Genomic DNA, 62,082 nt, shown 5'->3' with positions numbered 1-62,082 from the left:
CATGACATTTGATACAGATGTCCCTTGGGTCATTCTAAAACATCCTAGAAGGGGTGCCCAAAAAAACTTTAAACAGGAAGTGAATTTTGGCCAAAATCCAAAATGGCCACCTAAACTGTTGACCGTTGACTCAAAAGACACCAAAATAATCTCCAAAAAGCATAAAATGTGGCACACCTGTCCCTTGGGTCATCCCAAGACATCCTAGAAGGCGTGCCCAAAATAATCTGAAACAGGAAGTGAGTTATTGACCAAATTGAAAATGGCCGCCTACAGTGTTGGCGATTGACTCAAAAGACAACTAAAGAATCTCCAAAAAGCATAAAATTTGGGGTGCCCAAAAAGGTTTTAAACAGGAAGTGACCGCCTAAAGCAGTTGACACAAAATAAAACATAAAAGGACATCATAAAAGTGTATAATTTGGTACGTACATTGAGTGCTTCTTAATATATGCTAGAAGGGGTTATGTATTTGTTTGCTTGTTTATTAAACTTTTTAGGAAGTGACCATGTTGAAGAAATTCTAAATGGCTGTTGAAACAGTTGACCACGGCAGTCTGCATATTATGCAGACTCAATACGACAGGTTATGCAGTGCATAACCTGCCGTATTTTGAAGTCTACCTTCTGTTTTCATTTCTACATCATCTTATTTATTTTACTTTCTGCATTCTTTTTTTATTTTACTCTTTTAATCTTCTTTATTTATCTAATTCTCTGCATATTCTTATTTATTTTACTCTGCATCTTATCTTACTCTGCATATTCTTATTTTACTCTGCATCTTATTTATTTTGCATTCTACATCTTCTTGCTTGTTTTACACTCTATCTTCTCATGTATTTTCTTCTTGATCATTACTGTTTTTTTGTGATTAGTGTTATGTGTGCCATTTTGCGATTACCAGCACATTGGCATAATGCTCTGCAAGGTAACCCAGCATCGCGGCATCTACACTATCTCGAACAGAAGGGCTCAGCTTTGCTAGCCTGGTAAACCCTCCCTCCGGAAATCTCATTTCCATTTGATTCCAGGAGTGAGTCTGGCATGAAGGCTTGTATGGGCGTTTCTAGTGCATTACCAAATAACCGAGCCAATCAGCGTCCTCGCTCATTGTTTTGTGATTGACAGCGGGGGTAGGCCAATCAGGTGGAACCAGAGTGGTTCACACGTCATTAATCAATACACCTTTCATACAAGCTGCTCATTAACATCAAAGACAAACCAATTACTCCTGGTGATAATCACTGCAGCCTAAAGTGGCTTAATTGGACATCAAAGGGCCACTTGGACATCAAAGCTACATTACTCCCGCCCAGCTCCAGCCCACAGCCAAATTGCCCATATAGGTCTGCAGGCCAGACTCACTCCTGAAATAAAATACAAATGAGATTTCTGGAGGGAGGGTTTACCAGGCTACAGCTTTGCAGCCACACTTGAGTTCTCTACAAACTTTGGCAGCCTCTGGCAAGAGTGTCCATAAAGGTGTCCACGAATCAGCGACTTTAATCCATCCATATTTGTCAGGAGAGGGTAGAGATTGCATAGCTTTCAGGCTTCTGGACCAAATGCCAGATTGGCAAACTGCTCGATTTCAATGTAGTGCAGCCCGTGTGGGAGGAGTGTTTTCCATTGAGAGACTATTAAAACTTGTTTTGGCACCCTTTAGGATGCATTCAGATCACCCAAGGGACATTTGTACCAAATTTCATGTTTTATGAGATTATTTTTTATGAGTGTCTTTTGCATCATCTGTCAACACTGTACACGGCCATTTTCAATTTAGTCAATAACTCACTTCCTGTTTCAGATCATTTCAGGCACCCCTTCTAGGATGTCTTATGATGACCCAAGGGACATGTATGCCAAATTGTATGCTTTTATGAGATTCTTTAGTTGTCTTTTGAGTCAATCGACAACACTGTAGGCGGTCATTTTCAATTTTGTCAATAACTCACTTCCTGTTTAAGATTTTTTTGGGCACCCCTTCTGGGAGGTCTTGGGATGACCCAAGGGACATGTATGCCAAATTGTATGCTTTTATAAGATTCTTTAGTTGTCTTTTGAGTCAATCGACAACACTAGGCGGCCATTTTCAATTTTGTCAATAACTCACTTCCTGTTTCAGATTCCATTGGGCACCCCTTCTAGGATGTCTGACTTAGGATGACCCAAGGGACATATGTGCAAAATGTTATGCTTTTTGGAGATTCTTTTGGTGTCTTTTGAGTCAACGGTCAACAGTTTAGGTGGCCATTTTGAATTTTGTCCATAACTCACTTCCTGTTTAAGATTTTTTTGGGCACCCCTTCTAGGATGTTTTAGGATGACCCAAGGGACATCTGTATAAAATGTCATGCTTTTATCCGCCGTAACGATTTGGCAATTTTTTGACGTTAATGCCCCCTATGTGTTTTTGCAGGTATACACCACCACACTAGTCTGCTGGTTATTTATTGTTTTGTTATGTAAACCCAGGGTCTTTAATAATAGCCGTTAATAATAATAATGATTATCATTATTATGAATAGGTCAGAATTTCACCAGCCCTTTCATTTTTTTAAACCGCAGGCAGTTCCCTAAGAGGCAGATGACGTAGATTAGATGTGAGCTATTCTGAATGCCATTGAAGTCCATTAAACCAGATATAGTGACGTGCAACCCCCCGGGCAGGCACTGCACTGAGCACACCTCGCTCTATCTCTGTCTCTCCAATCCCTTATTGCGCTGCGCACACGTACACACACGCGCGCGCTCTCCCTGCTCTGCTGTGTGTCACGTTGGCTGAACAGAACTACTACAGCGGCCAGCCGCCTACACTGCGTCTACGAGCTGCGCAGCTGCGCAGTGGATTCACAATCACAGACCGGCTGATTTCTACCTTTTGTTTTGCATTACCTGCAGTGGCCAGAAGCTCGCTCGCTCTCTCTCTCTCTCTCTCTCTCTCTCTCTCTCTCTCTCTCTCTCTCTCTCTCTCTCTCTCACACTCTCTCTCTCTCTCTCTCTCTCTCTCTCTTCTCCTCTCTCTCTCTCTCTCTCTCTCTCCCCCTCTAGCACGCACATGCGCGCGCACGCGCGCACACACACTCACACATATACACCACCAGCACCAAGGGAGCGATCAATACACTAAAAGCCCAGGGAGAATTTAAAGGGAGAACCAGAGGAGAGAATCACGTCAAGGGGGAGGAGGAGACGGGAGGAGGAATTATGACGGTACGTTTATGTGTTTATTTCTATTAATGAATTAGATTTTTTTGACGGTGTGTGTGTTGACGTCGTTTGACCGACAGACCTACAATCCGCCTTTATGGGTGAAGGTACACAAATAAAAACCCCATCGTCAGCAGGTTTTGAATGTGAGAATGAAGCAGCTTCATGCCTAGATGGTCGGTTTACTACTGGACGCTGTGATGATTAGTAGCTCTCATCCGCCTTTTGTCCGCCGTATTATGGTTATTTTTGTTGCAATAGTTGTTGCTGTTTAATGTTATTAAACCAGCATTTGCCTCTGAACTGATGAAAAGAACAGAAATACGTTGTGCGTTTCCTCCAACGTATTTCTGTTGTTTTCATCAGCCTTGCGCCACCACACTGTTCTGTTGTTGATGTGATGAGATGAGCAGAGCAGGGCAGTAGGCTATAGCCTCTAAACACCTCTTAGATTAAATTAATAAAAGCGGCTCTAAAACCCAGGAGATACACACACACACACACACACACACACACACACACACACACACACACACACACACACACACACACACACACACACACACACACACACACACACACCCTGTAACCGTGTGGGAAGCTGGTTGGGGTTGGGGTCACATCTGACGTGGTTCAGGTTCGGTTATTATTAGGCTAAATGTGTCTGAATGGGAGCTGCACGAATCATTATTGATAAATGGAGAAAGGACTTAAAGAGACCAGGTATCGTGTTGGGGTGGGGAGGTATAGCCTAGTGTTACTGTTGTACTGCATGGGACCAACAGTAACAGGTCCATTTGGCTCCCTGAACCAGATTTCGACAACCAGCACAGATGCAGGTGTCTCCCTGCTCCCTATCTCTCTCTTTCTGTTTGTGGCTAGGCGTGACTGTGTGTGTGTGTGTGTGTGTGTGTGTGTGTGTGTGTGTGTGTGTGTGTGTGTGTGTGTGTGTGTGTGTGTGTGTGTGTGTGTGTGTGTGTGTGTGTGTGTGTGTGTGTGTGAGTGAGTGATTGCTGGTTAATATTTAACATGCTAGAAGTTGTTGAGTCCAACTTTCACACACAGATCTTTACTTAATGACTCTCCACTCCAACACCTCAATGCAACACAGGGAAAATAGTGTAACATCAGAGAAAAGAGAGAGAAAAGTAGCCTATACACATTGATTGATTGATTGATTGATGTAGTTTATTTAGAAAGACATGAGAATAGTACATGACAGTATATAACAGTACATGGAAGTACAAATTCACAATACAAGGTCTACTAAACTGGAAACCCTCATTAAGCACTAAGCTTGTTTAAGATGAGAACCCCATGCACACAAATCATGATGACATAGAACAGTAACACAAGAATGACATAGAACAGTACACATATTACTCATGTAATGAAATAGAATTGAATAGACCGAAGTCAAATGAAATAGAATAGACTAAATAATAGTATTAGTTTCATGGTTGGATACCGTCTTGTTCTGCGAGCCTATATATTTCTGTAGCTAATTAAGCTAATCATTATACGGTATGATGGTAATGTTAATTAAAGGCAGGTTAAAGAAAACTAATGATAGCAATAACTAATGGATTAATAACTAATTGATAACATGCTGATATATGCTATATACATATACATATATATATATATATATATATATATATATATATATATATATATATATATATATATATATATATATATATATATATATATATATATATATATATATATATATATAATTTATTTATTTATCTATTTGTTCACTACTGGATCCAGTAGATAATATCCCTGGTTTCTATGGGAACACCAGTAACCAATAATAATACACCTGAAACATCTGTCTGCCTCCATCACTGTGTGTGTGTGTGTGTGTGTGTGTGTGTGTGTGTGCGTGTGCGTGTGCGTGTGCGTGTGCGTGTGCGTGTGCGTGTGCGTGTGCGTGCGGTGCGTGTATGTGTGCATTTGTATATGTGTGCATTTAGACTGACAGCTTTGGATCAGACAGCAATACTATATAGGGGTCACCTCAGGACAGCACAGTGAACTGCTCTTGGATTTGTATCAAAGTGTTCTTGAGCAAGACATACTGAACTGATGAGCGGGCTGTCACCATCACTAAATTCTACCTGACGATTAATTGTCATACAAAAATAAATAAAAAAAACAAAACGAAAACAGAATAAATCATGTGCTATGGCTAAAACAGGCTATAATATGTAATAAATGTACACTTTAAACAGCTGTAATAGCTGATCTACAAGCTGTGAGAGGTTGTAGATCAGCTATTTTTGAAAATGTATGAACATTGTTCGACAGATGAAACGATCTGATGATTATGCAAAATAATTGTGATTATCTCAAATAATGGCGATCAAGTAATTACGTAATCATTGTGACAGGGTGGTGCCTTGCATGGTTGCCTCCACTGTTGGTGTGAATATGGGTGTGTGTGTGTGTGTGTGTGAATGGGTGAATGTGGGTGGTTTGTTTGTTTTGTTAGTGTGTTTGGAGAGGAGAGAAGATGCTGTTAGCCTCCAGGGACAAATTAGACAGCGGTGAAGACGCTGTCAAGTGATGCTAAACTAACAGTTGAAAACAGCATGTTCAACAGCATCTTTATGGTAACACACTACACCACTGTTAGCGCTACTGTGTTAGCAGCATCATTGGTAACAGTCCAAGGCCTGGAAATGTCACTCTGCATATATGTGACCCTGTAGACACAGACACAGTAAAAACTAGGTCGCATACACATACAGCCATGCATTCATTGTGTGTGTGTGTGTGTGTGTGTGTGTGTGTGTGTGTGTGTGTGTGTGTGTGTGTGTGTGTGTGTGTGTGTGTGTGTGTGTGTGTGTGTGTGTGTGTGTGTGTGTGTGTGTGTGTGTGTGTGTGTGTGTGTGTGTGTGTGTGTGTGTGTGTGTGTGTGTGTAGCATGTAATGCCACTATACCAGAGAGGGAGAGAAAGACAAACAGGCCAAAAAGAAAGAGAGAGACACGCACGCACGTTCGCACGCACGCATGCACGCAAGTGCCCTATTCTGGGCATGTCATTATTGGTGAAAATGTTCAAACTTTTTCCAAAACTTGTAGATTGTCTATATGCTACTTTTGCGTAACATTACTGTACAATAAAGTATACAATATGGCATTAATTTATGAAAAAACATAAAAGTTGAAATACATACAAGGTTTCCTCCTGACAATGATGATATATAGTATTACCTAATGTCAAACCAGGGATTTAGCCTCTATAACACACAACACAGCTCACCAAAACAGGTCATACTTTGTATATTATGTTAATTTGTATAAGTTGCATAACTCCAGGTGGCCATGTGCTGTTTGCAATAATAATAATCATAATAATGTAATAATTGTATTTGTATTGCACTTTTCATTCACAGGGAATCTCAGAGTGCTACATAGTTAAAAAAAAAACATATTATCAATCACAGAAGGTTAAAAACAGGGTTAAAAATGTCAAGCACAAAATAATAATGCTGACAGTAACACAACAACACGAAAAGGCCAATGGAGATCCTCAAACCAATCCATTGAATCTGGACTCAACAGAGAGGGTCTGGACCCCACAAAATGTCATCACATTATTTAGGGGGGTTGCAAGACCCCCTAATTTAACGGGTTGCAATAGAAAATAGAATTTGAAGGTTAACATTTACAGCAGTAGTAATATTTGTGGTAATCTTGTGAAATATAAATCATTTTAATTCATGGTATTCATAGCATATCGATTTGTGTGTATGACATATGTATCAAATGTCCAAACAAGGATAGAAAAGTATACTGAGGACATTGTGCTAGTTCTATTATTAACAACATTAAATATATTTTAATTCAAATATTAACATTAACATTATTCTTGTGTTGGACAAAAGACTCAGAAATGATTGGAATTTAGAAGTGTAAATATGACAATGAACGCTGGCAAATAACTCACAATGACATCAAAATGAACTGCACTTTGACCACTCTTATCACAGGGAGGGAGAGCCCCTTGATCCTTTGTGTTGATGATCAACTACAATATGAATGATTTAGTATTATTTATGTTCATTCTGTCATGGTGATAAATATAACCGAAACTAAATTGAGTCAGAGATAGAGAGTAAAGTAGAGAGAGAGAGAGAGAGAGAGAGAGAGAGAGAGAGAGAGAGAGAGAGAGAGAGAGAGAGAGAGAGAGAGAGAGAGAGAGAGAGAGAGAGAGAGAGAGAGAGAGAGAGAGAGAGAGAGAGAACGGTAGAGAGAGCAGGCATTATGACGCCATCATGGCCTGCCAGCATACATTTTTGTCGACTAGATTTAGTGTAGATTTAGTTGACTAAAATCTTATAATATTTAGTCAACTAAAACTAGACTAAAAGTAAAACCTTTCAGATGACGAAAATATGACTAAAACTAAATGGCATTTTATTCAAAAGATTTTGCTGTCAAGATTAACACTGGGAGATAGGGAAAATGCAGAAAGACAAATGCAAAGATATAGAATGAGGAAGTGTGTCAGGAAGAGAGAGAGAGAGAGAGAGAGAAAGAGAGAGAGAGAGAGAGAGAGAGAGAGAGAGAGAGCTGTGAGCAGACATGTGAAGTCAGACAATAACGCATATTCATTTATAAACTCCACTTCATTCATTCAACTTCATCAGTTATTTTAAGTTCATACTGACTACACTACAGTAATTAACAGAGAAACACTATACTACATACACTACTTCACCACTTTTTTACTTCTGTAAACCTGTGATGTGACAATAAAGCTGATTCTGATTCTACATACACCAGCTCAGTGGCCTTGTGTTTAGAGTGTCTGCCCTGATACTGGGAAGTTGGTGTTCAATCCCTGGCTGAGTCATACTGTCACAAAGACTATAACAAGACTGAGATGAAATCTTATTTGGAAAATTTGCTGTATTGGCTCATTTGAAATACATTTGCAAATTTGAGATTTCTTTATGTTTTCCCCCCAAAATCGATTCGTTTATGTAAATCATTTTTAAAATATAGATTACATCGATTAGTTTGATAAACTGTTTTTATTTTATTCTTTATAAACGAGCACACCTATCCGAGCTGTGACCCTTAAAGGAGTAGTTCACCTAAAAAATTACTTATTTTCTATCAATTACACACTCCATGAAGCCTTGAATTCATGGATTTGTTTTTTGTCGCATTCCTGAGCCAATAATTTGATGGTAGGGTCATCGGTCAATAGACTCAGTAGGAGACTCTATGAATCTCTGGTCATCAAATTATTGGCTTAGGAATGCGACAAAAACTAAAACATCTCCATGAATTCAATGCTTCATGGGGTGTGTAATTGATAGAAAATAAGTCTTATTTTGGGTGAACTACTCCTTTAACAACACCGCTCCCCCAGACCGTCTGGGAAAGGAAAACAAGCGCACACTTGGGAGTCATACGAGATCCTCGGGGGGAGAAGGCTTCTCAGCCTTCTCTAAAAATGGTACCCAATGCCTCCTTGCTCAGCATCGTGTTGGATTGGGGGTAAGTCCCTGTGACATACAGTACTAGCGTCATGTCCAGGGGGTGTACATCAAGCTGCCTCACGCTACGGATACAGGAGATAGGCTCCTGACCTATGGCCCGACTCCGCAGGCTACTTAATTACTTCCTACATGCTGACAATACAGTGCACGCATTCGGACAAATTATATAACCTTTTCCGGTATCAATACGTCAACTACACACTGCTTTAGGCATAACGAGTACATACACTGTAGTAGACTTGCTTTATTTTTTGATTTCCCATTTACGTTATCTCCATATTAATCAAAAACGCTACTGAACTAAACTATTGAGTCCATGTTGTGTTGTTAATCATTTTAATTTAATTCATAAATCAATCGTTTCTCCAGTGACTATTTCATAACAAATAATAAAATTGCAATCCACACTTTAATTAATGTAACTTTGACCAAAAAAAATAACTGCAATGAAAATGTATGTGTTGGATTATCTTTCACTTGCAAGCAAGTTCTAAGACTCTGCAAATTGACTTTTATATTATATATATTCATATGTATATCATATTCATACTGTATATACAGACAGGTGACAAATTAAAGGGAAAACCTGAATGGAGAAACATAATGAATACATAATAAAGGTGGATGGTAGTACAATTAAGCAGTTAACAGCCTTTAATTCTCTGTGGAATTAATATAAATGCTGCGCAGACCCAATTGACCTAGATTTTGGATCAAGCAGGCAAGAGAAAAAGATCTAAGTGACAATGAAAGATGGTTCATTATTGGGTCACGGATGGCAGGAGATTCAGTTACAAAGACTGCTCAACAGGCTACTGGCTAGTGTTTCAATAGTAACAGTGAGTAACAAGTGAGATCTGATAGGGTTGGAAATTGCGGTTGAAAGAACACATTCAATGACCATGATGCTTGTGTATTGCGATATGTAGGGAAAAACTGAAAAGCACCTCTTCTTTAGATTGACTGAGAATGTCATGACATGATCAGACTGTGTCAGCAAGAATAGTCCATCATCAACAACATAGAGGGGGATATTATAGTAGGGCTGCAGTGCATATTAGAAAAATAATACACATTTTAAAAACCATAGATAATGGTGTAACCACATAAAAATGAGAAATATTGAATATTTTATCCACTTAAAGTGGATGAAAGGGTTCTCATAAGGAAATGTTACTTTATTTTTAAATATCAAATACAAATAGATTGTATTTGCATTTTCTCTATTGTTTTTGCCAGTTTTTGTTACACTGAGCGTGACATAATGCTGAGAAAATCTCTGTTTTCTTAATAGTCTTTAACAAATTATGTAAAAATGGTTAAACAAAACATGTTATTACACTGAAATAGAGGATTATGTTTCATTCCACGTTTCATTATTCCACAGTTTTCCTATCATATTCTTAATAAAAAATACTGGTTACACCACTTGACATTGTTGCTTCTACAAGCCTTCTAAATCCTGACCCAAGTTTTGAAAAAACTTCAAATATGTATTCAAAAATTAAAAACAAATGATGTTGCTATATGCTGTACATAGCAACAAGAACCCCAAAAGGGGTTCCCGGATTGAAAGGTATAGTTACGTAATGGGGTTCCAGGTCTAAATGGGACCAAATGCTAGAGTACTTAAAAGGTTTGCTGCCTACAAAAGAACAACTCAAAAGCACTAAAAGAGAAATCTGGGGTGATCCTGAAGAATCAATCAATCAATCAATCAACTTTATTATCACAACACAGATATAGTTGAAGCCAAAGTGAGGTGAAACTCTTATTTATGCGGGCCTTCACATTTGCTGTAGAGTAAGACATAATTAGAAGAAAAGGAATATAAGATACGTATAAATAAAAAGCCTGAAAGAGCAGCATGTTCAAATCTGTATGATGTGAATTAAAAGAGGTCCTAAAATACATGCATTCTCTGTAGTGCAGGTCATCATGTAGCTTAGAAGGTCCAACATGAAATCCTAAATCACATTATATGTGATTGATTGATTGATTGATTGGTTATATTGAAGAGCTTCCTTTTTTCTTTTTTTATGGTCTTCCACCCAGCACCTGCTTTGGATAATGCACGCACAGCTCATTCAGTATAATTAATTATGAAAAGAAACATACAAAATCTGTCATCAGTCATAAAGATCAACATCAGCTGCCTGACAACCCACTTTTACAGTGTGGCCAAAAATAGCAAAAGTAGCAGATCTACAAGCTCAAAACGCGTCGATTCACGCTGCATTTTGAGCTTGCAGATCTGCTACTTTTGATACATTTGTGTGACACTGTAGTATGATCAAGTAGGGCATTAATTTACGAAAAAAAACACAAAAAGGTTAGAGATAAGTGGTTTCTGCCCAACAGCAACAAAATCGTATGGGCTGGGGTGGCTCCTGTCAGTGGGGGGTGTTGAACGGGAGGAGTACGACGGAGGCGTTACGTATTTCTGGTGGGAGCTCCTCGCTAGCAAGTGAGCCAGTACGGTCCAGTAGCATTGGTGAAAACATAGAAATGTGTGCGGTGGATTAATTGAAATGCTTAATAAATTGGAAGAAAAAAGGGGGAAATGATACAAAAAGCTAAGCTTGTATGTAACAGTCTTAGGCTGTGTGTGTGTGTGTGTGTGTGTGTGTGTGTGTGTGTGTGTGTGTGTGTGTGTGTGTGTGTGTGTGTGTGTGTGTGTGTGTGTGTGTGTGTGTGTGTGTGTGTGTGTGTGTGTGTGTGTGTGACTCCCCATTGAGTGTTACCATCTGCTGTACACTACCAGTAGAATGACTACACACACACACACACTCATGCACACGCACGCACACAATTACACACATACACACACACGTACTCAAGTTCTAATATTTCTGTTTGTTTTAGCTATCTCTTACATTATTTCTTTCTGTTTCTCTCTCTCTTCATCTCCATCTTTCTGTTTATCAGTGGATATGGGATAGCTGACTCATCTCTTAATATCCTTTAGTTCTAAAATCCTCCTATCCTCTCTCACTTCTTTTGTCTTCTCTAAACAAGTGGTTCTTAAAGTGGGGTCAGAGGGAACCCGGGGTCCTTGGGGGTGTTCCACCTCACCTGTTACCCACCTCACCTGTGTCTGATCTTTGATTGCCATTGCCCTGATTGAGTTTGCTGGTGTATAGAAACCCTGTTTGTTCCTCAATTCTATGCCCAGTCTTTGTGTGTGAACACAGCTCTCTTCTGCCATTCTTTAAAGGGATACTTCACTTTCGGCGGGGGGAAACATTTAAAAAATATATTACAAATAAATGAAAAAAGTAATGGAAAATTCATGGCCCCCTCACGCATTAGAGTGTCCTACTAATGTGTGAGGGGGCCTTTATTTTGCCATAACTTCTTTCATTTTTTTAAAATATATATTTTTAATGTTTATTTTATGTGAAAGTGAAGTATCCCTTTAAGTGTTTTAGGACTTTGCCTTTAGTGATTTTTGTTCTTCTTGAGGGTTTTTGTGTTGAGGTTTTTGAGTTGGACTTTTTGTTTGCTATAGAACTTCTGTGTGTTTGGAATTACGCTTTGGACTTCTAGAGACCTTTTGTGATTAAAGACTTTATTTGTTTCTGGAAATTGAACTCTCTTTTTTGACCCACGCTGTATCTGCACATGAGTTATCTATCACCCTATTGGGAAATCCCTCCGCCTGACAGCGCTGAGGCTGGGGTTTTTCCCAGGCCCTGACAATAGCATCAAAATCAGTTTAACCACTTTAACCCATATACGATCTGCAAGCTCACAATGCATCACGATGCGATGGTTTATGAACTTGTAGATTGACAATTTTTTTTTTACACTTTAACAACATTTGGTGCCATTGGGAGGGTCCAATGGCACCAAATATTTTCAGATGGGGGTCTGCGGCCAAATACATATCGATTTGGGAGTCCTTGAGATGAAAATGTTTGAGAACCACTGCTCTAAACTAGTTGTCTTGTGTTCTTTAGAACAGCCATCATGTCTAAGGCCACGGTCAAGAAGCTGCACTGGCGCGCCAAGGTACTGTCTCTCTGTCATATAGTATAAACACAAATATGATCTATTATGATTCTATTACATTTCACATACAGTAATAGAATGGGATGCATATTCAGGATACATTATTTTCCTTTATCTATATATTCTTTAAACTTTTTGTGTTTGTTGAATTTCTATCTTGGACCAAGCATCTGTGTTTATTTCCTTCATTTACATTCCTTTCTTCATTCTTTCCGTTCCTGCCTTCTGTCCTTTCCTTCCTTCCTTCTTTTCCTTTACTTTCCCTCCCTCTCTCAGGTGCAAGAGAGCTTTGTTCCATTGGGCGGAGCCTCAGGGGAGCTGGGCTTGGCTGTAGGCGGCGGGGCAGATTATGGAGAGTTCCCATTCGTCACGGCTGCCCCGGGGGGTGGAGCTACAGTTGGCGATGTCATCCTAGAGATAGGCGGGACGCCTGTACTGGGCATGACACTCGGCGATGTCAGAGGGGTCCTTAACTCCTGTCCTCATCCAATTAGAATAAAGACTGTCTCACCAGGTGAGTCTACAAGAAAAAGGTGTAGTTATATTGTATAGTTAACAGTTTTATAGTTACAGTATAGGACTGTTTACGGTACCAAACCACAAGCTACTGAAATTGTCACTAGACTCTAGAACTACAGAACTCCCGCCCAGTCTCCGGCAACATTGGACTGATCGGCATGAAACTATGCATGCATACTCCTTGGAGGCCAAGTAAAAACCTCTGCCCCAAATTTCTCACATCTGCATATTATAGCGCCACCAGGAGAACGATTTATGCTAAACCAATTTTTTTATGATACTCCTACAGATTTTGTCCAAACATCTTGCAAGTCGGTACACTTTACCTCTATAGTGCCGATTTTTCATATTCCATTCCGTGTGTGTGCGTGCGTGCGCGCGTGTGTACCCCGGATTAATCTGTGGTTGGTTCTGTATGCAACTGTTTAATACCTTCTCTCTCTCCCTGTCTCTCTCCTTGTCTCTTTGTCCCTCTCTGTATGTTTGTCTCTCTGTAGGTATTTCTCTGTGTAAAGACCTCAGGTTATTTCTCAGTAAATGTTTCACTCCATCCTCCATGGACAGTCAACTCCAACAGCTCATCAGAGAGAACCTGTACCTGAGGGCTGTGCCTTGTACGTATGCACACACTCACACACACACACACACACACACACACACACACACACACACACACACACACACACACACACACACACACACACACACACACACACACACACACACACACACACACACACACACACACACACACACAATACATGTGTATTATGATGCATTATGATGTATTATCTTGTGTCCTTGCTTACTGTAAGTCGCTCTGGATTAAGAGCGTCTGCTAAATGCCTAAACTGTAACACACACACACACACACACACACACACACACACACACACACACACACACACACACACACACACACACACACACACACACACACACACACACACACACACCCACCCACCCACCCACACACACACACACACACACACACACACACACACACACACACACACACACACACACACACACACACACACACACACACACACACACACACACACACACACACACACACACACACACACACACACACACACACACACACACACACGCACACAGGCTTGTGATTGTCCATAATGTCCGATGATGATTTACTTGTTCATCTTCTGGTGGGTGTAGAATCTGATCCTGGATGCAAAGCTGCGGGAATGTAAAAGCAGGGTTGTGGGCTGAGTTTTATGGGCATGCCTCTTTTCATACTTTGCTATGCAGTATTAAGTGCACTGGTTCTCCATATACGCCACACCCTGTAAGGAGGGAGGGCACCAGAGGGCACTTCCCTTCAGTGTGGTCTTTAGTTGGTCCTTGAACTTCTTTTTCTGTCCACCAGCAGTGTGTTGGCCAACATGTAGATGGCTGTATAGCATCTCGTGGTTAAACATGTGTATACAGTAACGTGCGTAAGCCAGAGTTGATACTGGTTCAGGGTAGACTCCAAACTGCAGCAGCCTGGCCGTTCCAGTACCTCAGCCTTCCAAGTGATGCAGAGGACCTGCTGGAGGTATCTTACATGGAAGGTTCTGAGATGGTGGCTGTGCATGGTCCATGACTCACATCCATACGTCCATACGAGTGAAGATACAGACTGCCTGGTAAATCAACAATTTGGAATTTAAGATTGTTGTTCGGGAAGACATTTCTTAACTTAGACAACCAAATGAGGATGTAGCTTGTTTGAAATGGTTTTCAATGTCATTGTGCAGGCAGCAGATAATATACTGGCCATTGAAAGCAGGTACGGTGGACAAATTGTTGGGTGTAGTCAAGTGGGAGACCTGCATTCATCATTTGACAGATAAACTCAGTTTTGTGGGTGTTGATGGTCAGTCCCATTCTCCGCTATGCAGTTAAAGATATTGAACAGGACTGGGGCCAGTACACAGCTGTGTCTGATTGACTCTGACTCCAGTCTGTATAACAAAAAAAAGAGGTTCTCACTACAACTCAAGCTTAAGGATAAACTTGGGTGGGCATCCAAATGTCCTCATGACCTGCCACAATAGCTCCCTGTTCATGCTGTCATATGAGAGAGGTCTACGAAATCTATGAGCAGCACCGTTTACTGTTCACTGTATTTTTCCTGAAGCTGGTGTGCAACAAGATCAGACGTCTCTCTGTCCTTTCTAAAACCACACTGCGACTATGGAATGATGGTGGAGTGTCCTTCCCTTCTTGAGGATTTCAGCTGCGATGTTATCAGATCCATCAGGTTATTGCTTTCAGGGTTTTGACGGCATGCAGGATTTCATTGAAGTTTGGCTGGAGGTCTAGATCTTGCAGGGTAGGCTCCAACAGTACAGTTGAATCCATAGAGGTGGGTTGGTTGGCAGGGTGTTAAAGTACTCAGCCTAGTGCTCCACTGTCAGAGCCAGGTCCCTGGTGACAATTGTTCTGACGGATCTAACGGGTGGCAGAGAGCAGTTCCTGGGGTCTTATGCATCGTAGAAACCATGCATGCGTTTCTATCTGCATGAGACTGGATTCTATTGGCCTTCGGAATCCTCCATCTTTTCTAGGGCCTCAGAGCAGAGGTCTTCAGGTGTTGGAAGAATGGATGGTTGCTAAGGGTGGGGTGTTTCAGGGGTGTCCACAGAAAGTGTCTTATGAGTAGAGGAGTGCTTTGTATATCATGTCCGTAGTGCTCGCATGCAGCATCTACCGGTATTTAAAAAATATTTCTTAGCCATAAAAATGACTATTTTCAATCAGGATAGAGATGCTCTTAGTAGGCCTATGTTAGTTGTCCAATCGGGGAGGGAATCCTGAAGGAGTTGAGTTCAGAAGGCAGGTGGAGCATGCACTTATTTATCAATAGACTTATGCCTCAACAATATCTTCAAAAAGGAAATATAAATTCCAGGACATGTGAATTGTGAGTATCAACATTATAAACAATGCAGCTTTAATGATGATGTCACCGTGTGTCCTGTAGGTACAACTAGACAGCCGCGAGAGGGGGAGATCTCAGGAGTCGACTACAACTTTGTCTCCATTGAGGAGTTCTTCTCTTTGGAGGAGTCAGGAGCCCTGCTGGAGAGTGGCAAGTTCAAAGGTAAGAATCAAACGCACCCAAACTATCACCATGCATCATCCTTTATCACTCTCCCACTTAGAGTACACTTGTGAAAGCACCAATATGACTGATTCAATTGACTCAATTGGGAATATCAAAACAGTATCCACCGACAGTACAAACGGAACCTGGCCCAGTCTACACCCACTACGACCATCAGCTGGCAGTTGACGTCTGAAGGATTGCTTTGACTCCACAGACTAGTGGGAATGCCATGGAATGTTGGACAAAACAGGATAGATGTACATTATGGATCAATATACTAGCTCTGTAACATCCTACATCTCCTTCTCTGCGGACGTGCACTTTATTTAAAAGACCGTTGTGAGGTATCATGACAAACCATGGTTCACCAGGGAACTGAGCGTGCTCATAGCTGTTCAGGACTATGCCTGTAAATCTAGGAATGGAGAGGATTACCACACTGCAAAACAGCAGTTCAACAACGCTCCATCAGCAGTTCAGGCAACACAGAGCGAATGACTGGAGCAAGACATCTCGCAGCACGTCAGACGAGCTTTCTGGGGCTCCTTGCAACAACTCAGCAACTACAAGCTGAAGAGCTTGACCCCAGGTCAATCAGCACAGATGCCCACTAGGGCTGTGTTCTCTCACCCCTACCAGATTACCAGAACCAATTCCTGTATGCCCCACATTGTGGCACTCAAGTGATTCTAAGTTCTGGGTTCTATCTTGGTAGGATACTCAACTCAACTCACTGAGTTGAGTTGAGTTGGTAGGATAGAAAACCAGCAGTACTAGTAGGGTGGTCTTTGTAGTACAGGTCATTGCTTACTGTATAAAAATCATTGTGACTGATTTTGACTGACTCTGTTTCTGTCCAATCTCAGGGAACTACTATGGTACGCCCCGGCCAATCCACATCGGACCAGAGAGTCCACCAATCACCTACCAGGAACACAGAAACCTGCTGAGGAACTTCAGAACACGCAGCAAGTCACTTAGCAACCTGGAGAAAGCTGTAGAGGAAGGAGAGAACAGTGAGGAAGACAGTGGACTGTCTGGTACGCACGCACGCACGCACGCACGCACGCACGCACGCACGCACGCACACACACACAGTCACACACACACACACACACACACACACACACACACACACACACACACACACACACACACACACACACACACACACACACACACACCACTAGCTACTGTAGATTTTACTACTAATAATAATCACTTTGTTGATTGACAGCAGGGTCTGTTGGTGTCAGCAGTGCCCCGTCCACCGGCCTGCCACTCAGCCAATCATGGGAGTCATCAAGAGTGGGCATCGGGGGGGCAGAGAACGGAGCAGGGAGCATCTCAACAAGCAGAGGAGGAGAGAGAGAGAGGGGGGGACCCTTGCCTGAGAACTGGGAGCTGGCGTACAGCGACTCAGGAGAGCCTTACTACATAGAGTGAGTTCAACTATTCAATGTAGACAAGTTGTACTTACAGTAGTTCAAACATATGATGTAGTCCAGTGGTTCTCAACCTGTGGGTCTGGACGCCCAGGGGGGTCCCCACATGATTTTGGGGGGTCCCCACATGACAGTGAAGTGGCAATTTAGGACTTTTAAGACCTTTTTAATTCCTAAAAAAAATATTTACTGCATCAAAAGTAATCAACAAACTGTACTATAACAACTGGTCAAACATTGGCCAAATTGTCAAATATTATAAGAAAGAGGCAAAAAATATGAAAATAGCCAATCTACAAGCTCACAACGCCTCATAAAGCGAGGCGTTGTGAGCTTGTAGATTGGCTATTTTCACAATATTTATATGTGGAACAGAGTCAAACTAAATGTAATGCCTCAACTACTACATTCCAAGTGCTTGTCAGGATGGGGGGGTCCCCAGTTCAAATATGAATATTTTGGGGGGTCACGGCCTGAAAAGGTTGAGAACCATATGATGTAGTCGAGTTTCAACCATACAACGTAGTCAAGTCGAACTTGGTTAACAATGTAGTTGAGTTGTTATTGGTTCAACAAGACAATACAGTTTAGTTTTATACTATATATGAAATCTTAACAGAATTTTGGTTTACAGTAGAGTAGATTGTGGCCGATGAAGATGATAATAATGTTTGTCTTTCAGTCATATCTCAAAGACGACCAGCTGGTCGGACCCCCGAACACAGAGCAGAGAGACAGTATCTACTAATGAATGTAAGTCTGTCTGTCTGTCTGCCACACTTCTGTCTGCCCAGTCAGTAAAAGGCATCTTCCATTCACAATCTACTGTCCTGCTCTAATGTCATGTGCCCTGCTCTCCTGTACTTCCATCTATGTATAGTAATAGATTCTTCTCTCCCTCTCTTCTTCCTGCTAGTACCAGCATTCACAGACCAGCCCAGTCAGTTAATGGGATATTCCGTCCACAGTCGTCTGTCTAAAGGTCCCAGAGGTTTTGGTTTTAACATCGTAGGAGGAAGTCGACCCAGAGAGTTCCTTCAAGTGTATAGTGTCACACCTGGAGGTCCACCTGTTCTAATTACAGGTAACTATTACTAAACGCTGTACTACTAATAACAATAATAACAAGGCAACCTAGAGGTGTGCATAGTTGAGCTGCAGTACTCTCTGGTGGACAAATATATTCACATAATATACAATAATACTGTATACCAGGTCAAGTAAGTTTGACCTTGGGCAAATGCCATTACCCGGGCCAGAACACTATCAATGGCTAATTTAGGAACTGTAAACATGCGACAAACCAATTCATATACAACTAGAAAAAGTGCTCCTCGGAGCACAGGTCTCCGCCAGGTCAGGTACGTTATTCTGGCCTCCTGGTGGCGCTACAATAGGCCAATGTGAAAAGGGTGCCAACCGTGCCATTTATTCTTGCATTGACACTGCATTCATGATTTGAGGCATTTTGTTTCAAAAATGTGTGTTGCTAAATTAGACCTGCTGGTGGCGCTATAACAGGCCAATGTGAGAAGGGTGGCATTTCTTCCTCGGCCTAGTGGGAATGTGCGTGTGAAATTTCACGGAAATCGCAAGCTGTGTGTATGCTTTGAGGCTTTTTGTTCAAAACTGACTAATCCTGCAAACTTTGGAAGCCAACCTTAGGCAATGAGAATGGAATATGGGAAATCGGACAGATCCGGGTTGATCACATGACTATAGAGATACTGTGTACTGATTTGCATGACGTTTGGACAACATTTTTAGGAGTAATATAAAAAAATGGGTTTTGCACAAATCGGCCTCCTGGTGGCGCTATAACAGGCCCATGTGAAAGATTTGGGGCAGAGGTTCTGAATTGGCATCCAGGGAGTGTGTGTGCAGAGTTTCGGAGCGACCGGGCCAACGGTGCTGGAGATTAGCTGGTGACAGACGGACACACACACGGACACACGGACGGACGGACAGGGGGTAAAACATACTCTCTCGCCATGCCTTCGGCCTGGCGGAGACAATAATATTAAGTTAATGAATAAAGGTGTGTGTATAACTACTGATAGAAATATGTGTGTAGTCAAAATGTTGTCAAACAGGTGCAGATAGAAATGTGTGTGATTTACAGGTCCCATCCTTGAATGTGGTACTTAGGATATTTATTTGATCAAAAAGACAGTCATACTCCTTTTTTTAACAAGAGCTCTTTCATGGTTCAAGGTCTCTTGAACAGATAGAAACTGTGTATTTTTTAAGGCATGTGAAACACAGTTTTGGTTTGTTTTTTAAACTTGAGAAAAGCTTTTCATCCAAGAGTCTAAAGAGGAAAGTTGATAGTGAAAATAGAATATTCATAGAAGAATGGAAAGATAACTATATGTTCATCCTACGCTTCATCTATGTAAAGCCATTGCTGTCCATTATCTTACGCATTGTGACCTTGTAGAGCCACTATTTTAGCTATATTCACCTGACACCATTGTATGAAACCCAGGACTGTAAGTGATTTGATTTATTATGTGTATGGTATAAATATGGTAGGTTTGTATAGGAGCACCGGTGATGAGTGGCATGCCACTGCACACTCTGTAACTCTTTCATTACTCCTGTTATTATCGTCTATCCTTTAGTTTCCCCTCTCCTTCCCTAGGAGGCTAGCTGTCTATAAGAGGTCCAGTCTGTGTGTCTATCTGAAGCTAATACCGCAAACTTCAGAAACAACCAGTGCCAAATTTCTTGTGCGCACTGCCAGTAGGCTAACTTAGTACCTCCACTATTTTATTTTAGACATATCGTTTATACGTTTGGAAATATTTAACTTTTAATTTAATGATTTAAGTCAGTATTTTTGAATTGGGATCCTGAAAAGTAAAATTGTTATTTAATTTCAAATGCTTTTAGTTATACTTATGTTAACTTTATGAACTTATATACAAATAAGAAAGACAATGGAATTGTAATACTAGTCATTAAGCTACTAATATAGACTTAAGTCATTAAAGCGGGTCATGTTTGCATGTTTGGAATTGTAACAGCTGAAATCAATAATATATCAGTATTCCGATATTAACCTGCAGGCCGCATTAAGTGAAGGTGGGGGCCGCTGGCCGCATGTGGCCCCCGGGCCGCCAGTTGCCCACGTATGATTTAAGTCAATGGGGATCGGGCTGAAACCTTGCCCGTTGTGGCTCCCATTTCGAGTCATACATCATAGATATGTCATAGATGACTGATGTCAAAGGCTAGCCGTGTGAAATCCAAGATCCACATTGGAGCCACAATGTTTTTTGTCAATCAATCAATCTTATACACCCACTTACAGTTTACAGTTTACAGTTTAGGCATTTACAGTAAGCAAGGACACAAGATAATACATCATAATACACATAAATACATCATAAACACTTCCTTGATTAACCCTCGCTTTCCTCTCTCTCCAGCTGACATCCTGGTGTATATAAATGACAGCTGTGTGTTGGGGCATTCTCATAAGGAGGTGGTAGAAATGTTGAAGTCAGTCCCTCAGGGACAAAGTGTGGACGTGGTCCTGAGGAGAGGCTACCCCATGCTGTACAACCCTGATGGATGTCCCAAAAAGACACCGGACACTGTCAGTAGACACACACACACACACACACACACACACACACACACACACACACACACACACACACACACACACACACACACACACACACACACACACACACACACACACACACACACAATAATAAAATAATAATTTTCCTACATACTGTATATTATATATTTGTCAGTTACAGTACATACCCTATAGGACCTACATCCCTTTTTAACTCCAAGTAAGCCTTGTTGTAAGCTCCACCGAGGGGTTGTGAGTAAACAGATTAGTTGCTTAGTACATAAATTGAAGTAGGGTCAGATTTCTGTACCACAGACTTTTATTAAACAGTCCCATATTTTCCGCCACAGTCTGAAAACTCACCTCTTCAGACTCTACCTCACCCAGACACCCACTAGCTAGCGCTTTCACAAACTGGCTTCGTTGCTGTTATTTTGACAACTCCTAATTGGACTGCTTGTTAGCAGTAAGAACATGGCAATAGGCAGGCACTCATCCTTTCAATTGACATTTGACTATGGAGCTAATAAGCTATGTACAGTAATAGGCAAATTATTTATAGGTACTTAATCACTTACACTTCAAGTCGTCTGATTAAATCAGAAGCATCTGCCATTCTTAAAGGACATCATTTACTTTCTGTCTTTCTTTCTTTCCCTCTCTCTCATCTAGACCCCAGCAACCCCGACTGAACCCCCCATCCCTCCCCGGCCCCCCCTCCACTACAGTCGCACTCTGGATGCTAATGGTAACGCTACAGGTGACATGATTCATTCTCTCCTGGACACACAACACTTTCTGTCCTTTCAAAGTAGAGAGTGTCTGCCGTATAAAAGTAGAGACAGACTGTCCACTTCCAGTACAATGTAATGTGAACGGAATCAGTTTTAATGTGCATTTATATTTACAACATTCTGCCTTGGACTGTCTGTCTGCCAACTGTAGTTTAATCGCTTTCCTCTCTTCACTCTCAGTACCAGCTCATACTCCGCCCTCATATGCTGCTCAACCACTGACCAATGGGCTCGCCAGTCCGGCCACACCAACCTCCCCAGACCCGCCCACTGTGGGTGTGGCCTCTGTGCCCCCACCTCTCCCTCCTGACAGGACCTTAGCCAATCACAGTGACTCAGATGGAGGTCTGTCTAACAGTGGAACACATAGGTAAAATATTATAATAATTACTAAACATTGAGACATATATTTATATATATTTAATTTAAAATATTGTTTATAAATTATATAAAATGTGGTAGCATGTGTATATATAGACTAAACGCTAAATGATCACTTCACAGTGGAAGTTCACTGTGCGGTGGCATTTTAGCTTGTGCCGATTGGTTAGCTACTGCTTTGATAACAGTTTTCACCCTCTAACTCTCCTCACCCAGGGCAAATAAGTATGTTAGTGTGATAAAAAAAAAAAGAATATAAATAATCAAATTAATATTTTCTCTTCTCCAGATTTTATCTAGCAGCAATTAGACTGCTGAACAAGAGCTAAGTCTGGTCCCACTGCACAGACTGATCTGAAAATAGTTTTAAAGGGTTTTATATGCGTACATTCATGACTCTTATTTATTATGCACTTTAGTCTCATTAATTTATTATGCAGATTAGTCATATGTTATGCACTTTATGCCTCTCCTCTCTCTTTTATGATATGACTCTCTATCTATCTTTTAACTGCAATGATGAGCTTGCACAACTAAGAATTTCACCCACCTTACTTGTAATGTGATGTGACAATAAAGATTGATTCTTATTCCTCTCCTCTCCTCTCCTCTCAGGGCTTCTCTGATTAGCTACAGCACCAGTTCTCTCCCTGCCCCTTCTTCTTCACTGTTTCGACGGCAGAGCTCCAAGTCCTCCGAGAGTGACCTGTCCTCTTCTACTCTCCCAATTATCTCCTCCACTGCCCACACACTCTCCAACTTGCCATTGCCTCATCCAGAGAGCAGCGTGCACCCAAACGGCCTCAACAACAACAACACCACCAACAGCACCGCCCACGTGCCCACAACCACCTCTCCCGCCGCCCCCACCCAGAGACCCCCGATGCCTCAGACAACTCTCACCCTCACCCCCCCCACAGACACCCCCCCGTGTGGGTTTAACGGATGCCCTGCCAGCAATCACCACCAACAACCTCCACTACCGCCTCCCTGCACCAACAGGCCCAGCCCAGGCAGGGCACTTCCTCTGGGGGCAGGCTCGGCAGGGACAGTCCCTGAGTTAGGAGGTGGAGAAATGGTCCCAGTGGTCATAGGGAGGAGTGACTTGGGGGCGTTGGGGTTCAGTGTGGTGGCCGGGGGGCCGGGAGGACAGAGTGTGTTGGCGAAGATGGTGTGGGACAGACAACAGTGTCCCTCGCTGCAGTCAGGGGACCATATACTGAAGATCAATGGAGCAGATGTACACGGACTCACAGTCACACAGGTTACATGCTAATAATAAACACACACACACACACACACACACACACACACACACACACACACACACACACACACACACACACACACACACACACACACACACACACACACACACACACACACACACACACACACACACACACACACACACACACACGCATGCATGCACAAATGCATGCACGGCAGAAGCATAAGCAGATGAAAAAGAAGCATAAGCAGATTTTAAAAAAGTATAAAAAGCACACAACTGCTATATCATAAATATATGTATATCTAGAGTTAATATTAAGAGTACGTATAATGCATAGAAATGCATATTCAGAGTTCATTTCTAGAGTTCATAAAATGCCTAGTGGGGGGAATTAATGAGAGAGGACAGGCTGTTTTCTCTTGGAGATCAGAAGTGTGACTGCCTGGGGGGAAAGAAACTGTTTCGCAGCCTTGCCGTTTTGGCACGGATGCGCTTGTATCGTTTCCCCAACGGCAGGAGGGAGAACATGCTGTGAGAGGGGTGGGAAGTGTCACTGATGATGTTCAACGCTCTCCTTGTGCATCCCACACATCCGTATTTTAGAGTGACAACAACCATCCACTGTATGATCTGATCCACGTTGTAGTAGGATCCGAAGCTTACAGTACCTTTACTGAAAAAATCACTGCGGCAATTTGACAGGTTTGATATATTAAAAGCTCAGGGAATAGCTGCTATCTGCTAGTGTGCTGTATGTGGGAGATATTAACAGCTCCTTTTGAGCATTGCCATGCAACCTATGTTGTCCTCTTCTGCCAAGCCAAGTCCAGGTCCAAATGTTCCTCCTCCATGATACTGCCATGATATTGACCATGATACTGACATGATACTGACATGATACTGTGTGTGTGTGTGTGTGTGTGTGTGTGTGTGTGTGTGTGTGTGTGTGTGTGTGTGTGTGTGCGTGTGCGTGTGCATGTGCGTGTGTGTGTGTGTGTGCGCATGCGTGCGTGCGTGCGTTTCAGGTCCAGAGAATTCTACAGGACCACACCAAACAAGGAGAAGTGGTTCTACTGGTGTTCAGACCAGGTACACACATTTGTTTTGCCAGGCACGCCACATACGGTCCTCTGAACAAAGACAAAAAATGGCAAACAACATCATATCTCATCAGAATGTTCCATTCTTCCCTATTCCCTTTTTTCTGTAGTATACTACTCTGCTTCCTTTTGTTCTATTCTGCTATTCTCTTCGATTATGCGCTATTCTATTCTCTTATGTAGTATGTATTCTCATGTAGTTCTCAATCAGACTAGTCTTCACACAGCCAACTAGTCGACTAGTATAGCATAATAGCAAAACATTATACCCGCTAAACGTTATTGTGGTTTAATGCAGTAACTAGAATTTGGGCACTAAAGTTTTTAGCACCACCTGCTTGACGTTATGTACAAGAGCCCCTCTAGTTTATCTTAACATGAATAATATTATTCAGCGGCATTCAACGTTAAGCAACATGGCACTTCTGATTTCTGCCTACCAGTGACTACTGTTAGATTTTGTTTGGTAAACCTATGTGCGCACAGTTTCTATTCTAAAGGGATAGAGGAAGTAACCTCTGCGAAGGTTTTTTGTCAACACCTAAAATGGGTAGCTGACTGAATAATGGGTGGACCACATTAATGCAACATCCCCAGTTCAATTCTTCACACTTTACAGGTAAAACACAAAAAACCTCTGTCCCTCTCTCTTCCAGGTCCTGTCTCTTCTCCAGTTGTCACACCCAATCTCTACAAGCCTCTGCCATTTGCACTCAGCCCTGCCTCTAACGCCGCCCATTCCCTTGCTTCCAGTCCGGCAGAGCAGGGTAGGTATACTTACTGGACTGGGATCAACTCCATTTGCAGTTTTCTGATCCGGTCTAGAGCATATACAGTATACCTTCACGTCATCAGGTGGGTGGAAACCAGGCGGAAACCAAAGATGTGCTCCTATAAAATAATACCCCTCTACCAGATTAAATTAAATTAGTGATTTAATGAATTTGTCAGGTTTCTTCAAGTGCTTCTTGGAATACTTAGCTTGGTATATCCATCTTTCATTCCAACTCGTACCGTGACTGCCGCGACTAGGCTACTCGATTCAGCATGGGGAACAAAAACAAAGTGGCTCCACAGCTGGATCCACAACTGGAAACCACTTTGTAGATAGTCGTGGCCTAGACCGGATCACACTGGTCAGTTCGGACTGAAAACCAGGCTTTCATCCGTGTGGAAAGCCTGGTGAAGCAAGGCTAGGTAGTTACACTTCACGCTAACCTTATTTACCTAGTATATGTAGCATCATGCATGTGATGAGCCAGCGGTCTGACATCTTCGTGTTGCTCTGCATCTACCCAACTGTACTCTATTCTACTCTAATGTATTACAATCTGCTCTGTTCTACTCTCCTGTAATCTCCAGTCTCTCCTCTAGCTCTGGTTCAGAGTACCAGTTTCCTGGACTCTGTACCAGTAACGCTCACCCTGGAGCCTCGTGATTGGCTGGGAGTGGAGGAGAGTGCCGGAGGACCGCCCACCGCCAGAGGGGGCGGCACAACGCTAGGAGCCATGGCCAATGAGGGAAGAGGAGCGGGGGGAGGAGATAAGATGGTGGAGGTGGAGCTACGGAGAAGGCCTGGCGAAGGATTTGGATTTGTCATCGCCTCTCAGGAATTAGCCGATGGGAGTGAGTTATGGCTTACGATTCTCCTATATCCTATAGACCACTAAGCATGTGTAGTGAATTATCCTGTAGTCCTGGAAATACTGTGTGTGTGTGTGTGTGTGTGTGTGTGTGTGTGTGTGTGTGTGTGTGTGTGTGTGTGTGTGTGTGTGTGTGTGTGTGTGTGTGTGTGTGTGTGTGTGTGTGTGTGTGTGTGTGTGTTTGTTTTCTGTCATTAATGAGTTGTTGTATGTGTGCATGTGTGTCCATCTCTCTCTCTCTCTCTCTCTCTCTCTCTCTCTCTCTCTCTCTCTCTCTCTCTCTCTCTCTCTCTCTCTCTGTATGCTCACCCCTCCCTCCCTTTATTTCTGACCACACCCCCTACCTCTCTCTCCGTCTCTTCTACTCAGTGTTGTTTGCCCGCTCAGAGCCACCACCGACCTCACATGACCACAACAGTAAGAAAGAAAGAAAGAAAGAAAGAAAGAAAGACTTGGTCAGAGAGTTAGAGGAGAGAGATACTGTAGATCAGAGAGAGAGAGAGAGAGTGTAAAACATAAAAGATAGAGTAAAGAGAGAGAAACGGTGGCAGAGAGGAGAGAAGGAGCGAAAGAAACAGAAAACCACAGAAACAGCAAGAGAGACAAACAGAAAGACAGCATGTTGGATAGGATTCAGTCTGCTCTGAAGAAAGCCAAGGAAGCCAAACGTAAATATTACCCGTTTACCTCTCCTTAATTAGTGTATGACTGCCTTGTCTTTCAACCCACCACTCTCACTCCCTCCATCTCTATACTCTCTCCCTCCGTCCATCCTTTGGGCTGCTGTGTGTGCGTGTGCGTGTGTGTGTGTGTGTGTGTGTGTGTGTGTGTGTGTGTGTGTGTGTGTGTGTGTGTGTGTGTGTGTGTTTACAGGTTGCGGTCTTAAACCTGTTCCATTCTTCCCTATTCCCTTTTTTCTGTAGTACTACTCTGCTTCCTTTGGTTCTATTCTGCTATTCTCTTCGATTATGTGCTATTCTATTCTCATGTAGTGTTCATCAGAGAAAGGAATGCTGGGCAAATCGTTTCTGCTCCACTGACCTGATTCTCTACTGCCCTGTGTGTGTGTGTGTGTGTGTGTGTGTGTGTGTGTGTGTGTGTGTGTGTGTGTGTGTGTGTGTGTGTGTGTGTGTGTGTGTGTGTGTGTGTGTGTGTGTGTCTTGTGTGTGTGTGTGTGTGTGTGTGTGTGTGTGTGTGTGTGTGTGTGTGTGTGTGTGTGTCTTGTGTGCGTGCGTGCGTGCGTGCGTGCGTGCGTGCGTGCGTGCGTGCGTGCGTGCGTGCGTGCGTGCGTGCGTGCGTGCGTGCGTGCGTGCGTGCGTGCGTGCGTGCGTGCGTGCGTGCGTGCGTGCGTGCGTGCGTGCGTGCGTGCGTGCGTGCGTGCGTGCGTGCGTGCATGCATGCGTACGTGCGTGTGTGCGTTCCTACTTTCTGTGTCACATTCACAGACTGTCTGCAAGACTGCTCTCTTCCTCTGTCTCACTCAAGCTGTGTTGTGTGTGTGCGCGTGCGCCTGCCTGCCTGCCTGTACGTGCGTGCGTGCGTGCACAAAATACTATACGTGTGTGTGTGCATGTGCTACAGTGTTCACAATATCATCATACAGGTCAACTTACTGAACTGAGACATTAGATTTGACTATGGGACCCATTAGTAAACATACTGTGTATAGACTCACTTGAAACACAACATAGAAAGTTGGCTGAACTGCTGACAGTGTAGCTGGGAGTCTCAGCAGAGATAAAACTTCACCTCTCTGTCTCTTCTATCTCTCCCTCGCTCTGTTTCTCTCCTTCTATCACTCTGAGCACTGTGTGCTCTGTGTCCTGGTGTTGTCAGATTCATGGCCTAAGCTGCGTGGTACAAAACTTTGATAAGGTTGTCATGGAAATGGGTACAGTCAGAGGTGTTGGAATGTTTCTCTGGAATGTTCCTACAAGTATCCAGTATCCACTTCAGACCAGTGAACACACATGCCCCAGTAATGCACCAGTTAATACCAGTAACAACCAGTTATTTGACTATAATAACTTCATAATGACTTTTCTAGTTTTATTTCTGTCTGACACAGCCTTTCTAGTGAGGACATGCCCTCTCTGTCTGTCCTCTCTGTCAACAATGATTGACAAACACTCTGTCAGCGCTCTATACTTATATCAGATCCATACGTTTAGATTGTCAGAATTGTCAGAACTATTTAGGTCTACGCTGTCGAGGGTGGAGGCCGCAGCTGCTGTTGGCCGCTAGAAGGCTATATCTCAAAAAGAACAAAAAGAGATAAGTCTTTTTAAATTTTAAACGCTTATCTTCAGAATATATGCAAACGTGGTCACTGTAAACCTATACAGTATGTTCTTACTAAGAAGATAAGCCAACTTTGCATGGGGAGGTAAAGTCAACATCATATCAGGGGCAGTTTACCCACAAATCGACATTTTATCACAGTACAGTACATCTTGAACATTGTGAAATTGATATGGACTTAATTTCCTATCATAAGGTTTGACACAACTTATTTAAGACATTTTCCAGTGCTCGTCAAGTTTAAATGATTTGTTCTTGTTGATTTCTTGTCAAAGAAAATGGCTATGATAAACAATTATTTCCATTTTCATCATCTCCTCCCTACCTTACATTTCTCCACTCCTCTGTCCCTCATCACCTCATCTCCTGTCCTCTTTTCTAATAATATTCATTTTAATGTGTCAGTCTTATTAGGATCATAACCAAGATGTCCTCATCTCTCCTCAGTCCTCATCCACCCCCACATCTCCGTTTCTTCCTTCTCTCTCCTTTTCCCTCCTCACTACTCCTTTCCTCTCTTCTCCTCTCCTCTGCTGTCTGTCCTTTCACAATGAACATTCAGTCTTACATCCACATTACTCAGATACAGAGAAACGTGTACAACTTGTGGGAGTGTGTGTGTGTGTGTGTGTGTGTGTGTGTGTGTGTGTGTGTGTGTGTGTGTGTGTGTGTGTGTGTGTGTGTGTGTGTGTGTGTGTGTGTGTGTGTGTGTGTGTGTGTGTGTGTTGGTGTGAAATGTTCTCTAATATCAGCACATGAGGAACAACTTGTGCCCCCTCTGAAATGACTCATCTCATATTTATAACATTAGAAAATCATAATCCCATAATAAAAAGGGAATGTGAAAGAGAGAGGGGGAGGGAGAGAACATGCACTTTGCTCTGAAACTTTGTCTTTGAGGTTCTACTAATATTGACTTTAACTTTGCAGTGAGACAAACATAAAATTACGGATATGCAAACACACACACACACACACACACACACACACACACACACACACACACACACACACACACACACACACACACACACACACACACACACACACACACACACACACACACACAGACGCACACTCACGCACGCACGCACACAGACATAGACTTACAACACCACACACCCACAACAATCACTCCATCACTCTACAAAAAAGTGATCGCAAACATTGTAAAAGAGTAGGCCTGTGTGTGTTCAGTTGTGTGTGTGTGTGTGTGTGTGTGCACACGCGCATGCATGCATGTGTGGCTAGTGGTTAGAATATGAACGTGTAAGGGATTAAAAAGGGGAAGGTCTCGCACCAAGTGGACTGAAATGTATTAGTGTATTGTATGTACAGAAATACTCTGCTACAAATAAGAGTCTGGTATTCAAAATGTACTTGAGTAAAAGTGCAAAAGTATTCACATTAAAATATAGTACTGAAAGACGCGTTGTGAGTTGTAGATCGGCTATTTTCAAATAGCCTAAGTATGCATAGGGCTGAAGTGGTTAATGCATGTTTTGTAATAATAATCAAAATCCACAAAGTAACTAGTAACGTTAAACGTTTGTAAAGTTTGCAAATAATTATAGTGAATCAAAAAGTACAATGTTTGCCTCTGAGATCTAGTGGAGTAGAAGTGGAGTCAAAAGTTGCTTTCCACCACTGATCGGGAGCACATTGGTTGAAAAGGGTTAAAAAGAGGGAGACTTGCGCTCGATTCGGGAGTGTTGGCAGGTATGCAACAGCTTACATCATACTGAGGCAGGCAGGCAGTCAAAACCATGAAGAAGTCCTATCAGGAACATTCAAGGGAGGAGGCAATAATCCAAGTAACAGGCAAAAAGGTCAGAAACACTTAAACAGGAACAGGGCATAATCTGAGGTGCCGTAAACTCAGAAAAAACATAGGAACAGATAATTAGAAGGCTATTCTTTCAGACCTACATACAGGTATTTGGCGGGCCTTGGTGAGTCCGCCATTGTCTTGTAGGCGCAAACAAACAGAGTTTTTGAGACGGGTCGTACTGTATAAAGTGATATATTTTTATGGGCTAGACTCTATATAAAAATATATCACTTTATACAGTACGACCCGTATAGTTTTGCTCTAGCTGCTAGAGCAAAACTATGGCCTAAGTATCGTAGTGCAGGGACCCGTAACATGAAAAATTATATTGTTTTTTCAAGCTCCTGAGAAACAAAGAGTTGAATTAAAAGATTTTGCTGTGTATTAATCACTAACCATACATCTTAATGTACAATGTACTGAATGTACAATTAATGTACAATAACAAAAAATGTGCAGTACTTTTTCTTAGCTGTGTATAGTTGGGGAGGGGCTGTCTTACCATTGATCTGAATTTTATTCATTTCATTGTTTTTATTCTTTTTTTCTTGACTTTTATGCAATGTAGCACTTTGAGATTTGTGTCAAATATAAAGTGTGTTACAAATACAAATTATTATTATTATTATTATTATTATTATTACATTTAACACTCATCTCTCCCCATTCCTGTCCTCCTCAGCCTCCTCCTTGCTGTCCCATCGTTTTGTGACAGTTCGTCGTGGGAGTCCCGCCTCTCGCAGCGGCCTCATCCAACCAGGAGACACTCTGCAGGCAGTGGAGGGGAGGTCGGTGGTCCCCCTCCCACACAGAGAACTCACGCACATACTGAGGAGAGCAGGGAACACTCTGAGACTCACAGTCACACCCAGAAACAAAGACACAAGTGGGTAGCGCACACGCACGCACACGCACGCACGCACACACGCACATTTCTGTTTAAATGCTGATTATTTCAGACTCTCTTTCTCTCTGGATGTATAATACAGTATGTATGTATTTTAAATATAAGTGCTTCTTTACCTCTTCTGTCCTTCACCCTCCAGATCCATCCAGCCAATCAGAAGCAGCAGAGTTAGATGTTGAAGGCAGGTTGAGGAAATCTACCAGAAGTCAGAGGTCAAAGGTCAGAATGAACTCACTTATCACTGAATGATACTGTACATTATTTCCTACGAACGGGACTACATACACTACTGCCTACTGGCAAATACACACCAGATAAGCATTGTACCTACAAACAATAGGCCTACACGAACTTCTAGCAAGTACACATCTAAATGTTGTACCTACAAACAAGTAGGCCTACAGAACCTACCAGCAAGTATACTACTACTAACAAGTACACACTACAGTAGGTAAACATTATACCCGCTACAAACAAGTATTTTCTACCTACTTATAAGTATAATGTAGGCAAACTTACTATCTACTAGCACATACTGTATATTGTATATACAAAACTAATTCTACTCTACAGGATGGACACATACTGCTTACTAATAATTAGTATATTTAATATGTTGTTTCAAAACAAAAACTAGCTGCTAGCAGATACCCAATATGACCACACAAACTACACACTTGGCACCCAGTAGGAATGTACTGTACATACTATATAATAAACAGTATCTAGCATGAATACACACTGCATACTGTTTTGTTTCCTTATGAGTTGGAAGTTGGAAAATCATAGTAGTATACTTTTCTGTATAATGACAAACTACTGTGTACATACTAAATAGTATACACACCAACAATCTCATCCTTGCTCTGTCTCTCTCTCTAATAGGAATCCAGGTTCTACCGTGTAGATTTGGAGCGAGGTCCAACAGGTTTTGGGTTCTCCCTGCGAGGGGGCAGTGAGTACAATATGGGTCTGTATGTTCTGGGTCTGATGGAGGGAGGACCAGCCCAACGCAGCCACAAGATACAGGTAGACACACGAACACCATCAAGTGTCCAACTGGGGCTAACTACATTCGGAAAGAGTACATTATGTAAAGCATGTATAGATTGTGATGAGTAGATTATATACACTGTAAAATCCTGTGTGTTCATTTAATTCAGAGTGTATTTAATGTAAGAAAATGTTGTTATAACACTGAGGATTTTTCTGTGTGTATAGTATATTATGGCTGTCAAACAATGAAACAAAACTAAATTATTCATTACATGAATTGCTGTGATTAAGCGTTTAGAATTATATATAGAATATAGAATAGAATGCGTGGTTGGTGTCACACCACAATGACAAATAACACTTCCGGTCACACACAAAACTAAAGCCCACATTATATAGATATTCAGGTATATGTCTGAATGTCTGAATATTTGTATACTCATTCTAAAGTCGATGTTCACTTTGTTTACATTCCTAGCTTCAGCTATATTCTATGTCCAATACGAAATGTTATACATGAATAAAGTTTATTCTGTTCTTTTCTTTTCTATTCTATTTCAGGTTAGTGACCAGCTGGTGGAGATAAATGGAGACAGCACATCAGGAATGACTCACTCTCAGGCTGTAGAACAGATCAGGAGAGGGGGACATCGAATTCATCTGGTCCTCAAGAAAGGAAATGGATATGTTCCTGACTATGGTACAATATTATTTACCTTTTTAGACTGTACTGTTAAATAGTATACTGTATATGGGATAATGAACAGCAAGGTGGTCATTATTGAGAAATAAGCCCAGACACCCTAAAGGGGTTTATTTCTCAATGATGACCGCCTCGCTGTTCATTATCACACTTACTACACAGCTACTGTACTTAATAAAGAAATCAATCATTTGAGTATTAAAACTAAATAGATTCGATAGATTTGATAGATTTGATAGATTTGATAGATTAACTCTCTCAGTGCCACGCCCCGAGATATCCCGAGTTTTTCCCGAGTACCCTCCGTGCCAGCACGAGAAATCCCGAGTTTTTACTTTTGACTGTGGTCGCGCTATACTGTTTATTTTTCATGATCACTTTCGCTTCCTGACTCCTTCAGACTCATTGGGTCCCGGTTTCATGACGCAGATTCAGTTTCCGGTTCAATTTTTTTTCCCGCGATAATTTTTGGCCAGAATAGGGAAAGTCACGGTTTTTCACACGGTATAAAAAACAAACGGAGAGGTCCACGTCTACTCTCTTTGGTCTGGGTGACGATCAGTCATCGTAGTCGTGTATCACATCGTAATTTAGCCCGATCAACGATTGTCAAAAATGTAAACATCCGGTTATGACCGGATGTGACGTGAGCCTGTTTGGGAGGGGGCGAGTGAGCCAGCGAGGTCATCAATGTGTCGATTTGTTGCTCTCTACTGGTAGAACTGTATTATGGGTTTAAAAACCCAATCAGATCATTTATTTGAATGAAAAATTACAAAATTAAAAAATAAAACAAAACGCAAATTGCTGGCACTGGGGGAGTACTTTATGAAAATACTCTTGGCACTGAAAGAGTTAATTGCTTCCGCTAAACACAATAGTCCATTGGATTCTACGGAATAGGATGAGTAAATGCAGAGGACAAATTTCACGCATGTGTACACATATAAGTGTTAGTCAATTTGTGACTTTAACTGTGTCGATCGATTTTGATTATATGGAATACAGGCTGACAAAATAAACAATTTCTGTCCCATTCTAGCATTCAAAACATGGCACTTTGCTCTCTGATCCTACAATACCCAGAATTCACTGTAGTCTGAGCAGTCTTTGAAGTTGCCACTGGTGGCCTCTAGTGGCAGCGGGAAATTGGCTGTAGTTTTTGATGTCTGTGCGACTATGTTGACTCCTTTAGTTTAATGTCTTACCAGAACATTTGATTTCACTTGAACTTTCTTTCTCTTCTTCTATTCTTTAATGTGCTCTCTGTCCTGTCTGCATCTTTTATCACTTCCCTCTCCTCTCCTCCTCTCTCCCTCCTCCGTTACTCGTCTATCTTTTACTTTTCTCTTGTGCCGTCACCCTGTGTGTGTCTCCTCCCCCACTGTCCCTCTTTATTCCCTGTCTGTCTGTCTGTCTCTCTGTCTAGTTGAATTGTCCAGTCTGTCTCTATGTATGACCAACTCTAAGCAGGGGGAGCCATGCTTCTATGTGATAGGACGGACAGAGTCCACGCGGTTGGTGACCCCTCCTCCTTTACACTTTGTCTTTACTTTTTTTTTTCTCCATCTATCGTTTTAATTTAATTTCCTTTCTTTCTTTCCATTCTCATCCCTCCATCCTGTGTTTTCACTGATCACCGCTAGCAACTAACAGGATTAGCTGTCATCTGTCAAGTCACATGGTAATCATATGATAGACTACATAGAATAGAAACTTCACTCTCCACAGATGTGGACATAACATAATCTCCAGTACATACCAAAACCTACTCGGCCCAGTCAAATCCTCCACCTCAGAGCGGTCGACACCAGGTATTTCTGGGCAAGACGAAGCAGACTTCGCAACGTTCGGCACGGCGAACTATTAAATTATATAATAATAGATACCCACATGGGCAGTATGATTTATAATTTATTTACAGTAAATTGTTAAATTTAGAATCTCATGGTCAGAAAAGCATTTCACCTTCATTTCATTCCACGAGTTAAATCACAAAAGGATAAAGTTCATGACTGTGTTGTTCATTGCCATGATACCATTGTTTTTATTACTGTAAACAATGGCAACATTACGTTTATTTCTACACAGCCAAATTAATATCACGGTGTGTGTATTACTGTAACCATGGTAACATTACACCTCTTTTCTCTCTCAGACCCTGAGGGCGGGTCACCGTCCCCTCCGAAGGAGCATGGTGTGGATCCAGTAACCATGACAACCGCCTCTGTCATCAGTGTGGTAGGAGAGCAGAGGAGAGGAGGAGGAGTAGAAGGAGGGAGGCAGAAGAAAAGGGGAGGAAGGAGGGTAATAGCTTCTGATCTGGATCTAGACCAGGTAGAGGAGGAAGCTCAGGAGAACCAGAGACTGGGGAGGAGACAAATGGAGGTGATGGAGGATGGAGGGAGTGAGGACGAGATGGAGGTGGAGGGAGGGAGGGAGAGGCAGAAGAGAGAGAAGAGGAGCAGAGGGAGAGAGAGGAAGAGTGAAATGGTGAGAGAGGAGGGGGAAGATAGAGAAACACAGGAATGGAGAAACAGTGGAGAGGAGGGGGGAGGAGAGAGGGAGAGAAGAGATGAGGATGAAGAGACAAACATCACCCACCCTGCAAAGAATTCTGGGACCTCTCCCTTCTCGTCCAATCAGAATGTTCCGTTCTCCTTCCTCATGCCACTGGGCGAACCCCACCCGTCTGACAGTGAGTCAGAGATCAGCCAATCAGCAGCCAGCGTGGTCGCTTGGCAGGCGGCCTCAGAATGCAGGGAGAATTCAGATTGGAGAAGCGCTGAGTCGGCCTGGCGATACGGCGAGGCCCCAGGGCCATGGTTGGAGCCCAGCCCACAGAGACTGACACAGGTCCTGATTGGTAGTCGCCTCAGGAGGCGGGCCTTAGCGGGAGGGCTTGATCTCTAATTGTCTAGCAGTATAAAGCCATCTCTCTCTCACTGGCCGGCTCAGAAGGCTCATTTGAAGATTGAGAGACGTTTGTTGATTGGCCAGCTGAGATGGAAGGACCTGCCTTTTCTGTGTCCTATTGGACCACTCCATTTTTGGTTGGAGGATTAAAACCACTGGCAGAGACAATTGCCATCTCCTGATTGGCCGGCTGACAGATCAGGATAATTTTTCTTTGATTGGCTAGCTCTCCATACTCCCACCCTCCGACGCAGCAGGGCCAATGACACAGCAACCCTGCAACACGTAGAACCACCCACTTTATCAGCCTTCCCAACCCCCTCAGTCTCATTTTTTCTATGATTCTTCCATCCTTTAACAATTAAGCATTATATTGATCATAACTGTTTTTTAAATTGATTATGCAATGAAACAATGACAAAATGCATCAGAAGCCTTACATGGATGGCTTTAGTTTTATTTTTTAAGCCATAAATTGTATAGGATCAATGGAATTATTGAAGATTAAACAAAAATAATGATATTTGCTTGCTTGCTTTGGAATAAAGGATTATATGTTCCCTGATGCATTTAAAATAATACCAGAGCCATATATAGACGGAGTTAGTCCATCACCATGGTGACATGGACCACATCATAAACAGTAGCTATTATAGAACCACTGGTCCTTCATAACAACAACAGCCATGGAATAGGACTGTGGGCCCAACATGGCTGCCTGTGGAGGCTACTCTGTGGATGCATGTCTCTGGGACATACCAAGTGCCTCTGCCTTCTTGTATTATTCATTGTGAACATTCTGAACCCTCTTATCACTAAGCACTCACACTGAACACTCATACTGAACATACTGTACTGAGCACTCACACTGAACAATCATTGTGAACATACATAGCATTTACATTACTCAGTACTCACTTATACTGAACATACTGAGCACTTACTGAACACTCATAGTGAACACACTAGGGCTGTCACTTCTCTAATAAAATCAGAATTGAATCTATTCAAAATGATAAAAATTCTAAACAATTTGAAGAGGTAAGGAACACTCAAATGTCTGACAAAATGTCCGTATCACTTTAAAACCCCAGTTACCGTATGAGCTACTCTGTACCATATTACATCTAACACTAGGGTAGCTATATCCTTATTGTTGAGTTCTTCAGCTCTGTCCCCCAGGGACACAGCTAGTACTGCTTGTTTTCTATCCTACCACGACCCCTAGTAGTGCTAGTTTTATATCCTACCATGACCCCTAGTAATGCTTGTTTTATATCCTACCACGACCCCTAGTAGTGCTTGTTTTATATCCTACCAGGGCCCCTAGTACGGCTTGTTATATCCTACAAGGACCCTAGTATTTCAGGTTTTCTATCCTACCAGGAAGACAATTGCATTCAACTGGTGTGTATACCAGTTACCTGATGTCTTTAACACTCTGTAGTTAACCAGTTAAACATCGAAACAAAGATACATAATTTGTATTGTTAATTCAGCCTCACACGAACGCATGCACACAGTAAAAAGCACTTCCATCCATTTTGTCATACTGTGACACCTGTCTGCCCATCTTTGTTGTGTTCATGTACAGACACCACAAGAGCTTACACACTTACATAATTATGCATGCACGCATGCACAGACCGACCCCCCCCCCCCCCCCCCCCCACACACACACACACACACACACACTTACTTTTGTCCACCTTTACCTTTAGCCCACACCTTGCCTTGATCACTCTTGCCTGTTGCTGAATCCTCTCCCAGTCTTTCTTTCTCTCCTTCGGGTCTGATTATGTAACGAGTGAATCGGGTACTAAAGGGCATTTTGATATACAAATCTTCTATGCAGTGCTTTTATAACTGTTTGTTTGTTTGTTGTAAAGGTTAATGTTTCTGCCAAGTCAACAAAATGAAGTTTCCTGTTGAAAAACAAATCAAGGAATTCAGGATGCATCCTATCTTTGAATTCAACGAATTCATGATGATGTCTGATCTTTGTCATCAATGAATTCATGATGCATCTGATCTTTGACTTTGCCAAAGAGCATCAACTGTCTGAGGAAGAGAAAGCACCTCAGTTAATTTCAACCTGATCATTTCTGCCCTACAGAGACAAGCTGCAGAACCTACTTCCTGTTTTAATAAAGGTCTCTAGTTTTAGAATTCACATCAATAACAAGCCACTTATTTGGTGAAACTTATTTTTTTGTTCTTTTCCTCTGTTTCACTTTGTCTCTGTAGGACAGATCATGTTGTTTGTTTCTGTAGGACAGAACATGATAATATGGTACCATTTTTGTCTACTCAGTCTGTGTCTCATAGGTGGGCTGTGGACAGTTCAGAAACCTGTCTACCAGTGAAATCATCGATGGGGAATCCAAGCTAATAGAAACTGCAGACTTTCCATTAAAGTAAAGTTAGCATGCTATAATGGAAGCCATTGTTCTCACTCTAGCTACATTTTTGAAATCTTGTGTGGAAAAAGAAAACATGCCTAACGATGACACAGGCCGAGTAGGATTTGTTTTTACCATTTTATCATGAGCATTAGTGAGGGACGATTATATGAAGATAGGTTGAAAATGGGTGACGTCGTCTTTTAAAGGTTTAGTTAACACATTCAATGTATTAGTAGAATTTGTTCCAGAGATGTGTGATAGTGCTACAGACAGACAGACAGACGCTAATGCATCTATTGTATACCTCGTCCTCAGCAATAACAGCCTCTGGGTCCCAATGCAGCATGTAGCTTAAACATCCACAGTGTGTGTACACACATGAGCATGCACGCACACACACAAGCATGCACACATAAAAAAGCAAAGTTGTGTATGAGTTAACAATATGTTTGTACTTGACTCTCCTACTGAGACAAACAAAAGCAAGTACTTTGTGGGTTTAGGGTTTAGATTTCATATCAACAATAATTCTACCATAAATGATACTAAATGATAAATGATCTACTTCTGTAAAACAACAGGAGATAGACTTTCACCGATCAGACAGATGGTGTTATTGGTCTCAATTAGGACAGATGGTTATGTTGTTTGTCTCTATATGACAGACAGTTACTGTTGTTTGGCTCTTGTTTGCCTCTTGAGACATTGATCTTGTTCTCTCTCTCTTTCTTTCTTTATCTCTCTCTCTCGTTGCTGATTGTGGTGAAGGAGTGATACTGTATCTACAACCAGCGGCCTTTGATAACAAAAAAGGGCAATTGATTTAATAGTGCATACTGTATTCGAAGAAAAAATGTTTTATATAGAATGCTGATGTTGTTATACTGATGTCAACAACTTCATGATTTTGTGATTTCCACCGTTTTTGCAAAAAAGAAAAAAGATAAAATTCTCTTCAATCCCTTAACTCTGCTTGCTTGATTTACCAATCAACCAGCCAGTTACCCAACCAATTGGCTAGGCATCCAGCCAAATCAGCCAGCCAAACCACATGCTTTACCAAAGCCATATACAGAGAAAGAATTAAGCCAAGTCATAAACACCACATTAGTACACTTTCTCTACAACTATGGTTCAGTTAAGTTCAGTTTGTTTAACAGCTAGAACACAACAACTGAATTCACGATGGAACAGAACCTGCAGTGGTTTAGATCTGGAGTCCTGGCTGTCCAAACAGGAACTAACACATTAGTTTTTCTTTTTTTAACGTTTATTTAGCCAGACAACGTACTGGGCAAATTGTCCATTACAACCACAGTTTTCTACTGTTGGCAATCAATTAGAGGTAGCCTATATATATAGTGCCTTGCTCAAGGGTACTTTAATTGTAGTTGTTGAGGGAGGAGATAGTGTTTCCAAGCTATCCTGTTCGGCTACCGAGACAACATCACCTCGGAGACACAGAGCTAAACATACAGCTGTGTGTTTAGCTCTGTGTCTCCGAGGGCTAGCTAGCATGCTGCACTGTGGTATTCTAAAATATTAAATGTAGCCATCATGTAGCTCAACAGACAGACTGACAGACAGCCAGAACCTTGCTATTAACCCCACTTTCCCCACCCCCACCCTAAGTGACTGATGTTTTTACAGTAGCTACAGTTTGTGAGCCGTTTCTGAATTTTATGTACACAGTGAACCCCTGAATGCCATGGAAACAACTCCTGTACATACAGTCGCCATGGAAACAAATGGTGAAGGCAGCTTAGCTGCTGAAACCTTGTTTTGTTTTTGTTTTTTAATGTCTAAATAAATTATTGCATCAGAGCTACAAAGTGTGCGGCTACTTCTATATTTTTATGCTTGTTTTTATTTGCCGACACCTCGTTACTACAGGTGTGCGTTTCACCTATTTTTAACTCTGCATTATTGTACAGTCACCATGGAAACACCACTTCTGTTCATACAGTCAGGATGGAAACACATCTCTTGTACACAGTTACCACGGACATACAGTACATGTACAGCTTTTTAAACACTTTGTGTTATGGAATGACAATAATAATGTATGGATTCTGAATGCAGCTCAAAGAAGTTTTGAACTGAAGTAATAAAATAAAATGACTTGCAGAAGATGTAATATGAATTCAATGTGATTGATTATGATCCATAAATAAAACAAAGGTTTGAGGATTTATCTGCCGTATTGAGTCATGTATTAACTTCACTAGACCAATTGATATGCATTGTAGCGCTCATTCTCCTCACATTCAACAAAAGTGGAAAATGGTCTGCATTTATATTCGAGTGCTTTTTTGATTGATTGATTGACTGACTTCATTAGTAAGAAATGTTTACAGAATGTCGTACAGTAAGACATTAAGGCTAAACGGATAACACAGAAAAGTCCTGGGGACTTGTTTCCATTGTGGTTTTGTCAGTGTTAAATTCAGCTTTACAATGTCAGTGTTACATTCACTTGATTCACACACCTACCTGGGGTTCAGTCAGTGTCTTGCTCATTGACACTTGGACATGATGATGAGACGTCATCAAACGACAAGTCGACTTGCAAAAATCATATCGTTTTTCCTGTTGTTCTCAGTGTACGGGCCTTGCTTTTACCTCATGTGCTTTAAACAAGACCAGGAGACCTGGTTCTGCCAGACCCAGACTTCACATGACGTGTCAGCCTGTGTCTATGCCCATGTATGGACGAAAGGGGGACAGACTTTTATGGCTGGTGCCTAAGGACAAAGTGACCAAAACCTGTTTTTTGCCCATGTATGGAGAAAACGGGTACAAAACATGCCCATGTATGGACGAAAGGGGGACAGACTTTTATGGCTGGGGCCTAAGGACAAAGTGACCATGCCCATGTATGGACGAAACAGGTACAAAGCCTCATGTAAGCCAGACCCCCTGGGTCCGGCAATTATGCCAATTTTCGGGTCCCGGCGGGTTTCGCTCGGGTATCCCAGCATATGGGATTGCTGTTTATTCCTTTTTTTGTTTGTTTTGGCTCACTGGGAGCCAGCACTCATATTCTTTCTGTTTCTGTATGTAATCATGGCTGCCAGTTCCCACCTGATGTTGTATGGGAGTTCTGACTGCTCCAGACTGTACTGACTAACTGCTAGCTTACATATTGTCTTGAGACTAGGACATAAGTCTAAGATGTACAGGTGATGTACATCACCTGTACCTCCAAAGAGGAGGATACGGTCTCCCACCATGCAACTGCGCATCCAATGCATTGACCTCAAGAAACTCCCATGGTCAAGTTTCTTCCAGGAGAACTTCTCTGGGTTGAATTTCCACAGAACATCAAGATGTACAGCTGTACGAAATACATACAGCTCCCCATTGTAGGCAAAAGCTGGGTGAGGGTGACTCCAGAGTCCTTCTGAAAGACACTTCTTAGAAGATGTTTCCAGCCAGCAATTCGACTCTGTGTCAAACACTCTGACGTCGTTATTCATGCTGCCGTTAGGGTAACTCTGACCTCCAGATACAAACATCTTTGTCCCGAAGATGGTGGCAGAGTGATGTGATGAAACAGGTGGCGGCGTGCCTCTGATGTTAATCAAAGTCCAGAACATTGTAGCGGTGTCCAACGTGTAAATGGCATTAGATCCAGACAGCCAGTTTCGTCCATGTCTACTTCCTCCATGTATATACATGACCTTCCCCAAGACACACGCCGAGTGGTCATGCCTCCCCTCTGGGACAGTACCAGAGACCGTGGCCTTGAACCATACGTGGCGGCCGACATCAAACGCATAAAGAGCGTTGCAGTAAGAACACCCTCCCCAGAGGTAGATGTTTTTTTCTATCAGCACCGCCGTGTAGCCCGAGCGCATGGAGGGAACCCCGAGGGAACGTTCTCCTCCGGTTATCACGGGGGGCAACTTAATCCAGCGCAAGGCCACTGTGTTGAACATGTACACCATAACATGACCGTGCCACTTCCCGTACCCTCCAAAGGCATAGACCTCCTGCCCCACTGCTACAACAGCAGAATAGGGACTCTTTGTTCCTCCTTTCAGGTGCACCGTCCAGCGTAGCATGACTATCTGTCTCCGTAGATGTATTCCTCACGTGTCTGTCTGTCTGTCCGTCTGTCTCTGTCTGTCTGCCTCTGTGTCTGTCTACATGTATATCCTCTCTCTGGACATGTACGACACCTTTATAAAGACCTGAAGTCTGACGTCACTCAACAACATAAACGGATGCCATGAATGCATGGCTGGCAGACCTCCGTTTACGAACGGATGTCCGTTATTTGTTCTGTGACTTTCCGACTTTACGTCTTTTTTCTGCCTTTTAATCGACACAATCACTGCCAGTTATGAATTAAAAATTGATTCATCTGCTACTGCCAGCGTTTTTTTTTACCTAATTTTGACGATCCACAGAGAGTCACAGAAACCACGTTGTAGCCACGGATGTAAACAAAGGCTGTCTGGGGAGGGGGAGGGTCTCGTCTATCCACCGGAACAACATTTGTTTTACAGCGATCGTCCATTCTGTTATTATCGGCAGTTGAATATGGCTCGTTTTCACAAAAAAATAAGAAATCTGAGCTAGATGTGTTTTCTACATCTCATAACATGGGAGTGGACGGAATACGGAATAATGGAATACATTCCTAGTTTGAGTAGTACTGTATGTAGTTTATCATTTTGTGGTAGGGGGGCCTCATCAATGACTCAAGCCCAGGGGCCTCTACAACCCTAAATCCGGCCCACGACTTACAGTTCAAGAGTTATACAACTAACAATATTGAGATAGGGATCAGCTCTTAATAATAAGACATCGCTCACCACCAGGCTGATAGTCCACTGGAAAACAGCTGGAGGTTGATGATGAAGATACTCCATGTTCGGAACGGGTTCAGGAGCTGTAGGGAACCTGGGGCCTATTTCACAAAAGCAGAATTAGGGGTTAAGCCTGGATTTAACACCTATCCTGGCTTAATTTAGCCAGGATTAGCGATGATCGGTTTCATGAAAGCTGAATTATCTTGCCAGATTAGCTTAGCCAGAGCACCCTGGATAAGTTTATCATGACTCGATTTCACGAGAAAAAAAAATCATTTACATGACCTAACCCTAACCCAAAGTATCAGCCTATGACATAATGTATGACTCTTTATTAACAATACTATATGACATTTATTTTTTTACTACAGTATTGTATGACTTAATTTTTCCTGAAATGATATGGTTTGACTTTAACTACTATTCCCATGTTAATGTAGGAACTGAACTAAAATAAGCTGAATTACTTTTTGCATCAACTCCTCCAAGGATTGGAACAGGCCATGTGATGTAGTTGGCAGGATTTTACTGAAGAAAAGGTGAAAACAGACAATTAGACAAGTAAGCATACGTGAAATTAATAGTCATAATCTTTACAAGAAACCAAGTTAAGTATACATGATTATGTTTTATCTTACAGGTGTACGGTACAGTAAATAATATTTTCTCATGCTTTTGTAACAGGAGTTATTTTACATTTATTTTATTTTATGAAGTTCGTCAAAATGTAGCTAATTAGTTAGGGAATTTTAGCAAAATTCTGTGAAAAAATTTACTACCAATAGCTTCCTCACCAATGTGTTCTTATAGGTGTCTAGAATCACCTCTGAAGAGAGCCAATCAAAGTTAAGGAGCCCAGAGGGCTTGGGTGAAAAATATGAAAAGAAATAAAAGTCTTGTGAGGTGTCTAACTAGGGGTTTTCAGGGGTGCTTAATCCATTCCAACCATTATTTTTGAGTAAAAATGTCTCCCTGGCCATCTAATATTGGTATATTGGTTATTGTTAGTGTATAATCAGTGTATAATCAATGGTAGGGGATTGGGGTGTTGTTGAATTTATTCTATTCTGAAAAATAAAATAAGAAAATATTGCTAAACACTTGATAAGAGTGTACACCTACTGTGCACATGCTCAGTGGGATACACTGTCTGCATGTGGGGAAGGAGCGGGAGTGTTGCATCCTGGCAAATATGTCTGGACGATTTTAAGGTACGGTAGTTTATCTACTTTTTGGCATTTCTTTTCCTCTGCTGGCAAAACTTTTGATTACTGTGAATTTAGATGTCAATTTTCTCTAGCCTATTGCTTACATTGAACAATCATTAGTTAAACAATCATGACACTTGTCTTTTAGTAGACAACATGGAAGAGGATTCTGTAGCTTGTGGCTTAAGGTGCTTCATCTGTGGTGGTCCTGAGACTGAGATTCAAAAGCTCTCAAAAGTCACCCAAAAAGGCTATGCACAGATGTTGTCTTATTCTGAGAGTGTGGATGATGCAGCATTAATCAGAAGACTACATGAGGACTGGAAAAACTGAGATGACCCCAAACTAAGATACCATTTGGAATGCAAAACCGAGCTATACAGTCGTGCAAGAGGTATATCCACTGGAAATCGTATGTTTTTTTCAATGTGATGAAAGTTGCCACTTGCAGATTTCAATCCTATTCTATGTTGTGAGTGACATCATAATTTAATAAAAACTTTAAACATAATCTATTCTTTAGAGCAAGATGAGCAAGACCAACGGCCAGACAGGAAGAAAAGACGCAGGGCATTGTCTGGGTCAAGTGCTAGCTGGCACACTTGATCTACCATAATACTTGCATCCTTTGCAATGAAGGTATCAATGCTGGCACTTTGAAAATAAACCCTGGTAAGTCTTTTGTATGTAAGATTCAAATGAATTTTGATAATTGTTTTTCTTGCTCCTCATTGTAGGCTTCCACTCAAAGTAGAATAATTTAATCATGCAATACTGTATGTGGCTACCTTTTATCCAGACAGATCTCGGCAGTTGTATCGTGCACCTGATAATGTCTACCAGGACCAACTGAAAGGAGTTTGATGCAGAGAGCAAGCACCTTAGACTTTGTAACAGGGTTCTCAAAGTCTCTTCTTCATCGAATATGATATACTGCCTCTTCTGCCACCAAATCTATAATACCAGACAGGCGACCAGCGACTTCACGTCCCCAGTCATCACCTCGTCGCTTTGCTTTCTGCATCAAACTCCTTTTCAGTTGGTCCTGGTAGACATTATCAGGTGCACGATACAACTGCCGAGCTCTGTCTGGATAAAAGGTAGCCACATACAGTATGTGCATGATTAAATTATTCTACTTTGAGTGGAAGCCTACAATGAGGAGCAAGAAAAACAATTATCAAAATTCATTTGAATCTTACATACAAAAGACTTACCAGGGTCTCTTTTCAATGTGCCAGCATTGATACCTTCATTGCAAAGGATGCAAGTATTATGGTAGATCAAGTGTGCCAGCTAGCACTTGAACTACTTGACCCAGACAATGCCCTGCGTCTTTTCTTCCTGTCTGGCCGTTGGTCTTGCTCATCTTGCTCTAAAGAATAGATTATGTTTAAAGTTTTTATTAAATTATGATGTCACTCACAACATAGAATAGGATTGAAATCTGCAAGTGGCAACTTTCATCACATTGAAAAAACGTACAATTTCCAGTGGATATACCTCTTGCACGACTGTATAGCTCGGTTTTGCATTCCAAATGGTATCTTAGTTTGGGGTCATCTCAGTTTTTCCAGTCCTCATGTAGTCTTCTGATTAATGCTGCAACATCCACACTCTCAGAATAAGACAACATCTGTGCATAGCCTTTTTGGGTGACTTTTGAGAGCTTTTGAATCTCAGTCTCAGGACCACCACAGATGAAGCACCTTAAGCCACAAGCTACAGAATCCTCTTCCATGTTGTCTACTAAAAGACAAGTGTCATGATTGTTTAACTAATGATTGTTCAATGTAAGCAATAGGCTAGAGAAAATTGACATCTAAATTCACAGTAATCAAAAGTTTTGCCAGCAGAGGAAAAGAAATGCCAAAAAGTAGATAAACTACCGTACCTTAAAATCGTCCAGACATATTTGCCAGGATGCAACACTCCCGCTCCTTCCCCACATGCAGACAGTGTATCCCACTGAGCATGTGCACAGTAGGTGTACACTCTTATCAAGTGTTTAGCAATATTTTCTTATTTTATTTTTCAGAATAGAATAAATTCAACAACACCCCAATCCCCTACCATTGATTATACACTGATTATACACTAACAATAACCAATATACCAATATTAGATGGCCAGGGAGACATTTTTACTCAAAAATAATGGTTGGAATGGATTCAGCACCCCTGAAAACCCATAGTTAGACACCTCACAAGACTTTTATTTCTTTTCATATTTTTCACCCAAGCCCTCTGGGCTCCTTAACTTTGATTGGCTCTGCAGGATTTTCCACGAGGATTTGGGTTTAAATAAATTCAGAGGTGATTCTAGACACCTATAAGAACACATTGGTGAAGAAAGCTATTGGTAGTAAATTTTTTCACAGATGGTCCAAATATTTTGCTAAAATTCCCTAACTAAATTGACAAGAGTGTACCCTAGATATTGTAGTTCATGCTATTTTCTCAATAATACGTTGTCTGAACAACACCGCCCTCCTCTGGTGGAACTGAATTTCACTGTGGTAAAATGTACGCACTATGACGTTGCTCTTTCTTCCGCTGATGGATTCAATGAGCAAGTTGAGCAACAGTATACTGGTGTTTACAACTCAGCTCCATTTCTATCATATAAATAGTCTTATATTCCTATATTAACTGTAATCTGTACACATGGTTAAAGATATGACCAAACACCAAAGACCAAAAATTAATATTCACTGGGACCAATTATTCAAACCCACAACCTTTTGATGTGGAACCTCAGCTCTTCTCTTGCACCACCAGACATTTCCAAGTGTATAGATGTTTGAACTTAACACCTCTCACCTTGACAGGTTGACTGAATCTCCAAATACATCCACTAACCAATTTCTTAGTTTTATGACCAAAACTATAGCAGTTTTAATCAACCAGAACTCTACTAGTTTTTTGTAATCAAGTAGGCCTACAGTGGCTGTTATTGTCACTTTGGAAACATTTGGTAGCTATACAGTTTTCAACAAGTTTCTCAAACAGTGTTGTATCTAAATAGTTTAGAAACATTTTAAAAACACAAATCTTGTATGGAGGTCCACATCCACGGTTGTATGGGGGTCCACATCCACGGCCAAATACATTAATTCAGCGACTACTGACCAATCACAGCGGGGTTTGCCAAGAGCTAGAGTGGGATCCATAATAACGCTCCATGGAGAGGCCCGGTCCGCAGTCACAGTCTTGAGCCGCAGCTGGGGGTCCGTAGTGACAGTCCATGGAACTGCGATGAGCTATGAGCTTGTAGATCTGCTATTTTTGAATAGCCAAAGCTAAGTGGTTAAAAATCATTGTGACGCTATCAGTGGCGTACCCACCATAGAGGCAGGAACTAAAATATCGCCTCCCCTAGAAAATGAAGTAAAAGACAGACTGAAAAACAGGCAGTGAAAAAAATCCAAACAGAATAGTGGCCATCGGACCATCAGCCCGCCTTCTCGTCCATTCACGTGGACAGGTGCTAATCACCACCGTATCCATTCAGCAGAGCGACCCTCGCCTATATAGTGATGCAAATGTATGCCTGCCTTTGTCTTCATGGGGTACCAGGAGTGCCAGGGGTGGGGGTCTGGGGCCGGGCCATCACCTATAGGCTACTCACCTGGCATAAAAGGGTCTCTGAGAGCAGCTTGAGCCATTCTTTACTAAACTACAACATGAAGAGACCACAGCTGAAGAATTGATTGATTGATTATACTTGCATATAGTTTTTATTAACGTTTTTCAGTTTTGTAGTCAGTGTGTGTAGTGTTGTTGTTAACTTGTTTCCCCCAAGATTTTTCCCGGAGTACCCCCCCCCCCTCCGAGGGGATCTTGCCTGCCCTAAATGTAATTCCTGGGAACGCTACTGTTCCATGAGCTGCTGCAGTGCTGCTGTTCAGCCATGATTGGTCAAGTTCAAGGATTCTGCTATCGACTTTCATGGTCTTTTATATGAATACGTGAAGCCTGGCTTTACCATCCTGGCTCGACACAGCCTGGCTTGATAAGGCCTAGCTCGACAAAGTCGCTCCTTTTCCGCCTGGCTTGGCGTTCATGGAACGGAATAAACCAGGCTGTACGGACCAGACTTTGTCAAACCTGGATTTGACTTAAATCCAGTCTTATTTAATTCTCCTTTCGTGTAATAGGCCCCTGTCCTGTTCTTCTGCAATAAATTAGGACACGAAAACAGGTGGATATTTATGAATAAAGAGTTTAGTTTAACCCATTAAGACCTTAGGTCGATTCTACAAAAGTCTTCTAAATCCAAGCAGTTTTCTGGAAAAAAAAATGCTATATCAGTGGTTGTCAAACTAAAAAATCTAAAATGACACAGACGCTTTCCCGGTTTTAGACAATGTCTATCATTGTGGTCCTTAAGGACGGAAGTACCAGACGTCATACGGAACATGATACAACTAAAGCCAGAGAATAATTCAACAATAAACTGAAAATAAGAGCTTTACGGTACCTGGTCCGTGCTTGTAAAACTCCACAGTCTGCGTCTTCTCTGAAGCTGAATTTATTCTCCATCATCAGGGTATCACTTACCAAAAATAACTGATCTACAAGATGCGATGTGTTGTCACTGCAGAAACTTAAACCAAACTGGACAAATATAGACAACCAGGCCAGAGTTAAAATTATAACTTTATTCTGTTTGATTCCCTCGGAGGCCAAAGTCTTCACAACAAAAAACTGTTTTTATTTTAAAAGCTGAGAAATGAAAACAAACATTCTCATCTTCTTCATCATCATCATCACACAAAATATTTACAGGCACATGTACACATTTTTTATTGTTAAAAACTATACACAATATCCATAGAAAAACCCCACAGGAGGGGCCGTCCTCAGTCCCCCAATTCATCTAAAAACTAATTTATTCAGTTTTCATTTTGTACAAATTCATCTTTTCATCTATTTTCCCTTTTAAAAATGACAAAAGCATGTTTCATCTCAACACCCTGAGAGCTCCACCAGTCAGAGCCACCTCAGGTGTGTGTGTGTGTGTGTGTGTGTGTGTGTGTGTGTGTGTGTGTGTGTGTGTGTGTGTGTGTGTGTGTGTGTGTGTGTGTGTGTGTGTGTGTGTGTGTGTGTGTGTGTGTGTGTGTGTGTGTGTGTGTGTGTGGAGGGGGGTGTTTGGTTGTTTTCCTCAGCTGCAATCCACAAAAGTTAGTTGAACTACAACTCCCAGCAGGCTGTGTGACTATGTAGGCAGTCTCATGCAGAGTCTCTGCTGGTGTAAAAATCTAAAACTTGCTGTCTTCTTTCTCACCACACACACACACACACACACACACACACACGCACACGCACACGCACACGCACACGCACACGCACACGCACAAACGCACGTACACACAATCAATCAGTAATATTAATACTGCTACAAGGAGAAACATGTGTGAACCAGTCCACAGTGTTTATAAGGTATGCTGAATAAAACTCTGTAGGCTAGTTGTCAATGTATGGTAGACAAGTAGTCATAGTTAGGTAGGCTGAATATAACACTGTAGACTAGTAGGTTAGAGGTTTAAAAACAAGCGTATTTGCATTCAAATGATCTTTGTCCAGTAAAAAAAATGTTTTTGAAAGAAGTGTAATGTAGCAGTTCAGTTGTGTGTGTCAGTGTGTGGTGACAGGAGGCTAGAGACAACAAGGAGCATCATTATCATCACACGTGCATGCAAAAGTCTATTGACAAACTACAACTACAGGTCAGACACACAGTCAAAAAGCACACAAGGCATAAAACATCAAAAGTCAGTCCAGTGTGTGTGTGTGTGTGTGTGTGTGTGTGTGTGTGTGTGTGTGTGTGTGTGTGTGTGTGTGTGTGTGTGTGTGTGTGTGTGTGTGTGTGTGTGTGTGTGTGTGTGTGTGTTAGGGGGGTACAGCTACTAGCAGGAAGACATTCACAGCAGTACAGGCCAAGAATCAGGATAATAATAATGGTTAAAATAGCAACAATAATAGCAAAGTGTATTGTGAACCTCACAGTAAATACAGATATATCCATCCAAGTCTCTCAGATGTATCCGATCTCTGGAGATTAAGGTACTGCAAATGCTGTGTGCTTGACTTCTAACGTGTCCTCTCTCCACTGTAAACCAACTAAGCTGAAATGACATTTAAAGTATTTTGTGCCATTAAAAGAAATCCTTTGATAACTCCTGTGCTGCATCCCTCCTCTATAGAGGACACAGAGCCAGACTGCCTTCAGCATAGCTCCACACAAACAGAAAAGTACTATCATTTTGTAATATCATATACATTGTTCTTATACTACAGGTAGAACACACTGTTCTCATAAACATGGAAGAAAGTTCATGTTCCATTATTGCCTTTTGGGAACAGTTCTTTAGCATGGAAATCAACCTAAGTAATTTCAAACCATTGCAATTGTGCTTCACAGCCCCCCAGTAGTCCAGGAAATATCCAGTATCATTCTCATTGAGTCTTTCAAGATGTATCACGATAAAAGTCAATTGAGGCAACATTGTAATAGTGCTTCTAAAAAGACCCTCATTGTCCAGAAATACTGTCTTCAGTATCCCACAACACAAATGCTTTTTAGTAATCCGATCATATCCTAACAATACAAATAAAACCCAAACAAAGTGCCAAAGTGGGGTCAAAATAAAATAAAGCGAAACAAAGTATTCAAAACAATGAAATAACAGATATACAACAGAACACATTAGAGAACATAAGAATCCCCAAAAAAAGACCATTGGATACCTTGAAGAAATGTGTTTAAAGATGTGAGCCATTTTGAAACAATGGGACATCTACTGTTTCTGGGACGAAAGAATTGACTATTAATCTGTTCAGACATGCTCAGTCAAACCTTTCATGGATAATAAAAATGTCTGCCGTACACACATGGAGCAACATAGAGAGGTTCCAAGTTAATGGTTTGAAGAAATAACCGCTTGTTTTAAACATTTAGGCAGACTTTTCAGTTTGTGTATGACATGCTTTAGTTTATAGGACCTCACCGGCATGTCATCACTAAAGTGTCATTGTCAGTTCACAACTTCATACATATTGTAATTTCATATCGCTGCATTCGGGCGTAAACCTCAAAGTATGGCCAAAACTACAACTTTTCAGGATTCAAAATCTTGTTATCTTTTATCGTTGATGTTCACCATTTAACTTATGCACCTGCTTTTAGACTTTAATCCGGGCGTGCGAAAGTTTTGTATCGATCAGGATTCAAAATCTAAAGTAGCAAAATTAACAAATGTAGATCTGCTATTTCTGCGTTGTTTGTGTGACACTGTAGTATGACGAAGTAGGGCATTAATTCACAAAAAAAAATGAAAATATGGAGATATAAGGGTTCTGCCTAACAGCAACGATATATACTGTAACTTCATACATACAGTAATGTACGATACTGTACGATACTAAATATATGACATATTACTCCCCTAGAGTGTTTTTCCAAACCTAATGATCAAATACAAACATACAATCAATCTAAAACCAAAGAAAGAAAACCATTAAGGGAAAAGGGATCTATGTTATGTACAATATGTGGCCAAAGTTGTGAATAAACAAGGACATGTTGTGATGCCAGTATACAGCGGGATATTTATATATTTGATAGATAATTCTATGTTGCACCTCTTATTCTTGGGCTTTAGGAAGCTGGTATTTCATTGGCTGACCAGACTGAAAGCTGGTGGCCTGATTGGCTAACAGAACAGAGTTCAGTGGCATACGACTGTACATGGTAGAATATTATGACACTTAAGGCACATTTGGTTTCCCATCAGTGTACATACAATCTATTTACAAACAATAAGTTAGTAATTAGCAAACAAACCAGAGTTTCCCTCTGTGATGCCACACACACACACACACACACACACACACACACAGACACACGCACACACACACGCACACACACACACACACGCACACGCACACCTTGTCTCCCTCATTTTCTTTCTTCTTCACCTCCCTGACTAACTGATCATTATTATTTTTATTATTATTATTGCTCAGAGGTTTATATTGGCTGTTCAGGCTTGATTTAATGCTAGCTGTGGAATGCTAGGCTGGTTTGGCTTTGTTCAGCTGATCACCATGGTTTACATGAGTACATCCGCAGGATTCTCATGGATGACAATAGACTACAATTAGTATTCAGTAGCTCCCTGTACTTGGGCGTAGGCTCCTAAAGCTGTGTTGCACATTGTAATACTGAACAGTATGTGCTTGTGGTTTTACAGACAAACAGCAAGAACTAAAACCACAAATCTTGTCTTCTGTTCCACTAAACTTATTTGTTGCTACAGCAGTAGATAGTTTATCATTTTGTAATATTTATGGGAAAGATTTTTGTCGACATGGAATCTATTAAAGCCTCAGCTTGTATGTTCCTTTCAATAACAAATTTAAAAACTATTTGGATTCAAGATTTAAAAGCTAATAAATAAATTAGTCAACTTCAGCTGGAGTCATCACCGCATCTGTTCCTGTGCTTCTGATAACTATTACTAAACTACAAAACCCCTCAGAAAATGCTGCTCAGATAAGCTGAAATAACACATAAATAACTATTTTAAGGACCTGGTAGGAGTTCTGGGGTTGTCACTAAAATGGCCAACCTAGAAAGGACTAGCCTGATTATCAGACTGAAGCTCACTCAGTGGAGTGGGTGGGGTCTATGGTCTGGAGCCAGGCTAAGAAAGGACAGCAGTCCTTCCAGAACACCTGTAAATCCTCAATGGTCATTTCAGAGAGGGTACAAAATGTATCCAAATGGACCCTACATTTGTATTAACAAAATGGATGAATAAACGCTGGTGATCTTACTGTAACCTTAACCACTCCACTGCCTGACAGTAACCATACTAAGAGTGCCTTACTGTAAGTGACTAAAGTGAATGCCTTAAACCCATGCCTAAACCTTACGTGTGTGCTTGTGGATCTTCTGTGCTTTCGAGGTTGGCCATCCAGTGACGACCAGAGTTGTGGAATAATGCAGTGCAGGCAGTGGTTCTAGGCATTGAGTCCCTGACATTGAATAGTTGGATTGTCTCAGATCAACAGAGTTACAAAAAAAAAGCTCAACTTGAAACAACAAGCTGGTAGATTGGTCACTCACAAGATGTTTGGAACAAACTGGTTTAAAATGTTGCTAAGAGACTACCTGTTGTGTCAGCAGATAAAGGAAATGCAGGTCTGTAAATGTAACATTTCAGAAATAATCCTGCCGTGACTTCCACGCGTAACTTGATGTGTCCTTTCTTTTTTTAATCTTTAAGGTTAGGGTAAGTTAGAGGCCATATTTTTCCCTAGTCCAATGTAGAATGTACTGTATCTATGTGTCTTGAGATTTTTTTAGATTTTGAACATCAGTGATTTTACCTTGGTCAAATAAAATTAAAATGTAAATGTAGGCTGGTAGTTAGTAGTCAATAATAATATATTAATAGTACTGTAGGTGGCTGGTATAATTAGCTGTCAGAAAAATAAGACACAATTTGCATCTGCCTCATAAAAACATACGTTTAGCATTTGGGGAAATTAAGAATGGACAATAATAAAATGATACCACACCCACTCAACCCTACACAACACAACGCTACTCAACTTATTGCTGGTAATGTTTCACAGATTGGACCGAGCACTAAGTTAACCACTTTCAACCTGGTGTCCCTATTTTAGACACTTTTCTTTTTCTTCCCTCCCAAAAATGTTCATTCAAATGTTTTGAAACTAGCACACCTGCAAGCTCACAACGTGTCATGGGCTTGTAGCCTAAGTATAGAATAGGGCTCAAGTGGTTAACTTCTCAGCTATCAACGATGCATTCACTCTTTCATACAGTAATATAACACACACATGCACACGCACAGATGTTTAGACATATCATACAAAGTAAAGACAGTGTGTGTGTCGTCTCTACCTCCACAAACAGTCTTCTCTCCATTCTACTCCTCCTTTCCTCTCCAGTACAAATAAGAGTTCCATTCCTGGACAAAGGTGAAAGTTCATGGGTGGGGGGGGGGGGTTGTGCTTTATGCTGGTTCACTGGGTTCAACCCCAGGATCACAAGAGGGGTCATCTAATGGCCACGTAGGGGTCACTATCATTGTCAGTTTATTTTATAATGACCCCAGAGATGATCAGGTTCAAGTCTTTGTGCTTTTTTTATTCACCCGTTGGACCACTCGCTCTGCTTTGACTCATGTAGCTGTCGCCATGACCTTCAAAACCTCCTGCCTCTCAGTGGCCAAGGTCAGAGGGGAGACTTGAGAGGTCCTCCGGGTATCAAAGGCGAGGAGGCGTCAGGGGTCATCCTTGGGGTCATAGGTCAGTGACCTTGTTTTCCACCAGTGCGGCGACCTGCTGCAGTCTGTAGGCCAGCTGCATCTTCTGTCCTACGCTGTCTTCATCCAGACACACGATGATCTGATGGACAGTTTAGAGAGGCACACAGGTGGAGAGAGGATGAGAGAAACACTTTTCCTATATCACATCCTAGGTCACTATCTTTCTCTGTACTCTATTGACACAAACTTAGATAATGATCTAATATCGCTGAAACAGACTCCTACTCTTTAAAGGTTCTATGACATTCATTTTCACTTTTTTTTAAATGTTTTTTGGGGGGTTTTATGACCTCAATTACACCCCAAAAATCTGAACTTTGAACATTCAGTGGATTTTCTGGGGTCTGGGGTTTTCTGAATAAAGTGAAGTCACAGCCCATTAATCCCGATTCCCGCCCACTCTCCTCCTAGCCCCTCCCCTCCCCTATCCTTTCCTTTGGGGGGGGCGGAGCAGAGGCGATGACAGCGACACCCGCAGGCAAAGATTTATTTTTTCATTGCAGTTGAAAAGGCTTTAGAAATGTGAGAGAAAAACACCTGCCATGGATCAATGGAGTGGAATTTTTTGTTTAAACTTTTTATACACGTTTGAAGGACCATGACAAAGACTTTTAATGTGTGGTAAAACTGAACGTCATGAAACCTTTAACAATGTAACCTAACATGTCATAGCCAAGTGAGGTCAGACAGCACAATGGACACTTTGACAGCCTTCTGACCAGCAGGCTCCTTCCGCCTGGTTCCGCCCGCCCGCCTGTGTGTGTGTGTGTGTGTGTGTGTGTGTGTGTGTGTGTGTGTGTGTGTGTGTGTGTGTGTGTGTGTGTGTGTGTGTGTGTGTGTGTGTGTGTGTGTGTGTGTGTGTGTGTGTGTGTGTGTGTGTGTGTTTTACCTGGTCATAGTATTTGTTGATGTATTTGTAGAGTTCATGCAGCGCAACAACACTGTTCATCTCTGATGCAAAACTCTACACACAGACAGACAAACAAACAGGTAGCCAGAAAGAGAAGCAGGTATTATATAAAAATGTATGATTATCTCTTTTGAATGGGACATCTGTCAATACAAAATCACTGTAAACTATCAAATGAAAACATATTCACTCTACAGTATAATATGCGTTATTAGACCAGAATGAACACATTGTGATTTGGGTGTGTGTGTGTACGTTACTTACCCCTGACAGTTCAGTAAGTGTAGAGTTCATCTCCTGATAACAACCTGAGGCTGCCTTGTGGATGTCATTGTAGTACCTGAAACAGATACACAGTATTACAGTACATCTCAGTACTACAGATACAATATTAATGCTACAACAATACTTCAGAGGGTCAATATCACTGTAGTACCTCAAATAAACAGTATTACATCAATACAACATCAGTCCTACATCAGTAATACACAGTATTACAGTACATCTCAGTACTACAGATACAATATTAATGCTACAACAATACTTCAGAGGGTCAATATCACTGTAGTACCTCAAATAAACAGTATTACATCAATACAACATCAGTCCTACATCAGTAATACACAGGGTCATTATCACTACATGTATACTGTACATTAGTAGTAATACACACTTAATATGGCTGAAGTAACTGAAAAGTACTACATCAGTGTTGTGTAGTGTACTGACCTCTCCACTAGTTGTTTATATCTAGGGATCTCCCTGGCATACAGCAGCTTGTTAACCGGGGAGTCCTACAAACAAAGCATTAAATATTATTATTATAACAGACAGATACATGCAAAAGAAAGAACACATAGCTAATAAAACACTGAGCCATAGATAAACAGACGGACGGGTACATACCCGTCCTACTTTGTGTTCTGAGGTGGTACAGGAGTCTATGAAGGTCTGAGCGATGACAGACAGACAGGCATCCATGCTGTCTGTCACCTGGACATCAAACACAAACTGAGGATTCTTCAAAATGTTCACCCAAAACCTCAGAGGGAGACTGGAGACACACACACACACACACACACACACACACACACACACACACACACACACACACACACACACACACACACACACACACACACACACACACACACACACACACACACACACACACACACACACACACACACACACACACACACACAGAAAGAGAGAGAGAGAGAGAGAGAGTCAGTGTTTCATGTATGGTTCATGTGACTTTCATGCCAATAAAGCATATTGACAATTTAACTATATAATTGTTCCCTGCACCGTACTGTGCTGCTCTAACAGTGCAACACACTCATTGGGGACAGGCCATCTAAAAGCAACAATGCAAGACAATGACATCTCAATGAATTACATTATGAATGATGTTTTATGTCCTAAATCGTCCTAAATATCAGACTTTTCTTTGTTTTGGCAGCCTGAAATTTCAGCCCCCCCCAAAAAACTATAACCCTGATCTGCTTAAAACACGGAAACATTGATTTCAACAACCAAGATGGCATAGTAACCCTGAATCAATTGTTTCTACAACCAGTGCTATATGGATATTTCAAGCCATCCTACTCTGTAAAGAGTCGGAAGGAGTTAATGGTACACGATTCTTATGATAATAGGAATCATGTGCACGGCCACATTTTTTTATAGATATGTCATGCTACGGATAACTGCAAATAACCATTAACATTCCCAGTGTACACATTTACCAATAAATGCCCCACCGCCCATCCCTAATGTATATTTCCTGGTGGTCTACCCAGTTTTCTATATGGATAGCTTCTTTTTGGTATACTGTACCTGTTGGTTTTCCATATGTGAACAGTTTCCGGGTCATCTATGCCGTGTTTTTCTGCCATGTCATCCAGAAAGTCAAAGAAATACCGAACAGCAATTGGTGGAGGACGTTTGGTGTTGAGGATCGCTACGAAAACATCATCTACAAACTTCTGGAGAGTTCCCTGGAGAGAGAGACACACAGATATAGAGTGAGACAGAGGACCCTATTACCCTACGAGGCGCAAAGGGGTTGTGTTTATTCTCTGAATTAGTCATGGGTGTGTTTTGGGCATAACTTAATTTAGACCAATCAGTGTCTTCTCCCATTCCCTTTAAGAGCTAGGTGTGCTTGCACCTTGACACATTGCCATTTAAATGACAGATTCAGCAAGTTGGAGGTCACGTCACGCCAACAATATTTTCTGCTGTGGAAACAGATCTGCCGCCATCTATGGGAGCAACATGAATAATGTGATATAGTGATGTCAGGAGATGGGGGAAACTGACATATTTTGGGCGGTGCAAAAAATTATTAATCACGCCTTCCACCTGTAATGTCTCCTCATTTATATCCTTGAGACAGAAGTCTTTATGGTACCACTAACTGAAAATACCCGACAGTACCCAGGTATAGAATTACATTTATGCTAAGCAGCAAGCTTGATAGGACATACTGTTGCAGCATTTCAAAATTGTGTGAGCCAAGAGTCTTTCTCGAGAGACTAAAAGAAGAAGAAAAAAGGATTATAAAAGATATAGGCACCACAAGCACAAATATCAGTTCAATTTAGAGACAGTTACATTAGAACGCACACAATTATACAGTTAAATATAAGTATAAGTAAAAACAGTGCAATAGAAACATTCCAATTACAAACTGGATAAACATTTCCTATCAGTCACAGAATCCATTGCTCTATATCGCAGTGAAGTCTGGGGTCCACTGATCTATTTTTTTTATTTGGGTCAAACATACAATCGAGACACTGTACTGTATGTAGTACAGTATATTACACCAAGGAAAGAAAAACACCGCCACATAATGCCTGCCAAGCAGAAATAGGCCAACATCCCCTCCAAATACTAATTAAAAACAAGACATGACACACAGTCATGTATACCAGCTTGCTTGCTTTTTTCTGTGTGTGTGTGTGTGTGTGTGTGCGTGCGCGTGTATGCAGCCAATTCGTTCTGAGGCTTATGCCTGATTTACATTCACAACGCATTATGAGCCTGTCACTACGATATTTCCATTGCATTACACCTTTGCAAAACTAAATATATCTCAGGCTTCAGTTTGCCTCAGGTTAGCCCACAGCGTGTTCCCGATCAGCAGCAGATCAGGAACACCTCTGTGTTAAAATTGGCAAATGCTGTCAGAAACCCTGGTTTAAAAGGTTGTTTCACAGCCGTTTTTTTAATTTATTTTACAAGTACAACTAAGTCTTTACTAAATACATCTGTAGGAACATTTTTGATTCAATGTTCAGAAATAGGTAAAAAAAAATTGACCGTTTGGCCTGGTCCCCCCTATGCCGGACGGTAATGCTATGTGACTGAGTCCCGAAGCTACAGCGAAGGAGGAGGTTACAAATTGGGCAAGCCTGGCTCTGGAGACTGGTCGTCATAGACAGGCCTGTCTACCCAGGGACGGCAGGCTGTGCTTACACTCTACACAGAGCTACACTTTCCACTGCAATTTCTGTGAAATACACAGAAATAGTCAAACATTTAATAAAATACAGTATATGCTGAATTTGAGACACAATTAAAAAAGGACAAACTCTAATATATGCTGGGAACCAACAAGGGAAGATAATTGCTTTTCACTGTTCAATTAAGTTTGCCCTTTTCATTTTGGATCTCAATATATTAAATTCTTGTTTATGCGTGTATTATCATCACTGATTTTTTTAGGTGGCCCTATTGTATTTTTCTATATATTTTTTTTTACACAGTCATGTGACTAATAATTTATGCTTTAGTCAGACAGACAGACAGACAGACAGACAGACAGACAGACAGACAGACAGACAGACAGACAGACAGGCGTGTGTGTACTGTACCTTCATAGACAGCAGTCTAGTCAAGTAGATTTCAGGGATGGCTTTAGCTCTCTCTCTCTCTCTCATGCTGCTCTTACGATGTTTAGGAATGTCTGGCTCCTCACTGCTCTTCACCAAGTGCCAGAGACGAACACCCTCTTCCTCCTCACCTTCCAGCATGGGCGTCTCTACGGGAGCCAAGTAGGGACAAATCTCTGCATCACACACTGTCATTTAGGCCACTTCTGCTTGTTACCTCTCCTAGAATCATATCCACTCAGGATGAGATCCTTATAGCTCTAACATCAATGTCAACGTCAATATTATTTTATTCTCCTGGTGGTCAAATTACACATCAACTGTCACCAAACTGTGTAATGTAAATTCATTATTCATGTAAGAGCTTTGTGTGTGTGTGTGTGTGTGTGTGTGTGTGTGTGTGTGTGTGTGTGTGTGTGTGTGTGTGTGTGTGTGTGTGTGTGTGTGTGTGTGTGTGTGTGTGTGTGTGTGTGTACCGTATATATATTGTACACTGTTAATATATTTCTTACTCTCTCCAGTCTGAAACACCTGGTTGATCCCAACAGAACTCTGAGAGCGAGGAATCAAAGCCACTGTCGCGCCATCAGGAACCTGTTAAAAGATAAGAGACATTGTACAGTATGTCTCAATTAAAGTCAGTGTATGTCTCCTATCCTATCATTATGTTTGCTGAGAATACAGTACTTCCATCTCTAAACTAACTCATAGAGATCATAGAGAACATGAAAACATTTGAATTAGGGGTTAGGATTAGAGGTCAGGGTTATGGGGTTAAAAAGAGTCAGGGTGCTTCTGTGTTCTGAAAGCCAGACCCCGGCCACCACAGCTCGCGCTGTTGGTCGCTCGAGCCACTGACTAAAGCAGTGTACACTACAGCCATCACTGGAACCGATGTTTTTAATACCTGGATATCGCGGCGAGCTGTGGGGAATTTGAGACAGAGGTATGGAGGTTTTGCCATTTCTTGCGATAGGTTGTGTGTGTTCATGAATAGTCACTAGAGAGAGATTTCAGAGGTTTTAGTACCTCCTGGATGTTGGCTCGTAAGACTAGTACAGCCAACGTCTCTTCAAAATCATCACTGTTTGAAGCTGAGCTGAATGCGGAAACAAAAATAAATATATCACGGCCACCTTGAACGCCTGGCCCGACCAATCACAGTGGCCAAATGAATTTAGTTCAAACTAATTCGGCTAGTCAGAACATCTCGGAGACCGCCCATCCGAAGCGCTGAGTGACATCATATTGTAATTTATAGCCAGCCGAACCCAACAAAGATCATCTGTTCTGGTGTAGTATGCATTGGGCTTTAGAGGTCAGGTTTAGGATGTTTGACGGTCAAGGTTAGAGGTCACACCTTGTAATGCTGCAGAGTGTTGATTCTTCTCCAGCGCCCCTGGACAACAGCCGTGACATCATCATCTGACAGGGTCAGGTGACCTGCCTGACCTGAGCGCCACTCTGCCAAACCAAAACAAAACATTATGTAATACTGAATATTATTTAATCTGACTACTTACTGTTAAGTTAATGTTATTTACGGATGCTATTGTAATGTAGATGATATTAGAGAGAGAGAGAGAGAGAGCGTGTGCGTGTGCATATGCGTGTGCGTGCGCTTACAGTACCTAGATCCAGGGAGTCAGCTGATGGCCTCTGGGAGAATGGGGCTCCTCTGTAGACCTGGTCTAGAATCTTATCTTTAACCTGACAGACAGACAGACAGACAGACAGACAGAATGGATAGAAGCTCATTAAAAATACTGACTTTGTCCCCACCGACTTGTCTCTCGACATATTGTACAGTCACACACAGGTAATCAGACAGACAGGTACCTGTGTGATGGTGTCCGTATCTAGAACTTTAACAGGACACGGTTGGACCTCCACTCCATTCTTAATCAACACTGTCAGAGTCTGACACACACACACACACACACACACACAGACAGACACAGACACACACACACACACACACACACACACAGACACAGACACACACACACACACACACACACACACACACACACACACACAGGAGAGAGAAACAAGTTAAAGGTTAGGATTGTCAAATGTATCGTAACTGTACAGTATGTGCATTTGTTTTGTTTGTATAGAAGTGAGTGAGTGAGTGAGTGAGTGAGTGAGTGAGTGAGTGAGTGAGTGAGTGAGTGAGTGAGTGAGTGAGGTGTGTGTTTGTTATGGTATGTGTTTGTTATGGTATGT

The 62,082-nt window shown here is 41.6% G+C and overlaps 3 protein-coding genes across 4 annotated transcripts in view; 1 reads left to right on the top strand and 2 right to left on the bottom strand.

The window, feature by feature from the left end:
• The first annotated feature begins 3,191 nt into the window (after positions 1-3,191).
• magixa (MAGI family member, X-linked a) lies at positions 3,192-36,252 on the top strand. The gene is made up of 22 exons (XM_080443867.1): positions 3,192-3,216; positions 12,702-12,753; positions 13,030-13,267; positions 13,770-13,886; positions 16,268-16,387; positions 17,260-17,433; positions 17,631-17,835; positions 18,521-18,591; positions 18,755-18,922; positions 21,273-21,442; positions 22,106-22,193; positions 22,408-22,597; positions 23,224-23,872; positions 24,868-24,931; positions 25,599-25,709; positions 26,305-26,568; positions 31,400-31,603; positions 31,764-31,843; positions 32,510-32,653; positions 33,182-33,320; positions 35,482-35,747; positions 35,850-36,252. Exons 2-22 carry the CDS (start codon positions 12,712-12,714, stop codon positions 36,234-36,236), a joined length of 3,891 nt encoding a protein of 1,296 aa, XP_080299993.1. The 5' UTR covers positions 3,192-3,216; positions 12,702-12,711; the 3' UTR covers positions 36,237-36,252.
• Positions 36,253-36,354: 102 nt separating this feature from the next.
• On the bottom strand, positions 36,355-42,711 carry LOC308096445 (kelch domain-containing protein 3-like; the record flags this gene model as incomplete). The annotated part of the gene is made up of 2 exons (XM_080443866.1): positions 36,355-36,515; positions 41,847-42,711. The coding sequence occupies 2 exons, from the start codon at positions 42,709-42,711 to the stop codon at positions 36,355-36,357; spliced, it is 1,026 nt and encodes a 341-aa protein (XP_080299992.1).
• Positions 42,712-49,320: 6,609 nt separating this feature from the next.
• plxnb3 (plexin B3) overlaps positions 49,321-62,082 on the bottom strand; it is a 98,704-nt gene continuing 85,942 nt past the window's right edge. For both annotated transcript variants that reach the window (XM_080445278.1, XM_080445279.1), the window contains exons 29-39: positions 61,693-61,773; positions 61,485-61,563; positions 61,214-61,317; positions 60,366-60,447; positions 59,836-60,002; positions 57,791-57,951; positions 56,855-57,002; positions 56,678-56,742; positions 56,213-56,288; positions 55,928-56,002; positions 49,321-55,117 (exon numbers count right to left, since the gene is read on the bottom strand). In XM_080445278.1, the coding sequence (XP_080301404.1) occupies positions 55,013-55,117; positions 55,928-56,002; positions 56,213-56,288; positions 56,678-56,742; positions 56,855-57,002; positions 57,791-57,951; positions 59,836-60,002; positions 60,366-60,447; positions 61,214-61,317; positions 61,485-61,563; positions 61,693-61,773 (1,143 nt within the window). In that variant the 3' untranslated portion in view covers positions 49,321-55,012. The remainder of the gene's footprint in view (positions 55,118-55,927; positions 56,003-56,212; positions 56,289-56,677; positions 56,743-56,854; positions 57,003-57,790; positions 57,952-59,835; positions 60,003-60,365; positions 60,448-61,213; positions 61,318-61,484; positions 61,564-61,692; positions 61,774-62,082) is intronic.

Source organism: Gymnoscopelus braueri, assembly GCF_963280865.1.
Source record: "Gymnoscopelus braueri genome assembly, chromosome: 12".
NCBI lineage: Eukaryota > Metazoa > Chordata > Actinopteri > Myctophiformes > Myctophidae > Gymnoscopelus > Gymnoscopelus braueri.
This window is presented reverse-complemented; position numbering and strand designations above follow the sequence as displayed.

Bases quoted from the DNA above. Each gene is read 5' to 3' on its own strand.
- magixa (XM_080443867.1), top strand. From the start codon at position 12,712: ATGTCTAAGGCCACGGTCAAGAAGCTGCACTGGCGCGCCAAG. The intron at 12,754-13,029 runs GTACTGTCTCTC...TCCCTCTCTCAG, and splicing joins AGCTGCACTGGCGCGCCAAG to GTGCAAGAGAGCTTTGTTCC. The intron at 18,923-21,272 runs GTAACTATTACT...CTCTCTCTCCAG, and splicing joins TCCACCTGTTCTAATTACAG to CTGACATCCTGGTGTATATA.